At 38.7% G+C, this 72,089-nt stretch overlaps 1 protein-coding gene across 2 annotated transcripts; it reads right to left on the bottom strand.

Annotated features, from left to right (window-relative positions):
* Positions 1–22,530: 22,530 nt before the first annotated feature.
* On the bottom strand, positions 22,531–66,622 carry LANCL1 (LanC like glutathione S-transferase 1). 2 transcript variants are annotated; one of them, XM_082658111.1, is made up of 10 exons: positions 66,556–66,622; positions 66,147–66,243; positions 62,620–62,737; positions 41,483–41,690; positions 32,629–32,764; positions 31,935–32,081; positions 29,468–29,650; positions 27,400–27,576; positions 26,236–26,308; positions 22,531–25,624 (listed from the first exon to the last, which is right to left on the bottom strand). In XM_082658111.1, exons 2-10 carry the CDS (start codon positions 66,225–66,227, stop codon positions 25,548–25,550), a joined length of 1,200 nt encoding a protein of 399 aa, XP_082514237.1. In that variant the 5' UTR covers positions 66,228–66,243; positions 66,556–66,622; the 3' UTR covers positions 22,531–25,547. The 2 variants fall into 2 exon arrangements, with proteins under 2 accessions (XP_082514237.1, XP_082514238.1); XM_082658112.1 differs by lacking the exon at positions 66,556–66,622 and adding an exon at positions 66,478–66,541.
* Between the last annotated feature and the right edge of the window lie 5,467 nt (positions 66,623–72,089).

The following is a 72,089-nucleotide window of genomic DNA, read 5'->3' as shown; positions in this document are numbered from 1 at the left end:
GGTAGAGTTGCACTTCTGTCACCTGGCAAGTGCTCAGAGACTTGCAGATTAAATTTCTGCAAGTGCTTTGGAAATTCCCTCATACAGTCTCTGAGCATTCTACCCTTAGATGGAGAAATATGGGTTTTGACACGTGGCATTGGCTATCCTGGAATGGCTGTACTATTCTAAGTTCTAATAATCATATTTAAATCTCTATGATCTTAAAAAAAACAGCACCTCAGTATCACGAACTGAAATTTCCAGCATCCTAGCTGTCAGCAATATGGCAAACAAACAATCAAAACAAAACCCAAAACCCCACAAATGAAAAACCTAGGGAATAAGGAAAAATAAATCCCAGAATGCAAAGACATAGTTGTCCCAAGTTTTATTAAACGATTGGTTCTCAACCTTGACTGCACATTGGAATTACTTGGGGAGTTGTAAAAAAAAAAACACTGACGCTTGGTCTCTTTCCCAGAGATTATGATTTATGTAGTATGGATGCAGCCTGGGCAACAGGATTTTAAAGAACCTTCCAAGTGGTTCTAATGTAAAGTTTATGAACTACTGCATTAAATTAATTTTTTTTCTCCATGAGAGGGCCTGAAAGTGCGATTCAAAACTTATTGACTCTCAATTCACATATATTACTAACCACCACTTAATCAGTTTATGCAGATTAAAGGTAACTTATTAAATGAATGCTGTTAAGAGCCAGGCCCAATGCACACAGAAATGAGAGCTGGCAGCCAGGATGCACGTAAGGAGAAGTAATGTCCATTTTTCCCTCTTATGTGAGTAGAAGCAGAAACTTATTATTAGAGTCCCTGGGTGTTAAGCACCTGTGAAATGGTATCATGAGTACGTAGCAATGCTTTAGACATAGTGAGCATTGAATACATATTCATTGAATTAACGGGTGAATACATGAATAAAAGAAGGGAACTTTAAATACAAGGAATACTCAGTGAAGGCATCTCGCTGGTGAGAACTAAAATTACCTAGCGATTCTATAACATTTCTAAAACAAAGTTGAAAGTCCCACATCTCTATTCTGTTTATTCCCTTGGCATTTGTTGAAAGGAACTGTATCCTTGTAATGTTGATTCTCCCTAATCCTAAACAGGATGGAGATTGCTGCTCATCTCAGTTCTGGTTTGGGTTCACCTACCATTCAGTTCCCTCCCAGGACGCTAGAAAAGGGAAGCTCTTCACAGCCAAGATCAAGAGGCTCCCCAAATAAAATTAAACACTGAACATTCAAGGACATTTCCCGATGAGATATGCTTCTTTTTTTACTTTCTCAGCAGTACCTTAAGTATTGAAAAGAACATTTGATGAATGATAGTTCTGGGGCTTTTTAATTTCCTTACCAGCTCAAGAAGCCTGTTAGGCTTCCCACTCCCCCAGGCTTGTGCCTCTGCCCTCTGCACCAAACTGCTGTAAACTGGTTCATAGAAGATGGACTTTCGCTTTGAGACAGAGGCTACCTCCTTCCATCAATTCTGTTAAAGGGGCTTCATCTCAGGATATTTACACCACTTCAGGTTGAATTAAGTTCTCCTTAACCTTCCCAAAGGAGGCAGGAAAATACTGAAGTGCTTCCCTTAACCGTCTGCTAAATCAGTGCTGCACTTGACTGGTTTCCACTTGACTCATTATGTTAGTATGGGAGAAAATTTTTTTTCAACTAACATCGAAGATGATTAGACCAAAAAGAAGTACCTAAGTTTGTCAGACTAATAAGGACAGAAAAAAAAAACAGGAAATAATTTTGGTTGACTATTTTTGCCTTTTATATGAGTCCTAATGTCCTGATTCCAGGTTGCTGTTTTCTTGGGGACTCCAATACAAAAGAGAAGAAGGGCATGGGAAGGGTTTGGGTTTATTTACTTTAACAATAGATTTACTGCCAGTCATTTACCTTTGGGAAAGTCTTATTTTTTATGCTAGGCAAAAGTAAAAATTTTAACATGAAAACAATAGTGGGCAAAAGACTCCATGACTCAAGACTCTTTGGGTTAGTTAATGTAGGTTAATAATTTTATTGCTTTTCTGTTTGTAAAACTAACACCTGCTCATTGTAAAACATTTAAATACTGCAGAAGTCCATAATTTAGAAAAGATAAATTTTCCATAATTCCACTCTAAGCAATAATAGTTCAGCATATATTTTTTGCATTTTTTCTATACATAGCCTAACATTAATAATAATAACATGGTATTTTTTATAAAAACAAGATTATATTTTACATATTGTTGTGCAACTTTTTTTGTTTTGTTTCACAATATATCCTAGTTGTCTTCTGGGCTATGCTGTATTGCCAATTTGGGGTCACTTAATTCAAAAAATATGTGTTAAGTTTTCATGTCTCAACTGGATTCAAAACCTTATCCTCAGGCACATGCCTGAGAAGGGATTTTGTCATCATAATTGTTTATTTGCATTATAGAAATAATAGCCTAGCTCCATTTGGAAAGGCAGCACAAGCATTTACTGAACATGTACCATATGTTATGTGTAGGGGTGATGCAAAAATGAATAAACTGTGTTCCCGTCTACTGCAGGTGACAGACGAGTCTGTCTGTTTTCTTAAAAAAATATTTATTTATTTGTTTGGCTGCACTGGGTCTTAGTTGTAGCACCTGGGCTCTTAGTTGTGTCATGTGGGATCTGGTTCCCATGCTCAGAGTGAATTTCTGAGTTATGAGAGTGCCTTTATGTTAGAATATACTTACACTAGAAAATTATTTGTTGTTTATCTGAAATTCTATCTTAACTAAGCACCCAGTAGTTTTATTTGCTGAATCTCGCAGCCCTACTCACATATAGTTATAGCCTTCTCCAGTTAGTCCGGCTGATTCTCTTCTTTTCCTTTCTTTTTCTTTAACACTTCTAGATGCAGCCTCTAACAGTTTAGATGTGCCAGGAGATACTGAGATTCACTGTGCAAATTTAAAGGGATGTTACTGAGGCTTCTGCATTACGTGCTTGCCTTTAATGTTGTCAGACTCCAACCTTTTTTTTTTTTTTAATGGATAACCACGTGTAAATATAAATGCCCTCTCAAGAAATTTTGGTTAACGTAAGACCCATTGTGGACTTTGAGTTAACCCTATGCCTAATATAGCTGCCATGGGGCACACTGAAAAGGGATACCAATTGTCTGTTTACCGGTACTCATAATGAAAGTCTTTATTCTGTTTCCTTGCCTATAAAATTATAAAGTATTTAATCCATATAAAAATATAGGGACTTAAATTATGCATATACTTCTGTATCTCACTTCATACATTCAAAACTGTTTTTTGAGATTTATCCATACTGATACATGTTGCTCTAATCAGTCGTTTTTCATGACTGTATAATATTTCACTGTACAAATACAACATAATTTATTTATCCATTCTCCTGTTGATGCCGTTTGAGCATTCTTGTATGTATGTCTTTGTATACCTGCAAGAGTTTCTTTAAGGTATATAGAATGGACTTGCTAGTCCATAGGATACAGGTATTAACTTTGCTACATATTATTGGATTGATCTCCAAAGACAGAACTTAATTGTACATTCCTATCATATTTGAGAGTTCCTGATGCTACATGTTCTCACTAAAACTTGAAAAAAAAGATTAGGCTTTAAAAATATATGTTAATCTGAATGGAATAAATTAATATCCTTACTTTAATTAGCATTTTAATTATTAATGAGGTTGAATATTGCTACTGATAATGCTTATTGGCCATTTAGAGTTACCTGTTGTGAACTGCCTGTATATAACCTTTGCCCGTTTTATGACTAGGTTTTTTGTCTTTTTCTTATTCATTTGAATGAGCTCTTTATTCTGAATACAGATAATTTTTAGATGGTTTGTAAATATGCTCTCTCTGTAATATATCTTTTTATTTATATGTTGTTATATACAGGTTTTAAATTTTAAAGTTGTCAATTTTATTGATCTTCTCTTTTAGGGCTTGTGCCTTTTGTTTAAGAAATCATTCTAAAGAAATTTTTTCCTAATCCAAGTTCTTTAGGGTATTTTCCCATATTGTCTTCCATATTTCTGTGTTTTTGAGTATGACGTAAAGTAGTGACTTTTTTTTAACATAGGAATAATAAAATGTCTCAAGGCTATGTATTGAACAGTTCTTCTTTTCCCCTACTGGTTTGTAACACTTCCTATAAACAGCGTGTCCATATACCTGATAATCTGTTTCTGGAGTTTCTGCTGTGCCCTTTTGGTCTATTTCTCTATGCCTGTGCTAAAATCTCAAGGGACAGTCACTATAGTTGCACAATAACCATGCAACACAGAAGGATGATTTTCCCACTGAGTCCATTTTGGAGAAATATCACATTCAAGTATGTTGATGGTTATGTTTAAATTAAAATACATTTAGTGCTAATTGTATGATCAATAGAAGAAACCAAGCACCTCCTTATTCCCTCCAGTTCTCTCATTTTTATATTGTGAAGAAGAAATTAGACTCTCAGCTATAAGATCTCTTTCTCTACATTCAAGCTTTTCAAAGAGTTCTTAGCATGCTTGAAGTTCACTGCTGATGAACAGCTTGGAATCAGGCTATTAATATTCACAGAACAGGCCTATGCTAAGTGACATGATTGTAAAATATTCGGGAAGCCAACCTTGTAGCGCTTTCTGGTGGCATTAAGTGTTTCCAATAAAATCCCATTAAAGAAGGGAAATTAGTGTCACTAGTAGCAACTTTGTATATTTCATCTTCTCACTATAATTTTATTTAAAAATGAATCTAGTGTACATAAACCTTTCTGTCTTTAAAAGTTGATCACATTTTCTTTATTTAATTTTTTGCCTTTTCTTTTTTTTTTTTACTACTTAGGAGTTTTACACCCACTGTTGGATAACTTTACATTAAAGATACTTACACATATACTTCACTATGAATTTTAACAATTAAGCAGTTTCTACTAGCTTCCCCCTAAGAAAGATGAACATTTAAGTACACATTTACCTTCTCCTCATTTCCTAGAATTTGTTGATGTAATCTGGAATTGTAGACCCAGAGCATTACTTTTTTGATTATGAATCTTCTTCAAAAAACATCTTGATATTAACAATAATTATTTGCCTAATTCTAAAACTCCTTTAAAATTTTGTCTTCCTCTTACTCAAATTATTTTTCGTTATTGATCTATTTTAGTTTACTTTTTAAAACAGCTTTAACAGGCTTAACTGGTATACAAGAGACTGAATGTGTTTAAAGTGTACAATTTGTTTATATGCATATATCTACCTATATCTGTATCTGTGACACCATCACCTCAATCAATTTAATAAACACATCCATCACACCTAAGTTTCTTCATGCCCCCTCAAATCTTTATTAGGATTTGAACGGCTCATGTCCTTGAATGAAAATTTCAAAACAAGATTTCTAGCAATTTTACATAACCATACAGCCTTAACATGTGGGTTATAGAAAGTTCATGGATCCCCATTCAAGGTAGACTCCAGTAACAACCTGGAGATTCAGGCAAGATCAGGATTCTTCCCACAGTTACTGCTCGCTCTGTGTCTTCTCATTCCATTTCATCTTCTGATTGAGGGAATTTTAATGAAAACATCAGGGACAGGAGAAAATTCAATTTTTTCTTCTGGTTGGCTTCCTCCATGACTGTGATAAATAGTGACCAGTGTTGCTTCCCCACAGTTGCTATATTTCCCATGGAATTTACTCAGAATGTCATGTTTTTGGTGGGACTTCCCTCAAGAGGTCATACATGTCATTCATATAGTAAAGAAATGCCTCAGATGTTTCCAGGTTTGGGTAAAGCTGTTGTCAAACTGGATTATGGGTGTCAGAACTTGGATAGACCTGGCAGAAATGTTTAATGAATACTTTTTGAATAAATAATACATGAGTTCCAAGTAGAGGAGGGGAAGAGGGCTAAACCACATCCTAGGGTTTCCTACTCTGAGAAAACGCCAGCTCATGAGAAATCCTCAATTCACCTTTGCTGCTTTCCGTGTTGATGGGTTTCTGATTTTAGTGTTTTCTTAATTAATTTCATAATGGTTTTATAGTCAACAGTTGCAGGGTTTTTCTTTAATTAAAATATAAATATCAGTTTATTTAGTAATGTTGCAAATCAAATAAGTAACTCATAATAGGAATTAATATGTACCCAGAATGGTTTAAATGTTTTTAAAATTTAGTGCTCTTAGTAACTAAATTTAATGACAAATGTTTCTAAAAGTCTGAGGGTCTCTTTGAAATCATTAATACTTAACATTTTGCATGGAATTCTCTGGACGTGCATGTTTTCTTTTCAACTGGAGCTTTTGAGGCAGTGCAAAGTTCTCTTTGAAATTCAGTATGGTTGCATTTGATTGAAGGCTATTGTAGAATATAATGGGGCTTAAGCTGGTATTTGTGTAATTAGTCCTGAAACACATCTTGTTGATTGTGTGAAGGATTCAAAGGGAAAGGGACAAAGCTTCAGCTATGGTATTAAAATGAACACCAGCAGAATATTTCTGAACTCTCTTCTCTGAGTGTTTTTATTCTCCATTCCCAGAGATTATGTGAACAATATTCTTTTCTCCTAAGCAGCTCAGAATAAAATGAATGAGGGAAAAAGTCCAAGAAAATGATGCTGGGAAATGTTCATAGCAATAAGACATCTGGAACCAGGAAGACTTTCCAACTAGAAATCTAGATGGCTCAAAAATATAGTGTTTTATCTTAAGCACTCTTCAGTGTGGAGGCCATTAAGTGCCAGATCTCACTGGAATATCTTTTGAGAGCTGTCACCTATTTTTTCATTGTTTTAACAAATGTAATGGTAATGTAATTGCAGAATTTGTAACATTTTGTACTTGCCCTGGCAAGTTTGAGTATGAGTTTTATCAGCAGATATACCAGTTTATTTTTGTTTTTCTCTCTTCTTTCTTGTAACTCTCGCTCAGACAGATTTTAAACGGCAGAAACTATAAATAATTGACAGGAATGAGTGTCTAGGGTGTGTGTGGCACAGCTGTAGGCTGCAGATGCAAACTTGGGTCTTGATGATACTGCATGGCCACTCTTGCTAGAGTACTGAGAAATGCTCCGAGCATACATACAACTTATTAGTCTCTAGGGATTTGTTTCTGGATCCCTCTGAATCCCCCTGGTCTCTTACTTTGTCAGATCTATGTGAGTTTTGATGGCTCCTTTTACTCTTTTAAGATTTGATGCAGGTGAAAAGGACCTGCTTCTATTTTCCTTTTGCCTAGGTCTTTATGAGGCTTTGTAGCTTACCTTTAATTGCTAGAGAAGGAGGTAAGGAAACATACAGAAAAACCAGAGCAATATCCTTAACTCCCCAAACAGAACTGGCCTGAACCTTAAGTTTTCCTTCATCTGGTTCTACCAGGCCTTGTTTGACCTCCAAAGTGGGATGGGGGGACACTTCCAGGCCCCATTTACCGTACCAGCCAGCTGCAAGGGAGAGAGAGGAGAGATAGAAAGAACACTGTATAAAGGAGAATTCCAGGAGGAACACAGGTCTACTACAAAGTGTTTGCTCTAGTGCCTTTCCACTAAATCTTCATGATTTACGGGTTCATGTACATGTGTCTTATGACTCCATTTTGCCCAAGGCTTATATCTAAGCTTCTGCTCCTGGGGAGAAGGGTGGAGGAGGGGAGAATGGGATGTCAGTGTTGATCCTTGGAGGGTCACTTTTATTGCTGTTTCAAGAGTCCAGGCTGTGTACTTGAATATGTGATGCAGAACGCATATCAAGCATATTGTCTGTAATTTAATTTTAAATACTTTAAAACAGAGAATATGATATGTACGTATATAGTTTATTTTAATATGTTCCCTAGGAGCAGGAATGCTCCTTACATCGGTGATTCTTTAGCATTCAAAACTCCAAAGAGTGTGGACTCCAAAGACAGTAAGTCCTTCAAATGTTGCTCTCTGAATCCACGTTAGAGAGTTCATTAACTTGCATGAGGGGAGTTAGAGATGCGTTTTCTTTTTTTTTTTTGCGGTATGCGGGCCTCTCACTGCTGTGGCCTCTCCCGTTGCGGAGCACAGGTTCCGGACGCACAGGCTCAGCAGCCATGGCTCACGGGCCCAGCCGCTCCGCGGCATGTGGGATCCTCCCGGACCGGGGCACAAACCCGTGTCCCCTGCATCGGCAGGCGGACTCTCAACCACTGCGCCACCAGGGAAGCCCTAGAGATGCGTTTTCAATGGTGAATTGAGTGGTGTTAAAGATATGTGGTTTGGCTGGAAATATAGAACAGGCATCTCTAGAAAGGGATTTATAAATATGGAAAAATCAACAATTCCACACCCTTTGGAAGGTGCTCTATTCCAAGGACTGAGTTTTTGCTGGTTCCTACAACTTAACCAGGAATTCAGTTGTTGGCCCTGATCACAAAGTTGATGATCCTTCTTCTAGAGCATCACTGTATCTGCCTTGGGACACCGTTTTGTGCAAGGTGCTCATTCGTGTGCCTAAAGTCCAGTGAGCTGGACTCCACAAAGCTTCCCAGAGCAGGCTGTATGCCTGTATGGATGCCTTTGTGACTGCTCATCAATTGGTGCATGTATGAATGACAGAATTCTGTCTGAGATTTGCTTCTTAGATAATATTCCAACCTAGTAGCCAGGTTACCAGGAGATTTGGCTCTCACCTCTCTCTTTCACTGTTAGACTGACATCTACCGAAAGGACCAACCGATTGTGAATCTTAAATTGGCTTTTGTTTTCCTAATTTTCTTTTTTTATTGAGGAGTGATTTACTTAAAGTGCACAATGAATTTTTACTACCACCTAGATCGAGTTATAGAATACTCTCGACATCTCAGAAGGCCTCCTTATGCCTCCTTGGAAAGCCATTTTGAATGATTTTCAGGTAAAGCTGATTTTCAAGATTTGTTGTCAAGTTTTCTATCTGGTCTCAAATCCTTTGAATTCAAAGGCTCATGAAACTGCTATAGCAGCAGGGATTGGTAATTTCTTGCCATGACTCCAAGGAAGGTAGAAAAGAAGCAGAATGTGAAAGACACAAACAGAAAGATAGTGGGATAAACATAGAATAAGCACTGCTCAGCTTTTCTTTCTCCTCACTCCTTCCAGAAAGGATAAAGAGCTAGCTGTCTGTGCCTTTAACATCGTGCTCTAAAAGGAAGGAAGGAAGGAAGGAGGGAGGGAAGGAAGGAAGGAAGGAGGGAGGGAAGGAAGGAAGGAAGGAAGGAAGGAAGGAAGGAAGGAAGGAAGGAAGAGAAAAAGAAAGAAAGAAAATTCACGGAGCGCTCACCAGGAGCCTGGGGGCCAGGCATCGTACATTATCTTGTCGAACCCTTACAACGGCCCTATAAAGTGGAAGTCCGTGTCATTGTCCCCATTTTGCATTTGGGGAATCTGAAGTCCCAGAAATGTTAAGCAGTTTGTCCCAAATCACACAACTTGTAAGTATTGGAACCAGGATTGAAATCTTTTCTGCCATTATACCAATCTTCTGCTAGAAATGTAAATGTTATTCCAATGCCAATAGTTCATCTCTAAAATAAAAGATAGACTTATCATTGGTGAAATGACTTGATTGGCATAAGTCTTTCTATAGTCAATAGCATGGGTTCACAGTTTATAGCTAACTAGGCAGATAGGAAGAGGGAGAAAACAAAAGTAATGGCAATTAGTATTGTTTTCTTTTATTCCATATTCACCTGCCTGTATTTTATTTATTTATTTATTTATTTAGGCTGCATTGGGTCTTCATTGCTGCACGTGGTCTTTCTCTAGTTGTGGCGAGCAGGGGCCACTCTTCGTTGTGGTGCGTGGGCTTCTCATTGCGGTGGCTTCTCTTGTTGCAGAGCATGGGTTCTAGGCACGTGGGCTTCAGTAGTTGTAACACATGGGCTCAGTAGTTGTGGCACATGGGCTCAATAGTTGTGGCTCCCAGGCTCTAGAGCGCAGGCTCAGTAGTTGTAGCGCAGGGGCCCACTTGCTCCACGGCATGTGGGATCTTCTTGGACCAGAGCTTGAACCATGTCCCCTGCATTGGCGGGTGGATTCTTAACCACTGTGCCAACCAGGGAAGTCCCTGTTTTCTTTATATATATTTGAGGGCAATATATGAACTTACAAAGAGAAGCTGTTTCATGTCAGCACTGAATCAACTATTAACTATAGAAGAAGTTTCCTAGTAACCCCAGAACAATGTCATTTGCAGTTTTTTGTGATTTTGGGATTTTTCCTGCTATTAGGAATTCCAAGAGGTATCTACACAGGGAAGTAAAAGGAGAGAGCTGAACCAATTATCTGAAGATACAAATACATATTTATGTGAACTATATAAAATTGTAGTTTTTTGTAGGTCCAAACCAGTAGTTATCGTCAAAGTAATGTGATTCATCTGAATAATACTGCAATGGAGGAAAAACTGTGATTTGTGTAGTAACTGTCTTCAAAGATGAAATTAGGTATTATTCTTAAACTCTAACCTTATACTGTCTCTATAAACAGAGCCAGAGCCAATTTGCCCAAACTTTACATCCCAATCTGGAGAAACACCCTTTAACTCTAAAAATGCACCCAGTGTTCTCTCTCAGGAAGACTTCATAGTTTATTTTTGAAGGGTGATGATCTTAAGCATGTCAAAACAAAGAGATGGCCTCTGTCATGTTGCAGAACAGCTGCACAATTGGTTTGCTGGACCCTGGATGTCCCTCAGGATGAGTATGGCATGTGGTGCTTCTACTTAAGGAAGCTTCTCTCAGTGATAAGGCAGTATGGGCTTCGCCAGTGAGAAAGTGCCAGGCCTTAAAATGGGAGCAAGGGGACTTAGGGACTAAAATAAAACTAAACCAAATGGTGGAAACACGCTCAACTCCTTAATTTATCTGATTAGAGCCAACAGGCGCCACCGTGTAGAACATTTGCTCCCATCCCAAATGACATTAAAGCAGCAGTGGAACTATTTCTAGGCTTGGCTCCAGATTGATGGGGGATGAACTAACAGTGGATTTGGTTTCAGCCTGGAGTCATTGTGAAATGGCGACAGACTGCAGTCACTGCAAAAGTCTGTGGGCATCAAGTGTTCCCTGGAGCACATACCTGCCTGGAGGAGATTCCGCAGCCCCTAAGGAACATTCCTCTAACTCTAAACTCAACTCCAACTCCTACCCTATATTACTCTGCTTTATTCTCTTCATACAGCTGCATGGTGGCTTAGACTTTAGAGTTTTGCAAAGAGTTTGGTTACTAGGCTAGTTTGGTATATACTAGGCTAGCTTAATATTTAATTGTCCTTTAAAATTGCACTATGTTGTGTAAAGGGTACAAAAAGGGGCAAAGCTGTCTTTTACTATTCTGGGATAGTAGTTACCAGTAAGAGGAAAAAGTAGAAGATTTTGTTCTAGGGAATGTATAGAAATCCTGACAACCCTCCTCTGACCTTCAAAGTACTAAAATCAGTACTTTGTACACCTCCACCCCCAATCAATCTGCCACTAGCTGTGTGTCCTTGAGTTGCTTAACCTCTTTGGGACTGACTGTTCACACATTTGCAAAAGGAAATGTTCAAAAATCTCTAAGGTTTTGAAAGTGCTAACATGCTATGAGTGTAAATGTAAAAGTATCTTTAAAGATTAAAGGTTTTGTATAGTGAATTGTTACTGTATAAAAATCTTTCCCAAATTAGTCCTTTCCAAGTCTGCTGTTAGGTGACTAATCAATATCATCAACTCCATTTTACAGAAGTGGGGGTTATTTTTCTAATAATTTAATTGAAATGTTTATTGAGCACCTGTGCTAGGTACAGAAGCTTATCCAGGTTTGTTGGAACTGGATCTTCTATGATTTGGGGGACCCACTTTACAAAAAGGCAATTATAAATACAAACTTAGGTGCAAAAGTGAATATTTATTTAGAGTGAGAAAAGAAATCATAACAAGTTACTGAAGCTTAGAGATTTAAGCCCCTTTCTTCTGAGCTCTCTATAGGCAATTTACCAGAATTGCTTACATAGAAATGCTTCTGAATGAAACCTGGCTTTCCCCCTGACCTAGGGGACATTCAACAGCTCCCAGCAACTCTTAGTGCTCAATGGGGCCTGTGCCAGTGAGCAACTCTGAAGTTTAATCTTCATGAAGCTTCAAAGTAGATCTGCCTCTAGTTCTTTAGGGAATCAAGAAACAAAGGGTAGAGTTCCCAGCCTCAAGATAATTGCAGTGGGTTGTAGCCATCAGACTTTCCAAGAAAAGAGCTATCTAGTGTTATTGATGTAACTGGATCAGTTCCACAGGCCAGCGAGAGGATGCAAATCATGGCAGTCATTTATTTTGTTTAAAAATTTGATTTTGAAATAAATTTAGACTCATAGGAAAATTGTAAAAATAGTATGCAGAGCCCCCCATATAGTCTTCATCCGCCTCACCTTAATATTGAACCTTACAATATACAATTATTGACCCCGGAAATTAACGCTCTTACAATACTATTAACTAAAGTACAGACTTTCCTTAAAATTTACCTGTTTTTCACCAGATTTTCACCGCTAGTCTATTTCTGTTTTAGGATGCAGTTCAGGATCCCACACATTTACTTGTCCTGTCCCTTTAGTCTCTTCCTATTTGTGACAGTCCTTCAGTCTCTCCTTTACTTTCATGACCTTGACACTTTTGAAGAGTACTGCTCAGGTATTTTGTAGAATGTTCTCAATGTGTGTTGTCTGACGTTTTCTCATAATAAGATTGAGGTTTTATATATATATATTTTTGGCAAGAATACTACAAAAGTGATGTGCTCCTGGGTCATCCTCCAATACAGGCATACCTCATTTTATTGTGCTTTCGCTTTATTGTGATTTGCAGAGAGCGAATTTTTGACAAATTGAAGGTCTGTGGCAACCCTGCATCAAGCAAGTCTATTGGTGCCATTTTTCCAACAGCATTTGCTCACTTCTATTGGTAATCCTCACAATATTTCACACTTTTAAGTTTTACTATTATCATTGCTATGGTGATCTGTGGTCAGTGAACTTGGATGTTACTACTATGACTTGCTGAAGGCTCAGATGGCGGTTAGCATTTTTCAGCAATACAGTGTTTTTTAATTAAGGTACGTACATTGTTTTTTTAGACCCAATGCTACTGCACTTAATAGACTCGAGTATGGTGTAAACATAACTTTTATATGTACCGGAAAACCAAAAAAGTCGTGCGATTTGCTTTTTTGTGATATTCAACTTATTGCAGTGGCCTGGAACCAAACCCAAAACATCTCCGAATATCTCCGAATATTGTTTCAGCATGTGGCCCTTAGGAGCTGCGGCTCCTGTGTCATGTCAACATTCCTCAACCTTTTTTCAAGCATTTCTTTGCTTCGTGGCACCAAAAGACGTTCCAGGCTCCTCTTGTATTTCCCCTCCCCCGACCCTGGAATCAATCACTTCCACAAGAAGCCCAATATCAGGTGTTTTTGATTAGTATGTTCTTCTTTTTGTTCTTAAAGTCCTGGGTCTTGGATAGGCTGTTTCCTAAAGCAGCGCACATATATGCATTATCAATCACTAAGAGTGGGCCTATGTATTCCTTTTCTAAGCTGTGATTGTAAAAGAACCTGGAATGTGACTTCTGACCACACTATCTAAAGCCAGGTGTGCTAGCCTCCACAGGGACTTCCTCACAAGACTCTTAAGGCAGTTACTAAAAATAATAGGTCACCCTTTACATTTTCCTTCCCTCATCTCCCATGTCCAGCTGGCTGCCACCCATCATTCTCACAAGTCCATCCCTTCTGCTCAACCTCACTGCTGCTTCTTGGGTCCTAGTCCTTCCCTGGGGCTTCCCTGGGAGCCTCCTAATGATCCTACTGCCTCCAGCCTTTCCTTCCTACCACTCATCTTCCATGTGGAGCATAAAGCATCTTTCCATTGGCAAATCCAGCCTTTTCTTTCACTGTACTGAAGATAAAAGAGGATGGTTTTTCTGAAACTTTCACTGGTGATATGGCCCCCTAATACTGATGGCAGTGGTTTTCAAACTTTAGTATAAATCAGAATCAGCTGGAGGGCTTGTTAAACTACAGATTGATAGGTTCCACCCCCTAGATTTCGGAGTTAGTCGGCCTGTGATGGGGTCCGACAATGTGCACTTCCAGCAGATTCCCAGGTGATGCTGGTGATGCCGGTTCAGATAACCACTGGCCGACAAGGTAATATCCAAGCTGCGTAACAAGAAACCCAAGGCCCTTTCACAGTTACATCCTTGGACTTACCTCCCACCTTACCCTTTCCTTAAACATGCCATTCCTTTTCACATCTTTGCATGGCCCCTGAAGATCCGAATCCCCCTGCCTGGTCTGCCCATGCTTCCTTGTCTTCCATAATTCTCCACATTTTGCCACAACTATCCTGGCTTCCCTTTCTGCAGTTGTCCTTATTCCTCCAGCCTCAGAAGGACTGTCTCTCTTCTGCAGTCTGATGATACTTGATAATATTTACTGTGAGAATTACAACTTAGTGTTGGATTTGGTTGTTTACTCTTTTTTTTTTTTTTTTTTTTTTTTTTGCGGTACGCGGGCCTCCCACTGCTGTGGCCTCTCCCGTTGCGGAGCACAGGCTCCAGACGGGCAGGCTCAGCGGCCATGGCTCATGGGCCCAGCCACTGCATGGCATGTGGGGTCTTCCTGGACCGGGGCACGAACCCGCGTCCCCTGCATCGGCAAGCGGACTCTCACACTGCGCCACCAGGGAAGCCCTGTTTACTCATTTGATTCTCCCAGTAGTTTATGAGTTCTCTAAAGGCAGGACAGTGCCAAAGTCAGCTCTTACTCTCTAGCACTCAGCTCTCACAGCATTAGCATAGACTAGGCACTGAATAAATGTTGTTGAATGAAACACAACCTTTTCAAGGATGGTATTATGCTGTTTACAATAAAGAAGGTGATAAAGAGTTTATAAGAACACTTCAAGATTTATTACTGCTACATTACAGGTGAAAAGGGTATTGTAAATAAGAGAGTACCCTAAGATACAGAATTAGCTAAATGACTTAGGCTCTGATCAGTTCTTTACAACAGGTAATGAGAATCAGTCTAGGCTGGGCTACATGGCACGGAGTGAAACAGAGATTTGGCAGTTCTTCTGTGATCAGGACGGGTAATTTAGCCTTCATATCTGACCAGGCTGTTAATTAGCTAAGAAATTGCCAATCCCGCTTTGCGTCCTGTTTTTGCTTAGTCCTCTTAACTGCATCATAACCCATCTACTTAACTATAGAAACAGAGTTCTTAACCAACCCTTGGTGGTCGTTAAATAGATTTGGTGGTCTAAAAACATGGATGGAAAACAATCACGTATTAATTTTCACTAAGTTCTAGCTGAAATTAAGCATTTCCCTCAGTTGTTAATGTAGGCAACAAACACAGTTGTGTTTGCACCACCTGAGGCTTTATCATTGATAGAAATCACCCATATTTTTATATTACATGATAGCAGTTATTTCTATTCATCAGTGCTTTAATATTACATTAGTTTTTAGATGAATCACCAGATTTTGCTATTAGATGTCCTAATAAAGAAGCACATGTACTACATCCTATTTAAAATGACTTTGTTATCTGTATTTCAGTGTAGTTGATTTCCTTTGTAATCCTACATATCCAAATAGTATTTACATATTTAAAACAAAAACCTTATGTATTTTATTTTATATATTTAAAATGTTATTCTGAGAAGGAATCCATAGCTTTCAAGAGACTGTGAAAGGTGTCCATGACACCAGAAAGGTTAATGCCCCCGTTGTAGAAGGTAAGGTTAGGATTGAATTCTGTTGACATTTACTTTGCAGCATCAATTTGGTAGGAGAATTTTTAAAAAGCAGCAAAAAAATATTCAAGTACACTCTGGATGCTCACGTTTCCATTCAAGGACTTCATAAAAGAATAGAACGGTTAATGAGTTGTAGCGGAACGTTTTCTTCTATTAGTGTGTACAAACTGCAAGTGAAACATTCTTTGATTTCTTGGGCCACATGCTCACAGTGCAGTAACAGATTAATTTCTAATATGTCTCATCTCATTATAGACCTGTGTAATCGTCTCTTTCAATTTAAATTGAGCTTCAGGGAAGATTAAATGCTTAGGTATTTATTCCAGTTTGTATAAATTTTCTGGACCCATACAAATTAAACTTCCTCTGTCTAAATGACCCTAATCATTCTAATTTAACTAGATAGAGCTTATTTCCTTTTGACAGAGCTTGTCATGTTGAATCTTATCCATGGAGATGAACGGCATGTCAAATAGGTAATAAGTATTCCAGATGTTGCCTTGTCACTTTCCAGCATTATTAACAAGAGTCAGTTGCTTCCTGCCTTTCTTTATCCTCTAATATTGCTGAGAATATAAACTTCCTTTCTCCCCATTAAGATATGGTAATTTAAAAGTATAGTAACTGGGCTGCTGCAGAGGAAGTTGATTTTTATAAAATTACCTATCTGTTGTGCATGGTACATCAGGGACTCTTAGGGCAATTTGAGGCTTGGTGGAACTGTGGGTGGGAGAGAGTAAAGGGGGTTATGAAGAAAATCGTGACAGAGCTCTGAGTTTGACTGTGTGTGTGTGTGTGTGTGTGTGTATGCGTATTGGAGGGGACTGAGCATCAAGAAATCCATTTCATTTACTTTTGGCTGAGAATAAGCCAATAAAATAGGAATAGCTACCATAACATCCAGTGGATTAGAATGGACCTGTCCTAGTTAAAGTGAGGCAGGATGCCTGAAGGACTCTTACTCCACCTTGTACCTAATACCTCTGCCCTGTCCCTGTGGCAGCCCTGACAGACATCTAAGTAATGACCACCAAAGAAGTCCTTCCGTAGGATTTCATGTATCTGCCCTCAAGGCACTGAAAGGAAGGTGTGGTTAGAGTGTGGAGAGAAGAACACTGGAGGCTGGAAGGGGATAGGAGCCTGGAAAGAGAGTCAGAGGCCAAAAGATAGAAGGCCTGATTCCCAGCCACAATGCTAGATAGAGATAGGCCTTCTAAGGCTCACTAGAAAGGTCTGACTTTCTTAGGTATAAGCAAATTAGACATTCAGAGCTAAGAAAAGCCTAGTAATACAAATGATAATTATAATAATTTTTTCGTGTCATGGCTTCATCAGTCTCTTTTGGGTTTGATGAATTTTAAGTGAATTTTCCTTCAATTAAAAAAAATACAATACTTCTGGCTCCCTTTTCCCTTGCGCTCTCTCCTTTTAAGTAAAATCACGGAAGGACCTTTGTATTTCTTAAAGTATAAGAGTATGGCTTAATATTACTCTCAAGAAAGAAGAGTGATCCAGGTAACTAGTGAAGTGAAATAAAGTCTGATCTTCAGAGTCTCAACCGGCATCATAACCCACATTTATATAATCTTAAATATACAGGCTTGCACTCTCTTCATGTCTCATGATTTTGGCTCTGGTTAACAATAACTTAATATCCAATTTAAACTGCTTTGAACTTTGAAGTGCAAGAAATTTACCATTAAGGCCATGTTTGTTTTAAAGTTAATACTTGCAGCATTTCCAAGATGCCTGAAATACTGTGTAGATTTTTTGACGTAGACACCATTTCCTCAAATGTCAAGGAAAAATTCTGGCTGCAAGTATTTTCTCCCACCCATCATCTCCATTAATTTTTTAAGTTCATTAACAGTTGAAATTATTGAACTGAGCTCTACTGACATCTGCTGGACAAAATCTTGTTTCTCATTATATTATCAACTCATTAATACTCAGGTTTTACTAACTAGACTGTTACTATTAAATCAGTCTAGCAAAGCTGTACTAAACAAAACAGAAAATGGAACTAAGTTAAACATAAGATCATTAATCAGAATGTAATAAATCTAAGAAAAGGCTTCTAAGTCCATTTCTTTCGCTGGTCGAGCCATATTTAGTTTGGTAAACGCGTACTTTCTGAGTGCCCTCTATGTGTCACCTTCTTTATATGCACAGTGGGTTCAGTACTTGGACAGGGCCCTTTGCAAGGAGTGGAGGGTCTGGTGGGGGAAGACATGTATCTAAACAGGTTATTTCAGAAAGTGTTCTATCCAGAGTGCTTCCTCTTTCAGCAGCAAGACAATCATGGGGTTTGTTTGTTCCAAGAACATGTTTGTGGAGGGAATCAACCAGAGCAGTATCATTTTGCCCATTAGGTAATAACACAGTACCTTGGGCCTAGGTATTTTTCATGGGCCTACAGATAGGTGTGTGTGTTCTAAAATACAAGAAAACAGAAAACTGAAACCACTAAATTTTAAATTAAATGTCTACAGTATAATGTTAACCTCATTATTTTTAAATTTAATTTTTCTCAAACTTGACTGTGATCAGAATCACCTGGGGTTGTTAAAGCAGATTGCTTTCTATATCAGCATATCTGACTTAAGTTGGTCTTTGTTGGGTCCTAGAATTTGCATTTCTAACAAGTTCCAGGTTATGCTAATTAACATTGCTGGGCCAGAGACTGCACTTTGGAAACCAACAGTCTGAGAATGTTAATTCACACTTTTTGACTTGAGCACCCTGGTAGTTAGTAACATCATTAACTGAATTAGGAAACTCAGCAGAAGGTCAACTTGAAGAAATGACAGGTAGAAAGATGATAAATTTGGCTTTTTCAAGGAAACGGAAGAAAAGACCATCAAAGCCAGAACTACAGAGGTTCTTTTAACATATTTCAATAATGTGTGAATGAAACTAATTTTTAACTGGGCAGGTGAGAACTGGTGAAAGATAAAACATGCTGTCCATTCACTGAAACAAGTGGTAGAAAATGCATTGGTTATGTGAGTCATCTAATCTTGGATCAATTCCTGGTATAGAACATGCAGGGAATACGATTATGTGAACAAGAGTATCTGACCAGACTCACCTGTATAAGCCTTTCAGTTTAGGAGTTGAGAACTAATGGGTTTTTCCTGTTTCTAATGATGTTTCTAAGCTTCCTGGTTGAGCCCTGTTCTTATGCACGGAAGTATCCCTGTATAGATGACCTCTGTGGCACTACAGACCCACATCACTTCATGAAATTCTCATTTAGGAAACATGGCAAATGACAGATGATGGCAAGTAAGGGTAGATGACGCCTCTGGTGTACACTTACTACTCAGAACACGCTAAGAAAAAAAAATGGAGAAAGGAGTGTGATTGATCTGCTTTTCTATTCAAACACCTTTAACAGTTGGCTGGCTAATCATGGCTCCTTCTAAATTCTAAACAAGGGCAGAAGGGTCTAATTTTCCTCATACAAGCATTGATTCCAGATGACTCAAATTAATTATTTAGTCTAGATTATCTTCCACATGATTCTCATATTACCAGAAGGTTATGACTCTTTGGATTGAAAGATTCCAAATCCTTGGCAATTTTTCCATTAAAATTATAAACACATATTTGTTCCAAGTCCATTTCCTTCACTTGCTACAGTCACTATCACAGAAAACTGATCACCTCAAGACTGTACTCCTTGCCTTGACATTATTTGGAATCGTGTCACATCAGAAATCAGACTCCAATCATTCCAGCTCTTTCATGCTCTTGCTATTAGTGCATGTGCTCTTTGATCACAAACGTCAATTCTCTCAACTCGCCAGCCAACTCCTGAATTTCCTTCCTTCTTCTGTACTGAGTCGGGATTCCATGGTGCATTGTCTAGTCCCGTGGTACTCAGAGGCTCTGTGGCCAGCAGCATGGGCATCGTCTGGGAGCTTGTTAGAAATGCAGACTCCTAGGTCCCATCACACTGGCATTTTAGAATCATTTTAACAAGATTCCCAATGATCTGTATGCATAGATGGTGGTGAAGCCCTGACCGCAATGTTTCTTTATACAAGTTTACGTGACTCTCACACACTATCTTCCCCCTTTGATTACTCACTAAAAGCCAGTCCTGATGAGGTTCCGAATCGCATTGCAATCACTTGTTTATATCTGTCGCCTGATTTCAACAGTCTTTTGTTTGAGTCTTTGGCTGAAAGCATGCATCACCTTATCTTCCTAATCCTAGCTAAATGAGGTACCTATCATATTCTAGCAGTACAATTAACATTGTTTGGATTAAAGTTCTTCAAGTTAATTGCTACGTCATGAACCATTTACGAAGATGCGATATATCACAGATGGATGAACTATCTCTTCAAAAATATTTGCATTTTTACAGGATTCCTAAAGGAAATGGATTTAACCTAAATCATTAACTAACCTAATGCTGGGAGTTTTTGAGAAGTCGTTCAACTAAGCGCAAGCAATTTTGGGGGCAAGTGACTTTTCGTTCTCAGATTTCCCTCCGCCTTGCTCGTCACCAAGGTGGTCCACATGAAAGAACTCTTGAGTGCTTCTGCACTGCCTGAGTGGCTTTTAAGTGCCTTCTCTCTGAAGGAGTACTGAACTCCAGTATCTACAAATACAGCCAGAAAACATGGGTCACAGGAGAGACTTGGATGTACCTGAAATTTGTGGAACAAGGGAAAGACTAGCTGGAGAGTTAACTGGGGAGTTAACAGGAATATTAGAAAACATTTCCTTGTAATTGCTTGTCTCTTTACCTGTCTTCTTCACCAGACTCTGAGCTGTCAGAGTGGGGATGTATATCTTATGCACACAGAATCCCCTGCCAGGCGTCTCGCATGCAACATACACATTCATTGAATTTGGGGGATAAAATGGTTCTAAAGCATTGCTCATGGCATTATTAAATAAAATGACATGTCTGCAGCATATAAACAGTGCCAGCACTTCGGATTATAATACCAGCAAGGGGGTGATGTTAATTCCTGAATGCCATATCCTCAGAGAACAATGAATATTAACCATCAACTTTCACCGTGAGCCATATCAGGGTTTTTCCGGTTACAAATACCTTTCTCAATATCCCAGCTCCATTAGAGAAGAGAAATTAGGTAACTGTGACACTACTTTATAAACTGATTTATCAAGAGTCCTGCCTTTCCCTGCACAATGACTAAGTGCCTTACAGAACGTTAGCTGCAGATGTAACGTCACCATGGTTGTAATTTGCATGTGGATGAAGAGTTAACATAATGTAGAAATGTGAAATTAAACTGGTTGGCTATCAGCGGCAGTCCTGCTACCATCCATTCATCTGTCCTCGTTATTTCACCTCTTGGCTGACTGTGTTTGCCGCTTGCTTTCATTACTCACAGAACTGTCAAGTCAGTCCCAGAGGATGCGCTAGCACACGGCTTCTAGAAAATAGTGTTTGGAAAGCTTACATAATGGGACCAATGAAGCCAACATGCTCTCCACTGTAAAAAAAAAAGCCCAGTGTTCTCTTGCCTTGTTAATTGACCCTCAGCTTCAGAAGTAAGAGGGCGAATTTGAATGGGAAACACAATGCGAAAGCAAATTATCAGGGGACTGACTTGTAGATTTTTCTCACTTTAAATGATGCTTATAAGAGTAGAGAATACATGAGGCTTTATAATGACACTGAATCCACAGTGGGAACTGTCTTGGGAAAGAAGAAATGACACAACAATTATTATTCTATTCAGAGAGTATGAGAAGCAGGGAGGCAAAGGCCTTTTCTAATGCAAAGTTTAGGAAAAAATAAACTACTATAGGTAAGTCGCAGGAGATGAACTACTTCTTCAAGTTTTGTTTGCTCATGAGGTTACAACTGTGGTGCAACTTAAAGTGCTTGTCATTATTTTTCTTCTGGTAGAAGATGAGCCGGGGAATGGTAAACCTGAGAACAGAGCTAGCTGTCCTTACCAATTGAAATGTCATCTTGTGGAGAGTTAGGGAGAATGCTCCAAGCATCACTTTGGAGTTTCTGGGTGGCCTCTACAAAGCACTGTCCTCTCCACACCCCCTTGCCCACATCTAAAGATGTGATGCCATCATCTATACCTTTACTCAAAGGAGCAAAATAAAATTAACTGTGCATTTATCCTTAGTGTTGTGAGTCATTCAAACCATTGACAAGGGGAATGAAAAGCATTTTAATCATATGTACCAGGGGACAAAATGTAATATGGGGATGGAAACAAGTATTTTATAATTTGGCAAATTTTGGTGTGCTAAGTGACACTGAATAGCTGTGTCATGAAAAGAAGTAGTACAGTCATGCCAGGGGATTCAGCAGAACTCCTTTCCAACATCTGCACATACACTTTATAATTATGCCCCATTTAATCTCCCCCTCTAGTCAAAGTTCCTTTCAGAACTGGTCAGCAGGGAAATCGATTTCTAGAATGAGACCTTTAGTTACTAACCTCAGAGTGGATTCTCATATGTATGAGCTGGTTGATATACTGCTTTGCTTGAAGCCTAGTAGATTTTTCCTAATTCTATAATGATCAGATTTTTAAATATTTTCCTCTAATAAATTTTTACCTTCATGAAGTACTTCAAATCTTGTTTGACCCAACAAAGAAGAAAAAGTCAGGGACAAACCCTGGGGAATGAGCGCATAAAGAAAAAGCCATTGAAGAAATATATTTCTTAAGTTTAAACCAAAGCAAACAAGAAGCACATGACAATATATGGTCCTAATAAAATTTTATTGAGAAGCAGTTAAGTCAAATCCTTTACGGAACACAGAAATACATACAATTCCAGCCCTTTCCAATAAATGGCAATATAACATTGGCGTGGGATCCCTGAATATCCTACTCTGTTTTGTACCTGTGGGAGAGAAACAGTTCTTCTACAGCTTAACAATACAGAAGTGGGGTGCTCTGGCCTATTTAGGGGGAGCAGCGGTGAAGTCAGAATTGAGTATGGATAACAAAGGATTATAGATGAGTTCAAGTAGCCAAAGGAGTAGAGGAATTAATGTTTACTCTTCACGTTTTGCATTTCAAACTCAGTCAAGAGAAGGCAGGGCATTATAAGATTAGACACCAATTAACCTGAGGACTTATGAGCAAAGTATACCTCTCAAGTTATGCGGGGAAGTTGTAATAAGAGAGAAAACGGCCGCTTTTACCTAAAACTCTACCTACCGTGAAGGCTTTTGATGCCAAATAATTGGAAGTGACATCAAAGATGAAAGAGGGTCAAACGACTCTAAGGATTAAAGACTGACTTCTTGATGGGACCAATAGGATTGATGTAAATAACTGATCGTGACGTTCATAGAAACACACGACAGGATAAATGAATACTGCTTGACAAGGTTTTAAGGTTTCACTACCTAGTCTTTACATGGAGATAAAAGATATTTCTGAGTTTTCTGGGAAGCAATTTTGCACAGTTTTTCATCTTGTTCTGTTTTCTAACAAAAAGAAAAATATCTGAGGGAAAAATGATGTAACAGAAATAGAACTGAAATGATGCCTCTTCCTTTCAAAACTAAGAAACTAGTGTAAAAATTTCAGTTTCTACCATGGTGTTAGGGTATTAGTCTGAGTTTTATAGCCTTTGCCTGAGTTTAAAATCCTATCAAACGTTCTGAGCTCTTAAACATAAATAAAACAAACAACGGCACAAATATAAAATCCTGCCAGTTTAATAACTTACAAAGCTAAAGTAAACAATGAAAACTGAATTGTGTTTGCATTGATAAATTTGTTAAGGGATGGCAGTAGCTAAACAGCGATCCAAATAGGAATAAGAATCTTATTCAAAATGTTCTTCTCCCTGCCTTGATGTCTTCCTGGGGTTAAATTAAGATGTTTGCTGAAGCACTGTGATCAGTCTCCTCTGGTTAAGAGAAAGTGTTTTGTTCTTTTTCCCTTGGTTAGTAACTATAGTAGCTAAAAGTGCAGGTACAGTACAGTAAGACATTTAAACCAAACGGGGTCTATTCTTTCAAGCTGGACACCCATCCAAAGGCAGGTTAGCTTTCCTGTGGATGCTGACACTGTTCATGTGAAATGTTCACGAGAAAGGCACAGCTTGCACACAGCTTGCCAGCAACACTTCAAAATCTGAGAGGCACAAGGTTGTCCCTGACTAGCATGAGTCACAGAGGAATAAGCTAATCCTGGGAACTGAGCAGTGGGCTGTGTTTTAGATCCTACTGTCAGTAGCCTTTAAAGGGTCAGGCAATTGCCAATAATATTAGCTATTTTGGTGCTAAATGGAAAAGAATAGGGGATTGCTATCCACAGGAACCAACATATACTCAGTGGGGATTTGGTTCAAAGTTCCAATAAAAAGAGCATGTTTTTGTGACCGAGAAAGCTGTGAAATAGGCACATTAAAAATTCTTAGAGCCTGTTTTCTTAAAAGCAGCAAAATGTTTCAAAATCAGTCAAAATACATAGAAAAGACAAAACAAGCCTGGGAAAGTCAGCAATGGAAGGAGGAGGAATGGGAGCTGATGAGTCAAAACACTTGTACAGAATTTGAAGCACCAGGGATTCCTCACCTACCTTATCAGTACCCGATCCTGAGGGCTCAGAAATGGATGAGTGTTAAAGCCTAGGCTATGCAAAGGGACAAAAGCCATTTGTTCTAAGAATAATCACTGGATAATACCTTCTCAGGAACCAGCATTTCTATGGAAAGCTTAGCGATTTTGCAATATAGCAGCCCTCCCCCCCTTTTTAAACAAGTAGAATGCTCTACTATTTAGTGAAAAGATCAACATCTAGATAGATAGGAAGGAAAACATCTTATGGCTTGTACCAAGCAGCCAACGCTTTATAAAGCATAGTCATTGCAAAGTAAGTAAAACACAAATCAGAATTTAGAAGGTCAGTCAGAAAGGGTGGACTCAAATCCTAGGTCATAATATATTTACACACAGAAATCTCATTTCCCGATCTTACACTAATCCCAAAGAAGAAACAAATATACATAAGTAGTTCCAAAACATACTAGCTTATTTGGAGAAAACAAACTTTTTGTTAGCTTATCTTGAAATAACTTTCAAATCAGAATTTTCATACAATGACCATCACATTTCAGAAGTTTTCGATAAAGATGTTGGATTATAGAGCCTGGATGCTCTACTAACAAAAAGAGGCAAATTTGAAAGTATGTTTATCTCTAGTTTAAATAAGCATTGTGAATTTGAAAAAGGGTGTTTAGGTCCCTAGCCCAGTTGGCAACTCTTGCAATTTTTGCCCTGGAAGCATATAGTTATATTTTTGTCCCCTTTCATTATCAACCACTTAGAGAAAAGCAAAGTCATAAAACTGTCATAAAAAAAAATACTAAAGGGAAGAGGTGGAGGTCAATATCCAGCGATAAGCATGTATTTATCTACATTTAGTTGTTTTAAACAGTTTTAGAACTGTAACAGACGGTTATATTCATAAGCTTTAGTAAGAATACGACTGCCTCCAAGTTCTGAAATATATGCGTATATGCCCTCGAAATACTGTACATATATCACCTGTCCTCCCTTTAGGATAAACTGAAGTTAATTTAGATTTCCCTGGATATTTTAAAATAAAAGTAAATAATAAAAAAGGAACTGAATTAAAGACATATTCTGAAAAAAAAAAATCAACTAAATCAAGTACACAGTTTGACTCTATTGTTGCTTTAGCCCAGGTATGATATACAGAAAGGCTCATGCAGTGAGTTGCACTGGGGGGACTTTCCTCTTACAGTTCAAATGCAGGAAACCTGGCTTTCTTGGGCACTAGGAGGTCAGCCAAGAAATAAATTGTTCCAGCCATTCCTGAAGGAAAAGAAAGAGGCACAAGTTATTACACCAAATGATGAATGTATTATAGACTGGCTTCATTTTGCAGCATAAATGACATTATGATATTAACTTAAATGATTTAAATGAAGTGGGCACCTGTTTATATATGTTGCAGCTTGTTAGACAAGATCACGAGTGAGAGGCTCAGCCTCTTTACCCAGGTGGAAGACAGGAGGGAAAGCGGAGCCAGACAAGTTCAAGGCATGGCCCTGCCAGTTACCATATGTGAGCTCCTTCACCGTGGCCCCATTTACCTGTCTGAGCCTCAGGAACCTCATCTGTGACATGAGGAATAATGTATATTTTTGCTGCGATGATTTATGATAAAACATCTGCAAAATGCCCAGCATGTGCCTGGCTCCATAAACAGTAGTCACCATAATAACTACTACTATTGGGTCCATGGTGGTCCATAAAAAAACTGATTTTTAATACTGAGTTATTGTATTAGGAAATAAAGAAGCAGTTTAAGAAATAACTATGAAATTAATTTGTTGACAAAACTCAAATTAAGATACATTAATTACTAAGCAGAGAAGCAGATGCTGATATTATAAGGCAAGTAAGTAACGTGTGAAAAATACCTTCAAAGAGGGAGAAGGGGGTGTCTGGTGTTCTGCATCCGTGTTCTCCATAATCTAAGCACCATTCAGCGAACTGAAAATGAGACCAAGTTAAATTACTGAAGTGATTTCTTCTAGAGACCCCTAAAAGTTGACAGAGATTGTCTCTAACATTTACTCTGAAAAGTCAAAAACTATCTTCAAGGCAGAGAAAGGGGCTGATGCAGAGAAATGGACGGTCTAGAAGAGTACGAATGAAGCATGGGAGGAATTTAATGAGCTGTCTGAGCCATCTCCAAGGTTATCAGAGAAGAAAGAGAGGAACAAAACCACCTTACATCTCCCAGCACTCTTCCAACCCCACCACAAATGCTGCTGAGTAGATTTATGTCCTTTAAAAAAAAAAAAAAAAAGCTAATTCAACTGAATAGCTTTTTAAATTTTTATTTTTTGATTAAAAATTTTTTTCTTCCACAGCAAAACATTTAATGACACATGGGTAGTCCAAAGTTCTAAATAACTAACTAAGGCAGTCCTGTTTATAGAACTGCCCCACCAATGCCCTCTTCTCTCATTTTCTTTTCTTTTCCTTTTTAAAAAATTTTTATTGGAGTATGGTTGCTTTACAATGTCGTGTTAGCCTCCACTGCACAACAAAATGAATCAGCCACACACATACAGATATCTCCTCCCTTTTGGACTTCCCTCCCATTTAGGTTACCACAGTGCATTAGGTAGAGTTCCCTGTGCTACACAGCATGTTCCCATCAGTTGTCTATTTTATACATAGTATCAATAATGTATATGTGTCAATTCCAGTCTCCCAATTCCTCCCACCCCCCCTTCCCCCCTTGGTACCCATACATTTGTTCTCTACGTCTGTGTCTCTATTTCTGCCTTGCAAATACGATCGTCTGTACCATTTTTCTAGATTCCACATATATGCGTTATTATATGATACTTGCTTTTCTCTTTCTGACTTACTTCACTCTGTATGACACTCTCTAGGTCCATCCACATCTCTACAAATGACCAACTGAATAGCTTTTGAAGGTTTTTCTTAAACTGTGTTTGTTCTGTAGACTTATGGTGTAAAAAAATAAATGAATTAAATCAGATTAACTAGAGACACTTCTACAGCCTCCTGTGCAAAGGTGCGTTCTGTTCAGCGGTTCTGACTCCTACCTTACAGGCCCTGTACAGGTACTTCGCGTCCTGCGTGAGGTTGTACAGCGACAGGAAGGCGTAGGCATTCCCTGCAGCGCCGTGGCACAGCCCGTACCCCTTCTTCAGCAAGCCATACTGCCAGATCACATCAGCACACTGATAGGCATCATTGAGATACCGTTCCTCTTTGAACACCTGCAGAGTCAAGGGACATAGTTTTATTACAAGGGATAGAAAAGAAACCTCCACTGACCTTCCTTCCTGATAGGAGAGAAAGGGAGACAGGGTAAGGGAGGAGACAGGGAGGTGCCTCGGCAAGGAAGGGTAGGAATACAGAGACAGAGAGATGTGTTTTATCAGTGGGGACAAATTACAAGAATTCACTAGGTTTTTTTTTTGTTTTTAAATACATAACTGGGCATGACCTTGTCTGCATGGTGTAAGTTTTATATGTATGTATGTTTGCGTATGCGGGTGTTATTGGTGAAGTAGCCTTATTTACTTGCAACTTGCTGTTATCGTTAGTCAATTTCCAAAGAATAAACACTGTCTTTTCTCTAACAATGATACCCTTCACTACTAGAAAGTTTCTTTATACACTGGAGAAGAAACTGTTTATCAAATTGATTACAAAAACTGATTTGATTATAAAACACTATACTTTTCAGAAAAATAGATACGTCTTAACAATCTATTGTGGCCTCCTATATCTTGATCAAAGGTTTAAAAATATTATTATTTTTGGCCACACTGCATGGCTTGTGGCATCTTAGTTCCCTGACCAGGGATGGAACCTGTGCCCCCTAGAGTGGAAGGATGGAGTCCCAACCACTGGACCGCTTGGGAATTCCTGACATTTTTAATATCTCATTGCAGTAGAGAAGTAGAATAAGACAGTTTAAAAGTTTGTGCATTATATTTAACTTCCTGAAGGCAAAATCTGATATACTAAACGCTTACTTAGGCCATGAGATGCCAGTCCCTATTTAGAGTCTATAGGTTTGTAATTTGTAGAACGGGCACCAATGAACATAGATATCTTGGTTTACTTCCATTTTTCCCCCTCAAAGAAAAACCTTTTCTTCTTCGATTATGGCTCTGTCATAGCATGCTTTTTAGAAGTGATATTTGAATTTTTAAAATTATGGTAAAATACAGATATAAAAGTTACCATCTTAATCATTTAACGTGGACCATTCAGTGGTATTAATTACATTCCCAATGTTGTATAACCATCACCATTATCTATTGCCAACATTTTTTCAACATTCCAAACAGAAACTTCGTACCCATTAAGCAATAATTCTCACCCTCCCAGCCCCTAGTAACTTTTATTCTACTCTCTATGAATTTGCCTGTTCTAGATACCTCATGTTAACCATCACATCATATAAGTGGAATCCTACAGTATTTGTCCTTTTGGATATGGCTTACTTCGCTTGGCATAATGTTTACAAGGTTCATGCATGTTGTAGTATGGATCAGAAGTTAATTCTTTTTTATCGCTAAATAATAGTCCATTGTATGTATCCACCATATTTTGTCCATCCATTCATCTGTTGATGGACACTTGGATTGTTTCTACTTTCTGGCTACTGTGAATAATGCTGCTGTGGAACACTGCTGTACAAGTATCTGTTTGAAACCTTGTTTCTACTTCTTTTGGGTATATATACCTAGGAGTGGAATTGCTGGATCATATGTTAATTGTGTTTCATTTTTTGAGGAACCGCCAAACTGCTTTCTACAGTAGCTTTACCATTTTACATCCCACCAGCAATGCCCAAGGAGATTCTTTCTATTTTTAATTGAGCTCCTGGGATATTTATCTTGGCTCTGCCACTGAGGCTAATCTTGGCTCCTCTACCTGTCCGTGAAGCAGCCCCCTGTTCTATGAAATAATGTGTGCTGTGGTACAGATGGATACTGTGAAAATGAATTCTAATGCATACAGCAAAGTGATTTTAGGTCCAACAAATGGTTTGTCTATATATTGTTCAAGAATTATACAGAAAACTAATTTAAATTATAGAATTTTATATTATGTTTTCCAATTTATTTCTAAAAATGAGAAAATTCACGGTACCTTATAGGCCTGAATGAGCATGTAGATTACCCCAGGAGAACCGTGGCACCAGTGGACTAGCAGATCCCGAGTATCGTCCACACAAGGAGGGTAATTGCCGGAAGGGAATTTCAGCTGGCAGACATAGTCTACACTGGGCTTGACCAAACTATGTAACTTCCCATGGCTGACTTGAAGGCTGGGCTAAAAACAAGAAAGGGAATTATCAGTTCTGCGGAAACAAACAGACCTTCCTAAGGCTCAGGGATGAGTTTTAAATAAGAAGGAAAATATGACCAAAATGAACTGAAAGTCATTAAGAGGTTCTGGATTCCATCCAATTTTTTTACCTATTGGTCCAAACTAAAATTAGGCTATCAGTTAATACTTGGAGCCTTATGTACGTATTATTTTTCGATATTTATTGTTATCTATATACATATGGATAATTTTCCAAAGCCAATGCTTAAGAATGTGAGTGTATGAGAAGTTTCCTAAGGTTCTGATACCTTAAATACACTTTAAAGACCACAAAGAGATGCATTAGACAAACCAGGCACAACTTGCATTTAGAGAAGTGATAGGTGATATTTCCAATAGGAGAGGATGCTAACAAGTTGGGAGACCTGGGATCTAGATCCCGGCATTGGTGTGACTCTAGATTAAGCCTTTCTGCAAAAGATCTGGGACTGATACTTATGAAGGATTATTTTGATACAACAATGTATGGATTTATAGGACTCGTTGCCATATGGCATATGAGCCTTCATTTTTGATACAATTTTTAGTTTCTCCTTTTGGTCCTGGTCTTAATTCAATGCACCTCACACTTCTTTAAACAACAAACTCAGTCTTGTCTTTGCCAGGCAGGGGGCGAGCACCTGGGATGAGAGGGAGGCAGTGCTGTGAAGCACAGGCAGAGGCGGCAGGGAACGAGGAGATACCGACCATAAGGCGCTCACAGATACCGAACACGCAACGAAGTTCTTTAGGGCACATTTAGATTTCACTTTACCCAAAGAATATTGTTCAAGCTCAGTTTAAAACTCTAGAGGTGAATGACTGGATTCTCCTCAAACTTGCAGAAGTTATCCAAAATGGCCTAAAAATAATGTTTTATGTTGATACATAGGCACCTACCAGAATGTACTTTTAGGATTAAAAATTAAATCATTTCAAATGGATAATTATGTGCAAATGGAAAATTCAATACTTGGGTTTCCAGGTTTCTTACTACAACCGACACATGGAGGCAGAGGGTAAGACACCTGATGATCTGCTTCAAAGAAAGGTCATGAGGCCATCCAGTCATTAACATGTATGATTCTAATTCACCTTGAAACTTCAAGGTTTTTCTTCTTTCCTGAAAACTTTCAAGAATCTATATTTACTTCTGGAAATAGAGAGCCAACAAGGGAGTGTGCCAGCAAGGTAAAGGAATTTAAGTCTGAATTGTCAAAACCCCTAATTATAAAACTCTGAATTGAGAAGTGCAGAATAAATACAAGAGCTGGTCTCCTACTGCCACTAACATTCAGTGACTCTGCATTGAAAAGCAATAATAACCCTGTTTTTCAGCTTTGTTGTCCTTGTTTAGTTATAGGGAGAGGATAGGTCTGATGTTGATTTTGCATTATTATAGCCAGCTACTCAACCAGCTATTGGTATTTATATCCAACCACTCTTGTAGAACATATCAATGAAACACTTTTCTTTATGCCACATTGTACTCTGGGAAGTTGAGGGGGGCACCTTTACCATCATTAAAAATTCAATATTCTTTTACCATGAATTCTTATTCTTACACAAAGTGCCGATTTCTCCTTAAGGAGAGTTAAACAAGCCCCTGGAAATGATGCTCTCATGAGAAGCCCTCTTCTGACCTCCCCTCCCGGGTTATGCCTGATGCAGTAAACTCTATTTGCCCTTAGTCTATTTGGCTTTGGCTGATGTCCCTCAATAGTTTTAGATCCGAAGAACCATTGAGCATGGCATATTCAGCTATTTTTCAGGTAAGTTACACAAAATCCACCAAAAAGGCTCCTTAGTTTTGCTCTCTAACTGAGCTTTAGGCAGCATATTCTCCTTTGTTTTCTACTGATTTTGTTCTTACTCCTGAAATTTGTCTCAATGGGTTGTGCCTTATCGTGTGGAATAATACTAATTCAAGGCACCTGCTGAGAGAGAGCAGAGCAGAAGGCACTTCATCTAAAAGAATAGGTCAAAACACTTTAGTCTGCACAAGCGGCGTGAGGTGGGCAAGTGTGCTCACCTACAAATCAATCATCTCAAAGCACACTGGCTTTTATTTTTACACACTTTAAATGCACTTTCACAAGCACTGTCCCTGTTTACCTAGGCCAGGTGATTACCAGGAGAGTGATGCAGTGGTTGGCAAAATGAAAAAATAGGGCTGGAGCACCTGTCTTCTCACCCTAGAGAGTACAGTCAGGAATCACATTCTAGCTGCATCATCATCCCCTCTTACCTGCATCAGGTAGTAATAAATTCCTGCCAGGCCATGAGCGGCCCCCACGTAATATTCTTGGTACCATTCATACAACAGTGGAGTCCTTCCTGTGAAGTTTCTCTTTCTAGCTAGGTCTTCTCCAGAGGTTAAGACTGTTTCACAAATCTGCAGGGAGAAATTGACCGAAATAAGGAAAGAATGAGAATGGCGCCAAGGAACTTTTTGCTAAGAGGTACTGGAGAACATGGCAAATTCGACACCACCTGATGGCCATGGACGGGCACAGTTTGCTTCTGTACTCAGAGAAGCACATGGGATTATTCTGCCTAAAAGAGGGAGAGTCTGGAAGATTTTGAACTCTTTCTACTACAGCTCACAAGAATTCACCTGTCAAAGGAAAGCAAAGCTCCTTCAGATACAAGAGAACACCTGCACCTCGGAGGTGAAATCTGGCCCGTATTTTCCTCTGAATGGCCTCTAAACTCTCAAATGGAGCAGCTGGACTTCTTAGTCCAAGTCACTCTCTATACAGTTTCCAACAGCACTCCAAGTGAAGCTGCTGGTTCTCTGATCATGCCTGACCTTCAGAGGTTAAGATACACCTTACCTTCCAGCTACCTGGGATGTGCCAACCAGGGAAACAAAACCAATAGTTTAGGCAGATAGTAGGTGGGATCCTAAAAAGACTCCAAAAAGCACAAAAACGCAGTACCTGCTGAATATGGCTTTGAGGAATCTTTTCCACTCCGAAGTTCTTATTCACAAAGAGAAGAGCACAGATGTAGCCCATTCGTCCATAGAGCATTTCATTTGGAGCATGGGGATCAATCTTATTTAGGTGAATTAGCCTGGGAATAAAAATACATGCTTAAGATAATGTAAAAGGGACCAGGCAGAGATATATACTTAAAAAATGATATGTTTAAAACAACATACACAAATATATATATAGTTATATATATACACATATATGGAATTATTATATTATTTTAAATATATAATAATAAAATATATAAAATATAAATATTTAAATATACTTACATATTATAACCTATATATTGTTATACTTTAAATACTAAGAGGGCTGGGCCAGACCACAAAGGGTAATAATCAGGGTTCAAAGATGAACCATCAACTACATTTCTTTTCTTCAGCCCACAATGGAACTGACAAATAAGAAGTCCAAAGAATGAAGGAATACATGAGTGTGGCTGGGACCACCTGCAGCCTCCCTAGCCCCTCATGGAGGCATGCTCTGAGACCAGCAGTTGGGGTCAGAGAAGCCAAGACCTACTGGCTATTATAACATTCAGTCTGAGGAAAGGACTAAGGCAACACTCAAAGGGCCTATTTCCATAAAATGAAATGCCTGCTGCACCCCAGTTATCTCCTTGCTTGATTTATTTCTTAAATATGTCAACTGGCCTAGCTGAAGTGTTTGTATAGCAGCCTGAGTTACCACAAACGGTAGCACATACCGACAGCACAAAGGGATCAGTCGGTCTCCCAGCTATTACTCCTTCTCTTTGGAAAGAACCATGATTACCAGTATCTTGTATATTCCTAGAACTATTGTATGCACATATACGAATACATATACTTATTTATAAACATATTTCCCCAAGTGTTTTGTGGCTTTGTTATTTAACAATACATCTCGACAACCCTTCCTTAGCATTACATACAGAGTGATCTCATTCTTTATCACAGTTGTACAGTATTCCACTGAATGAATGTATTATAATTTATTAGCTCCCTATTGATAGACTCAGTTAAACTTCTCAAAAAAAAAAAGTTGTTTTCGGTTCTGGTTCCAGGTCAGGTGGAGTAACTAAGCACATGCCAACCTGCCTCTCCCAGTCAGTATGTGTAGCTCCAAAACCTAGAGAGAATGTGTGAAGCTGCTACTGAGAACCCTGAAAACTAACCAGTAGCTGGCAGAATGGGGATGACCAGAATCCGAAGTACTGCCAAATCAGTGGTGAGTTTACCACATTTTCCCCTCTGGTATTTCCCTGGCCTGAACTCAGTGCCGCCTGAAACCTGGAAGTGGGCATCAAAGTGCTGACAGAGACAGTCCCGGCAAGAGCCCTTTAGGTTTTTTTTTTTGCGGTACACGGGCCTCTCACTGCTGTGGCCTCTCCTGTTGCGGAGCACAGGCTCCGGGCGCGCAGGCTCAGTGGCCATGGCTCACGGGCCCAGCCGCTCCGTGGCATGTGGGATCTTCCCGGACCGGGGCACGAACCCGTGTCCCCTGCATCGGCAGGCGGACTCTCAACCACTGCGCCACCAGGGAAGCCCCAGCCCTTTAGTTTTATCTCAAGAAAGACCAGGAAGGGGAACTCTTAGTATCAGAGAGAGTGGGTAAAACACCTCATTTTTCTTTATTTGCATTTTTCTGTTCTTTCACTCCCTAGGCCACAAGCAATCTCATGGTGGCAGCAGAAGCCAAGGCAACAGGAGCCAAAACTCTGAGGGAGGGACCTGTCCTCATTGACTGGAGGGGCTGTGGTCCCAGGGGTGAGGGGGTGAGGGAAGGCCCATTGCCTCACTTCTCCTTCTAGCCTCCCCATCACTTGACTCCCAAGATGCAGGCACATTCGTGGGGAACCAGAAAGTAGGTGGAGCTCACAGAGGGATAAGAGCTCAGGGACGCAACTGTACTTGCAGTCTGAACTCTGAGAATGAACCTTTTTTTTTTTTTTGGTCGGGGGGGGGCAGGAAATATGATAGGTAGGGAAAATGTCCTTGCTATTCTACATTTTTCATCACATTTTTCATCACATACATTTTTCATGAAATTTTGAAAGCACATCCCAATTATCCTTCAATTATTCTATAAATTCAATGTGAGACCATTTAAATTATTAAAACAATTTAATTTTTTGTGAAACTGGACAAAATGATATTGGTATACTATAAAAGTATGGGGGGTAGAGTCAGGGAATTTCTGGAAAAGAGTAGTAATGAGAAGACATTAGCCTTACCAAAAAAATGACCTTGTCACCAGGTAGTTTATGACACTAAACATGCTATTTAATCTCTATACTTTAAATTTCTCATCTATAAAATGAATGGTCCCTTCTGATTTAAAAATGTATTTTTAAAGTAGTTACGTATAAACGATGCCTGTGTATGTATATTATTTAACTTTATATACTAAGAATGGTTAATAAGCATTTGAAGTATCAAAAATCATATCCCTGGAGTGATTGGTTATATCTGAAGTATTCTAGTAAGGAATCAACGTTCAGAGAGACTTGGCACTTCAAATAACTTTATCAAAATTTACACCAGAGGATTTGATAATAAGTGTAGTAAGGAATGTTAGAAAATGGATTTCATTGGTGGAATGAGTGGTGAAGATGGGTGGGACATCTGGGAGATGGTACGGGCTCTAGCACCGTTTGATGAGTAAGATCTAAGAAGGGTCAAAGGATGATGTGGCTTTCTCTGAGCCACAAGAACAGGGCAGAGGACCAATCGTGTGTGTGTGTGTGTGTGTGTGTGTGTGTGTGTGTGTGTGTGTGTGTGTCTTCTTCCTAATGTTTGTACATTTGGTAGAGTTTGGTTAACTGCTTGTGCCTTCATTTACTCAGTGGTAAGGTGATAGCTGAGAGGGTATATAGCCCCTACTTCTAATCTCTGGAGGCAACCAATATCTACAAACAAGAAAACAAAAACCTAACAATTGCTACCACCAGGCTATACATCAGTAGGTAGAGAGTCCTAACTCTGAAAGGAAGGTACTTGTGAAAGAGAAAACAATCCTCCTCTCCCAACCCCTCCCTCCCCACTTCCACAAGCCTGTGGTGGGAGGGGAACACTTAGGCTTAAAAATGAAGACGACATGTTTAAATAAGCAGAATGAGATGATTTTAGTGAGTAAAAAGGGCTTACAGTTATGAAACAATGACTGAGAAAAAGTTATGAAAGCATCCTTAAGGGAACTTACTCCCCAACAGGAAAGAGGGGTTTGAAAAAGCTTGGCTGGTTGCAGTTACTGACAAAGTTAAATTTGTCCATATTATATCTCAACAAATGGAGGCATCTCAATCAAATTGGTTAAATATGCAAATGTTGGCTCATGCATTTTTCTCTATTACAAACGCAGGCATTTAACTCACAGTGGAACAGTGGTTATGTTAGGAATAGGGCCACAGTGGTCAGAGGTTGCTTTCAATTTGCTTGTAATACCTTGATTGACTTTTTTCCCCCCAGTGCCAACAGAGTTATCTGGGTGGTTATGGACCATTTTTTTCTACTTCAATACTACACACACACATACACACACACACACACAAACAATACCCCTAATATTTTTAAATAACTTAATAACATTTATTAAGAAAAATTCTATTTTTTTCTCACACCAGAACTGGCAGCTCAGTAATGTTGAGAACTTAATAAAATCTGTTACTAGATACAAACTTAACTGTTGTAGTAAACAGAATGAACATCTCAGAGTTTTCATAGGAATTTATTATCGAGTTTTAATATAAATGTATCAAACCGTATAGAATTTAGAGATAGAAAAGCACTCTTGATTTTTGTAAAGGGTATTGAAAGAACTATTCAAAGAGGGAAATGACTATCAATTTTTTAAACAAACACTGCTCTGTGGGAGTTACTAAAAACAATTATTGCATATTGCATTAACTCCAATGATGTTCTCACCTAAATAAAATGTGTTTGAACCACTGAATTAGAAAACACCATTCCTTTATTTGCCAATGCTATGACCTGCATTACCACTAGGTGGCGATATATAACTAGCATACCAATTATTTTGCAACCAAACACATTTGCATCCGGGAAGTTGATAGCAGGTACCTTTCAGATACTCGAAAATAAAGTATTGTTCAGTGCATCTCATTATAATAATACTTAAGAAGGAAGTATTCCATTTTTTCTGTATTTAAATTCATTAAAACTCATTAGTTGCATGTATCTAACCCAGTGTTCATAGTGCACTATTTACAATAGCCAAGACATGGAAGCAACCAAGCAACCTAAGAGCCCAGTGACAGATGAATGGATAAAGAAGATGTGGCATATATACACAATGGAATACTACTCAGCCATAAAAAAGAATGAAATAATGCCATTTGCAGCAACATGGCTGGACCTAGAGATTATTATTATAAATGAAGTAAGTCAGACAGAAGGACAAATATATGATATCACTTATATATGGAATTTAAAAAAATGATAAAATGAACTTATTTACAAAACAGAAACAGTCTCACAGACAGAGAAAACAAACTTATGGTTACCAAAGGGGAAAGGGTGGGGGGAGGGATTAATTAGGAGTTTGGGATTAAAATATACACCCTACTACATATAAAATAGATAATCAACAAGGACCTACTAGGTAGCACAGGGAACTGTACTCAATATCTTATAATAACCTATAATAGAAAAGATTCTAAAAAAGAATATATATATATTATATATATATAACTGAATCACTTTATTGTATACCTGAAACACAATATTGTAAATCAACCGTATTTCAATAAACGTTAAAAACAAAGTCAGAAAGAGAAAGACAAAGGAAAAAAACTGTTGGTACGTTCCCTAAAAAAATGAAAAATAAAACTTATTAGTTGGATCTGACAATTACTAAAAGCAGGACTTTAAATCCATGTTTTACATGCTATATTCTTAAGATAAAATGAAGAAATGACAGCATTTATCAATCAAATGGTTATTTTATATGTTTTCAGAAACTCTCAAACCCGTATCATTGCAGCTCCATTTATTTGTTTTGCTATGTTGATATTAATAGCAACTGATCTTTAGAAGAGGCAAGTCACTGAAGGAAGAAAAAAGACATATAAAAACAGGATAATTCTGTTCCACTCCTAGCAATATTTCCCCAGGGTGTTACTGGGAGAGTTTTTGCCTTTTGTCATCAAAAGTTTGTAACTTTTTAAAAAGAAGTCCTTTTCCTACTCATCACACTACAAAAGAAACAGGGTATAACATTTTCTGACCAGAAAGCCAAAGTGCTTCATCACTCTAAGTGCTGGCCCCAAAGCACGCTATATGCTATAGTCACTTAACTGGGCACAAAACAGGCAATGCTCTTTATTTGTGTAGTGACACCAGCTATCTCTATATAGAAGGAAGGGAGAAAACAGACAGTATAAATCAAGCAGTAGGAAGAACTAGTGCTGTTTATTATCTTCCCCAACACTTGCTTCAGACAACTGCAGGATAATTTGAACATGATCGCACACACATGCACACACACTGCTTTTGGGGAGTCACAGACCCCTCCAAGAAAAGTGTAATAAATGTTCTCTCCATGTTGAATGCAGTTTGGGGGTTTTCTATATACCTCTGGAAGCCCTAAGATTCTCAAAATTCCAAAGCGAAGAACCCCTACCTTAGGGAAACTGGTTTCTTTGGATTTCAGTTTGTCTAAGGATTAGACTTTCATTAATCCCAAAGGTCCTTTTGGTTTCTAAAACTCAAGATTATGATTCTGAAAGACCACTATATTAAGCAAATACAGGAATGGTAAGATGAAATACTATGCTGGCAGTAGAGCACAACACAGACACCACACGGAGAATATGAGTGTCTGTGATATAAAAGGGCTGTGTGATGTGAGGAAAAAGGTGAGGTAGAAAGTAAAACAAGTAAGTAGGTTTATTAAATAATTGATGACATCAAGTAATGTTGGATTTCCTGAAGTTGAACTGAAAAGACTTAGAAATTTTTCCCTTAAAAGGGAGGAGATGTGGAAGTAATTTACAAATAATTCTTTTTTTCCTTCTGGTCTGCCATGAACTCTCGAAATCTAAAAAATTAAATCTGCATCCACAAACAGGCTATTTCCTATCATATATCCACATTTTATATTTTTAACCTTAGCAAGTCTATAAATAAAATACTGTTGAAATGTAATAAAAAAAGATATAAATAAGAAAAACACCTTCAATACCAAGGTATCAAAAAAAAAAAGAAATTTTAGTTTACTCTCTTAAGAGTGTTTTATAATAAACCAGTATTAATATATGGTATTATTCCCCAAAAAGTGTTAGAACCACAGGCCTGAAGATGTCCTGAGGAAAAAGGGCTGCCTACATGACAAGCGTGGCAAATTCTGTTCCCTAGAGTCCCCTGGGTTTCCCCCAAGTATAAAAGCTACTGAACACTCTGAGCAGTCAGTAAAGGCACATACGTAACTTTGTTTAATTAGCGTTTCCCCACTGTGTCTGAATACACAACTCTTGTTTTCATTTAATACCTATTAACATTCTTCACATACCAAACTATTACTATTTGGCTGTACATATTTTGAGAGAGGCTGGCATTATAATAATAGACTATAAAGGCCACTACAATTTATTTTTATGAAAGTTAAGAGTGATTCATTGAATGAGACTAGCTTGTGAACCTCTAAAGCAGAGGGATCCTCAACAAATAAAATCAGAAATGATAATGCTATTCTAACAGTGATTTATAAGAATGAACAGTGGGAATCAAAAACCATGGTCAACTCAGAGATGATCACTAATTAAAATGTTGCCAGACCCACTTAAAAAATGGGCTAAACTTTAACAGACACTTCACCAAAGAAGATATACAAATGGCAAAAAAGTATATGAAAAGATGCCCCGAGACATATGTCATCAGAGAAATGCAAATTAAGCTAACAATGAGATACGAGTACACATCTATTAAAATGGCCAAAATCTGGAACACTGACAACACCAAATGCTGCCAAAGATGTGGAGCAACAGGAACTCTCATTCACTGCTGCTGGGAATGCAAAATAGCACAGCCACTTTTGAAGACAGTTTGTAAGTTTCTCCTAAAACTAAACATAGTCTTACCATACAATCCAGCAATCATGCTCCTTGGTATTTACCAGAAACAGCTGGATTATGTCCACACAAAAACCTGCAAATGGATGTTTTTAACAGCTTTGTTTATAATTGCCGAAACTTGGAAGAAACTAAGGTGTCCTTCAGTAGGTGAATGAACACATAAACTGTGGTACATCCAGACAATGGAATATTGTTCAGCTCTAAAAAAAAAAATGAGCTATCAAGCCATGAAAAGACATGGAGAAATCTAAATGCATATTACTAAGTGAAAGAAGCCAATCTGAAAAGGCTACATACTATACGATTCCAACACTGTGACATTCTGCAAAAGGCAAAACTGTGGAGACAGTAAAAAGACCAATAGTTGCTAGGGGTTAGGAAGAAGAGAGAAGGGATTAATAGGCAGAGCGCAGAAGATTTTTAGGGCAGTGAAACTACTCTGTATGATACTATAATGCTGGATACATGTCATTACACATTTATCCAAACCCATGAAATGTACAATGCCAAGAGTGAACTACAGACTTTGGGTGATTATGAGGTGTCAATGCAGGTTTATCAATTGCAGCAAGTGTACTCTGGTGGAGGATGTTGATAACAGGGGAGGCTATGCACGTGTGGGTCAGGGGGTGTATGGGAAATCTCTGTACCTTCCTCTCAATTTTGCTGTGAATTGAAAACTGCTCTAAAAAGTCAAGTCTATTAAAACAAAGTCAACAAAACAAGTCAACAAAACAAAGAAATCTCTGCTGTAATTGCAACTATCTACATGTTAGCCTACTTATGGGGAGCCTAACAGCACGGCAGGAAGAGTTGCATGGCAGCCAGATTTCTTAGTAGAATTCTGAAAGAGTGTTCAATAAACTCTACTACAGCAAAAACTGTAGTTTATTTGTACAAAAGTTTCATAATTCTTCATGATTCACAAAATTCTAGTGGGCTGCCCTGATTTACATTAAAAATGAAAATCTGGATTTGCATGTCATTTGCCTGTAAGCAAAGCAGTTTTGACTCTGTGTTCCCTTCGGAGGCCTCTCTCAGCCCACTGCAGCACGTGCACCATGTTTCTTCAAATTATTGATCCTGGATAGCACCTTGGATTAGTAATCACATGATTAGGCTTTTGATCTCATTTATGCTAAGGAACTGATGTTTGATCTGGAACATTTCAGTGTCATTATATCTTCTTTTTTTAAATTTTTTTAATTAATTTATTTTTTGGCTGCGTTGGGTATTCCTTGCTGCATGTGGGTTTTCTCTAGTTGTGGCGAGTGGGGACTACTCTTGGTTGCAGTGTGCGGGCTTCTCATTGCGGTGGCTTCTTCTGTTGCGGAGCACGGGCTCTAGGGCGTGCGGGCTTCAGTAGTTGTGGCTTGTGGGCTCTAGAGCGCAGGCTCAGTAGTTGTGGCACATGGGCTTAGTTGCTCCTCAGCATGTGGGATCTTCCCGGACCAGGGCTCAAACCCGTGTCCCTGGCCTTGGCAGGTGAATTCTTAACCACTGCGCCACCAGGGAAGCCCAGTGTCATTATACCTTGCAATAAAACAAGGATTATAATGGTTGTTCCTTAACTACAACTCAGGAATAATGTGATTGATCAAATGACAGCAGTAAGATTTACTGCTCAGAGAAAAGTAAATTCAATGAAGTGTTCTTTTGCTAACACACACAGAATTAAGGCATAATGTTTAGATAACAATTCTCAGAAAGAAACATGATTACCGGGTGATGCAGTCTTCTGCCCGCTTCTCATTGTTCATCTTGTGATGCACCACAGCAGCCACTGCCAGGGGACCCCCATCCCCACAAAGGAAGGTGATGGAATGCTTGGTCAAACAGTTCAGACTTTGCTTTACATAGTCATGTGCCTTCTGTAGGTAGGTAGGGTCCCCAAACACATCATAGAGGTGTAAGTAAAGCACAGCAATACCTGAAAAGCAAAAAGAAAATCATGTACAGATGAGGAAAGAGCAGTTGACTATATTATTTTGGTGTACTGTCTACTCAGCAGTGTTGATTTTTGATAAGCTATAACAAATACGTAAATTATCTGGAAGTTCAGATGACCTCAGTCTAGACTCAGCTTTATTACTAAGCAGCTCTAAGAACAGTAGGCAGACACTTCCTTGTTCTCAGTTTCCTCATCATTACAACTCTAAATTAAAATAGGAACCCTAAGAACTCTAAACCCAAGTTTAATATTAATCCTTGTTGCACTCTTGGCTATTGTGCTGATGTATTCTTTTTGATGGTTAAAATGATAGGTAATCAACCTTTGGTAAATAATCACCTATTTATTTTACAAATAATAATTTATGTAATTAATAATAAACAAGAAATGTTTGTTCTTATGAGCTAAAGAAATTCAAAGACTAGGGAATGAAAAACTAGATTTTTCTTTATATAGAAGATCATTTTTTGCATGAGAAGACAGGTTGAGTAACCAAATCCTCTATCCCAGTATTGTTCCAGGCAGGGGATTATAAGAAAACTATTAAGTTATTTGAGATCTAAGAAAATATATTCAGTTTCCCAGTTTTTTTCACTGTCAAGGACCCAGCCACTTGAGGAACTGTAACCAGAAAAGCTGCCAATGCCTTTTGCTTTGGGCTTTACTTGATTTGCTTATCCTACTCTTGAAGCCTGCTATATGTAATTGAGGCCTTGTCTGCATGTCCTCATTCCAAATGCCTGCCACAGTAGATAGAGCCTTTGCTCTGAAGCTGACTAGTCTCAGGGCAGACTCAAGGATGTGGGGTAGGGAGCCTGCCTTCCTGCAGCATTTCCAGAAACTCATTTCTCCCCTTAAAGTACATTTTCCATCTCATTTACCAGTTTTAGAAGACACTGAACCTCTGTCTAAATCTAAATTCACAGAGCCAATCTCTTTATGGATTTCAATGCAGTAAAAATGCAGTTTGCAAAATTACTTTTCACTGTACTGAGGACAATTTTAAATTTAGATAGTTTTCTTATCTTGCATGGGTAATTTCCAAAGCTTTGTGCTGCAGACAATTCAATTTCACATGTATATTAAGGCCAAATTTTCATTTTCTGCCAAAGTTAATAACCTTGTCTATTCTTTCAGAGTGACTTGGTGTTAGTAATTCTACAAGCTGCTGATCAGATGTACCAATACTTAAGCTTTGTAGACATAAGTGTACAAAACCTGTACGTGGGTAAGAAAAAAATTCTGCTTTTCACAAATGATCAATGTCAAGAGCTTCTTCTAGAATTAGGTCCTTAATAGGCTTCATCTCCACCCATACCAGGCATCTGCAGGCAGTCCGTTCAAATTGTTACCCTTTCATTTTGCCCTCCTGTTCCCATCACTGCCTGTACTCCCCTAATTAAGTTATGTAGGCACCGAGGCCAGATAATGACATGACTGAGATCTGAGAAAATAAAAAGTGATTAAATACAAGCCCAATGAAGGTTTTCCTTTTCAGACCTTTGTCTCTTATTATCAACAATTCCTCTTGGCCTAAACATTTAACAAACAAAACCCATTAAGGTGTGCAATTTTAAGGTTTGATGCATTTCTCATGAAAAGCAGGTAATCATTTCCCAAGTCTCACAATATTTCATTTAGATGAAATTTTTTTTTTCTTTTTGATCAGCAGAGAATTAGCTTTCCATCACCTCAGGTTCTATTTCTCTCTGTCTCTTCATTCTGGGCCTCTGTGTCTGCATATTTTGATGAAGCAGTCTTCTGTAGGTTGTAGTTTACAGTGCCTACCTTCTTCCCTGCTACAAGACACTAAAGGATGAAAAGGGTTTCAAGTGAGGAGTGCTGCTGCCAATCAGAAAAATCCTCCTGGACAACCTATTACAAATCAGCCTAGGTCAGGAAAATAAGACAAAACGCCTAAGTCAAAGACATTTAATGCCTCATCAATATTTTATATCCCAGGTGGCCTAATTTAGTAATAGAAAAAATGGGGGAATCGCCTGTGACCAAATATCTTGAACTTGATTCTTATGATCTTCTAACCTTTGACAATATTCACGCATATAACAACACCTTTGCATAAATACTGAAGGCTGAGCGATAATTGGCAAGGTGGGAAATAAAAACACAACTTCAAGGGCTCTGCAGGGTAAACTCATCCAGTCCTTATGTGTACTCACAACCGTGGCCTCAGTCCATGCTTTTAAAAACTCTTTTCAAAATGTAATTTTTCTCAAAATAAATTTGTTCTTCATGGAAGAAGTCAAACAGTACTATAAGGCTTAATATGCATTTGCAGTCTCCTGCCCCAGTCTATTCCTGTCTCCCAGAAGCAACCACTTTCAATCATTTTATCTATTTCCTCTAATATCTGCCTCCATATTTCTAATAATATGCTATGTACTTTCTCTTGATTTTTCTTTATCAGTTATTTTTGATTCACATCTCACTCTGGAAGATAAGGATTTAGCGCTTATAATAGACACTGCTAAGTGGTCCCCCCAAATCTATCTTCCTCTTCTCTAAACAATACTGCCCTGGCTTTTAGCTAGGCACATGGCGGCCCAGAACAGTCTCCTTTGCAGATGGGTATGGCCATGTGCATGGGTAGGTTCTGACCAATAAGACACAGTGGGAATAATGGGGGTAAATTCAGAAAATGTTCTTGAAGGGAGGGGACCTGCCATTTCTTCCTTCCTGGCTGGAATGCAGATGTGATGGTGTAGCTGGGGCAGCCATTTTAGACCATGACGTGGCAGCTCTGTGATGAGGATGGTAAAGCATCAAGATCAAAGAAGCTTAGAACCCGAAGGACTGTGAAGCTGCCACACACCGATTGCCTTACGCAAGACAGAAATTCTGTTGTGTTAAAGCCACTGTTATTTTAGGTGCATTCCCCTTATGCTAGTAAGCCTACTCCTAAAGGATACAGCTCTCTTCAAAGCTGGGGAGGTAGGCTGAAGGGAGACCACATAGGGTCTTGTAAACCAGCTCAGGATTATGGGTTTTATTTGAAAAGCACCATTCAAGAGCATAACTAAATTTGTGTTTTTAAAAGTTCACCGTAATTGAACTGTAGGGTTTGGAAAAGAGTATATGGCACAGTGGATGCAGGAGGAGCAATTTCAGGAGGATAGTTCAGGAGCACAAGCGAGAGACAAGAGTAGCTGCAGGAGATGATGTGAGACTGAACTGGAAAGATACTTGTCTTGGAAGGTAAAAGTCAACAGAACCTGGTGGGGAACGACTGAGAGGGAAATATCAAGATGACTCCCAGATGCCTAACTTCAACAGCTAGATGGGCAATGGTGCCGTCCTCTGAGATGGCAAACACCTCTAGGGGAGGGCCAGGTTTGGGAGGGAAGATTACAGTTGTATCCATTCATAAACTCATCTCCAAATACGATTCCAGTCCCTAAAGGACATTTAATATAATGAGAAAGAATGTTTCTTACTGGCTTCTAGGATAACAACCATCAAAACTGGTCACGAGGCTCAATACAGGATGATGAACGGAGTTTAAACTTTTTAATGTTTTTTTCTTTAATCACAGAATATGTTACTTAATCAAGAATATTCTTGGGCTTAAATCTGAGCAGCAGATAAAATGTCCTTCTATACTGTTTGCTAAGCAAAAGGTAGACTAATCAAGATTTGCTTCCTTCTTCTACCCCTTTCACCTCTTCTTCTAGACCAGAAAAGACTGAAATGAGATTTAAAATTGATTGAATTTAATTGTAAAAATATGCTCCAAATTGTTTTAGACTTCAGAATTATTTTGTTAAAAAAATGGAAGACCACCCTACCTTTTATGAATCTGGATGAAGTTTGACATTTTCATTGATATAAAATTTAAGTTAAATATTCTTCTATTTTTCAGCTGGTCCACTCCATGATAATGACTGTCACAAAGCCATGAAAACTCATGCTTTTGGTCTTAATTTTACTATCTTGTTAGATTTGCTCATATAAATGACTTAAACATTCTGATATATTTAAAAAATAATCCACCTGAAGAGATATGCTGAGAAATCAATAAAGCAAAATCGAATCCATTATTTTCCCATTAATTCTCAAGTCATTAAAGGTGACTTTACAATAAATATTTGGATAATATCCTAATTCTGTTAAGTAATGAGTACCTTCCTTCAGGAACAAGAGATTATTCCTACTCTGGATGATGTCTTACTTTATTTCCCAGAGGGTATAGGAAAGTTGTTAGAGGGATATCATCTCTATTTTACATGCAAAACCAGACAAATTTAAGTAATATCAGTAAAGTACCATTTAGAATTAAGCATGTGAAGTCAGTAATTGTTTTTGAAATGTTATGTTAATTCCGTAGTTATTCACAGCCTTGGAAGCTGACTTGGTGGAGAAGGAACAGACAGGTGGGCAGAGTATCCGCTCTATCCCAGGGGAAAAAAAACACCATCAGGAAGTAGTTACGGGTGGGGTGTGGACTGAAAGCGGAGCTTCATTTGTGGGAAGCCCGAAATGGAGCAAATGCAGAGAGTACTCCCAGCACGTGGAATTATCTGAGCAAATCCTCGTGGACAAGAAGACTAGAGGATGACCTGGTTAGGCTGGACTCCTTGGGGGTTCAAATTATTAAAAACTAGACATAGAAATTTAGATCTGATGTTAATTGACTGTCAGTTTATGTAGAGGAGGAGTATTCAAAAACAGCAACTTTCAAAGATAAATTTGGCTACATGTGTTAGTCCAGGTCCTCTAGGATGGGACTGAATATATAGGACTTTATTAGGGACATATATAACATGAAGAGTACTGCAGGGCACCATACCAGCAATTGCATGCTTTGGCTTGGAAGTGACCTCTTCTGGTCCAGGGGTTCCACCCGAGCCCCTGGACCAGAAGAGGTGGCCTCATCTAACTACAATGAAGTTGAGAGGTCTTGTCCTCCCGGGACCCCAGAAGGAGAGGGACAACCCGATATGGACGAGCACTAGAAGTGTCTAACACGGGGCCTGGCAGGGAGGTGGCAGAAAGAGGGAGCCAGACCTTGGACAGGTCAGGTTTGAGATGTTCATTAGACATCCAAGTGAAGATGTCAAGTAGGCAGCTGGATATATGAGTCTGAGTTCGGGGAAGAGAGGCTGGACAAATGTCCTCCAAAAAATGAGAAAAGAACCTACTTATCTCCTGTGATCTCAGAGGCCGGTAGAAACCCAGATATCTATTACTTTGACCTTATAACTCCTGGAGCCTGTTTGGTTGCTCAGAACTGCAGTGTCCAATGTGACAGACTCTAACCATAAGTATCTATAGAAACTTAAGTTGGTAAAGGTAAACAGATTTAAAATTCAGTTTCTCAGTCATACTAGCCACATTTCAAATGCTTGATAGCCACATGTGGCTAGTGGCTGCTGTATGGACAGCAAAGAAACTATCCATCACAGCAGAATGGCCTAAGGACAGCCCTGTTTTGAACACCAGGGACAGATGTCATTCTTTATAAGAAGTTCAGGATGTCTGGCACTGCCTCACAGCTCATCCCACGAATCTCTTGGTTTTGAAATGTTGAAAACTAATTTACTTGAAAGACAAAAACAAATAAAACTCCGCTGTAACAGGAATATGTCCTGGCTTTCAGCATGGAAGCTCTGAACCACATTTTTTCTATTCTGTTTCCTTCTGTAGCTACAACTCTGGGAAGGGAGGGTAAATTGTTTAGGGACACTTCTAAATCTGCGGTTTCCTTACTCAGCTGCTTATCCCCAGTAGTACTATAAATATAGCCAGCTGTTGAGAAGTAATTAATACGAAGCCTTTGGATTTCTGAGGGATCATTAGTCCTATTCATCTTGACCAATCAAGACCTCGATGCATCTCAAACGTCTATGGAGATGATACAAATCTCCGCAGATGTAAGAAGCTCTCAAAGCACTTCTCTGTAATTCTGCATTTTAGAGATTATTCCTTAACATTATTCACTTATTTTACCACCAGCCTACACTGATGTAAAAACCGTTGGTACTTCAGATCTGCAAGTTATTTCCTTGTAGGTTAGGTGCTTTTGAAGACTCTCTTCATGTACTCTGGTGGGAAAAATCATGTTCAGATTACGGGTACTGCTGGAGCCACTTGAGATGTTCAGCTAATGCCCAAGAATGGGTCTTAATAGTTTTGAGTGATACGGAGACAAGAACTTCCTAAAGGCGGGGGCATGGGTTGTTCCAACCTAAGTTTCAAATAAACTGTTCCCTAGTTGAAACTTTAAAGGCTCATTAATTAATTTTTTTTCCTTTCAGATTAATGGAAATATAAAAAATGAAAGTTTTCTCTGATTAACCCCATACAGCATGATCACCTGCTTTTTAAGCAGGTTGGTACTTTCTAACGTGCTGTTCTGTAACTGTCTAAATTTTGTTTGTGTTTTGAGTGTGTGTGTTGAGTGTGTGTTTCCATTTCTTTAACTAAATGACAGGGTCTTCAGGGCAGGATTCCCATTCCTAGTCACTGTAGTTACTCTCCACAAAGCCTGGATGTAAACACTACACCGACTAGTGCATCCAGTCAGTCTTCAGATTAAAGCCAGGCACAGTGCTGGCTTTCCAAATACTCCAGTACTTTTAATACAGGTAACGTGGGGAGGAAACTAGTTGTGACTCCACACCCTTAATTTAATAATATTGGCCCAAAGAAGCGGAAATGTAAATTAAGAAAGGCAATGAGCACTCTGAAGATGTGTCTTCTTTTCTCTGTTATCTATTTCCAGAGCTAAATAGGAAAAGAGATGAAAATTTAAAAAAAGGAGATATATACTTTCCTCCTTTCTTCCCTCAGTGCCCTACAGTGTACTGCTTTGTAACTGTCAAATTAGGAAGAGCTTCTAGTCTTTTATTCAGACTACCATAATAGGTGATAACTCCTTCGGCATAGTAGTCATTAAGAAGCACGGGTTCAGGAATCACTGCCTGGGATTGAAGCCTAGCTCTGCCACTTCCCAGCTGTGAGATCTTACCCCACTTACTAAACCTTTCTGTGCCTGAGCATCTTTATCTATAAAATGAAAATAGCAGTAGCTACTCCACAGTTACTGTAAATCATTCTGATCAGTACAATAGTCCCTAGCACATAGTAACTACTCAATAAATGTCCAAACCCCGTTAGACTGTGAATCTCCATGAGTGTTGAATGAGTCACTTTGTCTCATCACTGATGCCTGATCTAAAGGGACAGAAAGTACAGAGGGAACCATATTCTTCCTCTTCCCATTTCCTGCCTCTCTCCTCCCTCACTGGCTCCTCAGACTGGGGAGAATTAGCACAGTGTTCCCTATATATGTACCATGTTGAGCTTTCTGGGAGTCTTCCCACATCACGCGCTCTCTCTTCTCAATCATGTTTCTCATGTCATAATCCATTCTTTGGCTGTCCAGACGTTCTTTGAGTCTAGGGAGGTAAATTCAAATCGGGTGCAAGAAGAAGGAAGCCCACTTTATGTCCAGGTCTAAACAGTATGCTCTTTATTCAGCTTTACCAGGTGTAAAGTGACTATTACGAGCCCTGTCTCATTTCTGAGTTCATGCTCGATTGCATCAGAGGTTGAAGGGAAAGAGATGTGACTGACTCTTTTACATCCTAAAAGACATGAAATGAGTTGGATTCCCACCCTTTCCCCATTCCACCTAGTTATGTCTGTTATTGTTTTTAGTTTGCTTAGATGGTAGCTAGAGTAGTAACAGGAGGCTACTCTCCATTCATTCATTCATTTGTTCATTCAACAAATATTTATTAAGCACCAACTATGGACCTGGCATTGTATTAACTGCTGAAGTTAATGGAATGAAAATGACAAGACAGGCCTCAGCCTCCTGGTGCTGTCCGTAAAAATCAAATGCTTAGATGTCTTCTTTCTTTACCTCTTCCTACTTCTTCTGATCTGTCTACAAACATTCTCATCCTGCTCTGTGCTTCACCCAAGCACACTGGTGATATCGAAACCCTCCAGCTGTTTCAAGCTTGTGTCTCAGCCATTTAAGATTACTGACAGCACAGTGATATCAGCACCATAGAAAGTGCAGGCACGAAGAAAGCAGGCGACATTCTTGGTGCACTCATCTGTCTAGCAGTCACTGTGAAGAGCTCTAATAGACCCGGTGTAGGTCCACGCCACTGATGCCTTCTGTTGGTCCTAACAGTTTAGTGCTTCTCATAAAGGTGAAGGACACTTGGTCAGGGCTCAAATTAGACAATGAAATGCTGGCTCTGATGAAGAGCTACTGATAAGAATATCAAATTGCAAAGAAAAGACACCTGGCCAGTGCAATTCCTTTCAAACAAGTCTGGTATCTGCAGAAACTAAGACCCACATGCTAAAGCTGTAGCTCAGAGTATACCTTTGGCAGATCAGAGGAACAGCATCTTGAAACACTTTAATAACTTGCATTTAGAGCGTGAGTTAATATTACTCTAGGGATTATGCTGCATATCCTCTTATTTAAAATGTTACCTAATACTTGAAAAGAGGAAATGTATGCCAGTCTTAGCCTCATTAACTTTGTGAGTTGGTTATAGAAGATTGGGTCATGTCTTCTGGAACTAAAGCCCCTAGAGTCCTGTGTATATTTTCTAAGTGTGAGCTGATCATCATTTCTCTTGGGAATTATCATAGTTAAGAGTGGGAAAAAGTGCAATTAAATGAGGGCTAGCACTTTCCCTCATTCTCTCTTAAAGATACTAGTGAGATCAGCCATCCCTTGGGTTTACTTAACTTTCCTACTTTGTTATCTGTGAGGGAAGCGATCTTTCCTACTAAATGCTTACTTCAAACACGAGAATACTTCATCTGCTCGTTTAATCCTTTATAACAGCAATTCCTCAACAGTGTTTCATGTTTTCCATTTTATAAAGCACTTTAAAATCTTCTCCACCCTAGAACAGATATACTTCAAACAAAACCCAGGTGGCAGGGGGCGTCATGCTCTCTGGTGAGTCCCCGGAGATCCCTGGACACCACCTACCATCACTTAATAGCTGGCCTTTAGATTTGATCTTAAGGGGCTTCCATGCCTGCTATTTTTCTACACTGTCTGCTATATGCACAGGCATAAAGAACCAAATGGCTTCCCTTAGCCCCCAAACTGGGATCACGCAGCAAAGAATTCTTGAAAATCTACCAGGATAGGATTAAGGCTAAAAAAGAACAACTCAATGCTTACTGCTGGTGTATGTCATACATCAATATCATGATGCGCTGCACTTCAGTGTATTAAGTTTTATAAAGGAGGACTTCGGTGAAAAGAACTGAGGCTGTTTATTTCAAATATCGCTTATAAACAGTTGCAAGAGCTACTGATTGCTTTCAGACTAGGGGTAATATTTTACTCAAGAGGATCCTCAACATGCCTTTTCAAATACAAGCAATTATGAGGAAAAGCTTCTGTTTTGGCCGAGTTAATTTTCTATCCTGAAACCACACTGAATATATTAAATCAGGATTAGGAAGGGGAAAAACACATTCTATGCAACAATGCTGGAGATTACACTTTTCTAGCTGCCAATGCCCATAAATCTTTCTAGGGTTTCCTCTGTGTCCAGTTCCAAACAACTTTTTCCTGTAGACATTTTAATAGTAATTACTGTTGCCTGTCTAACAAGCTATGTTTCCCTCTAGCTTTCCAAATCCCTGTCATGTTTGAGCAGGGCTTATTCTAATTTTTTTTCCTAAAACACTTAAAATTGACTAGTCATTAGCCATTTCTAAAAAGTTTGTATATCATGAGCATCATCATGTAGGTATCACTCAAATTATTCCATCTTACAGCTTCTGTGTAGATCTTCTTCACTTACAAAATGCATGGAGTAAACCAGAATGTAGGAGTGGAAAGTAACACACATACACACACACACTCACACTCTCATGGGGTAAAGAGCAGGGTTCTAAAGCCAGGCTTGCTGCCTTGAATCTTATCTTTGGCACTTACTAGCTGTGTAACCTTGAGCAAGGTACTCAGCTTCACTTTGCTTCAGACATCTCATCTGTGAAATGAGGATGTGAACAGTATCCACACCACAGAGTTGTTCTGAGATTTAGATGTGTTATTTAATGCAAAGCACTTACATCAGTGCCTGGCATTAACATTAATTACTGGCATACATGCACACACCCCCTGGCTTCCGTCATTCAAATGTCAATCCTATTAACATTTTATTAACAAGAATCATGTTTTAATCTTTACTCCTGTCTTTCCACAGTCAAATGATGACAACACTGCCTAATGATGATCCCCATTCCTTTAGGAACCAAAATTCATTCAATCAATGTATTTTATTATTAAAGTATTGAATTCTTGTTTTTTGAACATTAATGTATAGTAATAATTTGTTAACTCTCAGTTACTAACTGAAAAATTGATTATTCATGACACTTCATTCCTGAAAAAGTAACAGAGAGGATTTACGGTAATAACTGCTTCATTTGCCAATACGAGACAGCTGTGGGGTTTTAAAAATTCTTCCCTCCTTTCCTTCCTAAGGGTCTCAAGGCATTTTACCTCTCTGCTGTGAATAAAAATAAAGGTAAAAGCCAAGAATACAGCTTATAAAACTGCACTATGACAACCCACATGTATAAATAAATATGCAGGCTTTGGAGAAGATGATGTCTGAATCCTATTAAAAGCTTATGTGAACCACTCTCATCACTCTATTATATCCTCTGGTTCATTTAAAAATAAAAGCCAACATTATTTCAGCTGTAAAATAGTTTGTGAAATGAATGTTTATTTTCTAAAGCAATGATTTGCTTCTTTTAAATTTCAACTTAAACTTGTATGTATCACCCTTACCTATAAAGCATTATATTGTTTTCTAAAGCACATACAACACACAAAGGTGCTCTAGCACACATTCCAATAAGGACCCTGTCACTAATTATCTCAATTTTTTATGGAAAACAAACAAACAAACAAACAGAAAATGGGAAAAAATGACATGAGTCCAGTTATTCAGTTTGAAGTACATATGTAACATTAAAAACATCTGGGTGCTTCCTCTCTTCAATAAAACTCTTTCAAGATCAAGTGAGTAACTGAGACAAATCTAGGCATAGCATGAATGAGGTATGATGAAGTTGGGCAGCCTAGCTGTGTAGTTTCCTTTAGAGTCATAAACTGGAAACACAGATGCATTATTATGGGGTGCACTATGGATTGATAAATGTTTCAAACACATTAAGGACTTTGAACTACAATCCTGCAGCCTGTGGAACAAAAAACACATTCACAGAAACATAGACAAGATGACAAGGCAGAGGGCTATGTACCAGATGAAGGAACAAGATAAAACCCCAGAAAAACAACTAAATGAAGTGGAGATAGGCAACCTTCCAGAAAAAGAATTCAGAATAATGATAGTGAAGATGATCTAGGACCTCAGAAAAAGAGTGGAGGCAAAGATTGAGAAGATGCAAGAAATGTGTAACAACGACGGAGAAGAATTAAAGAACAAACAAACAGAGATGAACAATACAATAACTGAAATGAAAAATACACTAGAAGGGGGCTTCCCTGGTGGCTCAGTGGTTGAGAGTCCGCCTGCCGATGCAGGGGACACGGGTTCGTGCCCTGGCCCGGGAAGATCCCACATGCCGCGGAGCAGCTGGGCGCGTGAGCCATGGCTGTTGAGCCTGCGCGTCCGGAGCCTGTGCTCCGCAACGGGAGAGGCCACAACAGTGAGAGGCCCGCGTACTGAAAAAAAAAAAAATACACAAGAAGGAATCAATAGCAGAATAACTGAGGCAGAAGAACGGAAAACTGACCTGGAAGACAAAATAGTGGAATTCACTGCTGCAGAAGAGAATAAAGAAAAAAGAATGAAAAGAAATGAAGAGAGCCTAAGAGACCTCTGGGACAACATTAAACACAACATTCACATTATAGGGGTCCCAAAAGGAGAAGAGAGAGAGAAAGGACCAGAGAAAATATGTGAAGAGATTATAGTCGAAAACTTCCCCAACATGGGAAAGGAAATAGCCACCCAAGTCCAGGAAGCACAGCGAGTACCATACAGGATAAACCCAAGGAGAAAAATGTCGAGACACATAGTAATCAAATTGGCAAAAATTAAAGACAAAGAAAGATTATTGAAAGCAGCAAGGGAAAAATGAAAAATAACATACAAGGGAACTCCCATGAGGTTAACAGCTGCTTTCTCAGCAGAAACTCTACAAGCCAGAAGGGAGTGACATGATATACTTAAAGTGATGAAAGGGAAGACCTTACAACCAAGATTACTCTACCTGGCAAGGATCTCATTCAGATTATATGGAGAAATCAAAAGTTTTACAGACAAGCAAAAGCTAAGAGAATTCAGCACCACCAAACCAGCTCTACAACAAATGCTAAAGGAACTTCTCTAAGTGGGAAACACAAGAGAAGAAAAGGATCTACAAAAACAAACCCAAAACAATTAAGAAAATGGCCACAGGAACATACATATCATTACCTTAAACGGGAATGGATTAAATGCTCCAACCAAAAGACACAGGCTTCCTGAATGGATACAAAAACAAGACCCATATATATGCTGTCTCCAAGAGACCCACTTCAGACCTAGTGACACATACAGACTGAAATTGAGGGGATGGAAAAACATATTCCATGCAAATGGAAATCAAGAGAAAGCTGGAGTAGCTATACTCATATCAGAAAAAAATAGACTTTAAAATAAAGAATGTTACAAGAGACAAGGAAGGACACTACATAATGATCAAGGGATCAATCCAAGAAGATGATATAACAATTATAAATATATATGCACAGAACACAGGAGCACCTCAACACATAAGGCAACTGCTAACAGCTCTAAAAGAGGAAATCAACAGTAACACAATAATAGTGGGGGACTTTAACACCTCACTTACACCAATGGACAGATCATCCAAAATGACAGTAAATAAGGAAACAGAAGCTTTAAATGACACAATAGACCAGATAGATTTAATTGATATTTATAGGATATTCCATCCACAAACAGCAGATTACACTCCTTCTCAAGTGCGCAAGGGAACGTTCTCCAGGATAGATCACATCTTGGGTCACAAATCAAGCCTCAGTAAATTTAAGAAAATTGAAATCATATTAAGCATCTTTTCTGACCACAATGCTTTGAGACTAGAAATGAATTACAAGGAAAAACATGTAAAAAATACAAACACATGGAGGCTAAACAATACGTTACTAAACAACCAAGAGATCACTGAAGAAATCAAAGAGGAAGTCAAAAAATACCTAGAGACGAATGACAATGAAAACACAATGATCCAATACCTATGGGATGCAGCAAAAGCAGTTCTAAGAGGGTAGTTTATAGCTATAAGAGCCTACGTCAAGAAACAAGAAAAATTTCAAGTAAACAATCTAACCTTACAGCTAAAGGAACTAGAGAAAGAAGAACAAACAAAACACAAAGTTAGCAGAAGGAAAGAAATCATAAAGATCAGAGCAGAAATAAATGAAATAGAAACAAAGAAAACAATAGCAAAGATCAATAAAACTAAAAGCTGGTTGAGAAGATAAACAAAGTTGATAAACCATCAGCCAGACTCATCAAGAAAAAGAGGGAGAGGACTCAAATCAATAAAATTAGAAATGAAAAAGGAGAAGTAACAACTGACCCTGCAGAAATACAAAGGATCATGAGACTACTATAAGCAACTCTCTATGCCAATAAAATGGACAACTTGTAAGAAATGGACAAATTTTTAGAAAGGTATAACCTTCCAAGACTGAACCAGGAAGAAACAGAAAATATGAACAGACCAATCACAAGTAATGAAATTGAAACTGTGATTAAAAATCTTACAACAAACAAAAGCCCAGGACCAGATGGCTTCAGAGGTGAATTCTATCAAACATTTAGAGAAGAGCTAACACCCATCCTTCTCAAACTCTTCCAAAAAATTGCACAGGAAGGAACACTCCCAAACTCATTCTATGAGGCCAACATCACCCTGATACCAAAACCAGACAAAGATACTACACAAAAAGAAAATGACAGACCAATATCACTGATGAATATAGATGCAAAAATCCTCAACAAAATACTAGCAAACAGAATCCAACAACACATTAAAAGGATCATACAGGGCTTCCCTGGTGGCGCAGCGGTTGAGAGTCTGCCTGCCGATGCAGGGGATACGGGTTCGTGCCCCGGTCCAGGAAGATCCCACATGCCGCGGAGCCGCTAGGCACGTGAGCCATGGCCACTGAGCCTACGCGTCCGCGGCCCGTGCTCCGCAACAGGAAGGGCCACAACAGTGAGAGACCCGCATACCCACCCAACCCCCTCCAAAAAAAGGATCATACACCATGATCAAGTGGGATTTGTTCCAGGGATGCAAGGATTCTTCAAAATACACAAATCAATCAATGTGAAACACCATATTAAGAAACTGAAGAATAAAAACCATATGATCATCTCAAAAGATGCAGAAAAAGCTTCTGACAAAATTCAACACCCATTTATGATAAAAACTCTCCAGAAAGTGGGCATACAGGGAACCTACCTCAACACAATAAAGGCCATATACAACAAACCCACAGCAAACATCATTCTCAATGGTGAAAAACTGAAAGCATTTCCTGTAAGATCAGGAACGAGACAAGGATGTCCACTCTCACCACTATTATTCAACATAGTTTTGGAAGTCCTAGCCACAGCAATCAGAGAAGAAAAAGAAATAAAAGGAATGCAAATCAGAAAAGAAGAAGTAAAACTGTCACTGTTTGCAGATGACATGATACTGTACATACAGAATCCTAAAAGTGCCACCAGAAAACTACTAGAGCTAATCAATGAATTTGGTAAAGTTGCAGGATACAAAAGTAATGCACAGAAATCTCTTGCATTCCTATACACTAATGATGAAAATTCTGAAAGAGAAATTAAGGAAACACTCCCATTTACCACTGCAACAAAAAGAATAAAATACCTAGGAAAAACCTACCTGGGGAGACAAAAGACCTGTATGCAGAAAACTATAAGACACTGATGAAAGAAATTAAAGATGATACAAACAGATGGAGAGATATACCATGTTCTTGGATTGGAAAGATCAATATTGTGAAAATGACTATACTACCCAAAGCAATCTACAGATTCAATGCAATCCCTGTCAAATTACCAATGGCATTTTTTACAGAACTAGAACAAATCATCTTAAAATTTGTATGGAGACACAAAAGACCCTGAATAGCCAAAGTGGCCTTGAGGGAAAAAAACGGAGCTATAGGAATCAGACTCCCTGACTTCAGACGATACTACAAAGCTACAGTAATCAAGACAATATGGTAGTGGCACAAAAACAGAAACATAGATCAATGGAACAAGATAGAAAGCCCAGAGATAAACCCATGCACCTATGGTCAACTAATCTATGACAAAGGAGGCAAAGATATACAATGGAGAAAAGACAGTCTCTTTCATAAGTGGTGCTGGGAAAACTGGACAGCTACATGTAAAAGAATGAAATTAGAACACTCCCTAACACCATACACAAAAATAAACTCAAAATGGATTCAAGACCTAAATGTAAGGCCAGACACTGTAAAACTCTTAGAGGAAAACATAGGAAGAACACTCTTTGACATAAATCACTGCAAGATCTTTTTTGATCCACCTCCTAGAGTAATGGAAATAAAACCAAAAATAAACAAATGGGACCTAATGAAACTTCAAAGCTTTTGCACAGCAAAGGAAACCATAAATAAGATGAAAAGACAACACTCAGAATGGGAGCAAGTATTTGCAAATGAATCAACAGACAAAGGATTAATCTCCAAAATATATAAACAGCTCATGCAGCTCAATATTAAAGTAACAAATAACCCAATCCAAAAATGGGCAGAAGATCTAAATAGACATTTCTCCAAAGAAGACATACAGATGGCCAAGAAGCACATGAAAAGCTGCTCAACATCACTAATTATTAGAGAAATGCAAATCAAAACTACAGTGAGGTATCACCTCACTCCAATTAGAATGGGCATCATCAGAAAATCTAAAAACAACAAATGCTGGAGTGGGTGTGGAGAAAAGGGAACCTTCTTGCCCTGTTGGTGGGAATGTAAATTGATACAGCCACTATGGAGAACAGTATGGAGGTTTCTTAAAAAACTAAAAATAGAATTACCATATGATCCAGCAATCCCACTACTGGGCATATACCCAGAGAAAACCAAAATTCAAAAAGACACATGCACCCCAATGTTCATTGCAGCACTATTTACAATAGCCATGGAAGCAACCTAAATGCCCATCGACAGACGAATGGATAAAGAAGTTGTTGTACATATATACAATGGAATATTATTCAGCCATAAAAAGGAACAAAACTGAGTCATTTTTTGAGTCGTGGATGGACCTAGAGACTGTCATACAGAGTGAAGTAAGTCAGAAGGGGAAAGACAAATATCGTATATTAACGCATGTATGTGGAACCTAGAAAAGTGGTACAGATGAGCCCCTTTGCAGGGCAGAAGTTGAGACACAGATGTAGAGAACAAACGTATGGACACCAAGGGGGGGAAACCACGGTGGGGTGGGGATGGGTGTGCTGAATTGGGCGATTGGGATTGACATGTATACACTGATGTGTATAAAATTGATGACTAATAAGAACCTGCAGTATAAAAAAGCAAACAAAAAAAAACAACTAATACTGAACTTTCTTTGGGTTATTTGTATGGAAATATGTTAATATAAATGTTTCAGATCTTATATGAAATTTCTAAAAGTCTTATATGTTCTGGTATAATGTTATAAGTCATAATTCTAGTTATTACTTAAAATGTATATCTCAGAAAAAACTAAAAACAAAAAACAAATTAAGGACTTTATACCCTGAAAGAAGCAAACAAGACTTGAGAGGAAGCAGAAAGGGGAGGCAGAGAGCTGTTAATCAAGCTGAGAAAACAATAATATTTCCCAGTATCAAATTTAGAACCTGTTGTAGCCCCTTTCTAAATTGAAATTACACTTGGCTCTTCAAGAATTATTTATGATTTGGCATTTCTATAACACTTCCTTTCTATGGCAGGCTTTATGAAAAGACTATTACTTACTGCAATAAGCAAATGAACTTAAAAATGAATAAGAAATTTTCAGTCAAAATCAAATATCAATTTCCCTAGAAATATAGAGCAGGCATAATATTGCTTAGCAAATTTCAAATATTTATAGACATTGGTAAATTTATCCTTATAAAAATTTCCCCGAAGTGGGCAGAAGCTAGAGATCCTTTGGCAGACGAAAAAATTGTGTGTTGCTGACTAAATACTCTGTGCAAACAGAGGAACAAAAAAGGGTCATTTTTCTTGTTATACAGGACTTATAGCAGAGATTGCTAGGTCTTACCCCCAATCCATGTTCCTCTTTCCTTTAGTAACAGAACCTCAGGTAACAGACTACATTCACCAACCTTTCTTGCTAAAGGGTATGAATATGTGACTATGCTCCAGCCAATGCAAAGAAAGTAGAATTGAAATGCTGGGTGGGACTTCCAGGAAGTCTTTTTAAAGGGAAGAAATGCATTCATCTTTGCCTCTTTTTACTCCCTGCAGCCTTGAAAGGCCGATGTAATGGCTGTATATAGTCGCTATTTGGCCGAGGGTTAGAAGCTAGTGGCTGAGGGATGATGTAGCAGAAAGAAAGGAGCCTGGGTTCCTTTTGACATCCTGAGGCCATCATAGCAGCCCTGGAGCCCCTCCCTCTGGCTTTCTTTTACATTAGAGGAAAAAAAAAAAAAAAAACTTCTATCTTATTTAAGTCACTGCAATTTTGATTATTTTGGATATATGCAGCTGAACCCAATCCTATTCCAAAACCAAGCCTATCTGAATCAGCACAAATATCAGACCGTACTTCCACTGGGGAATGAAACTTAACAAAATAAGATGGTAATTTAAGGTTCTAGTTTTAACAGTCATGTAGTTTCTCAAATAAACTATGTGTTGTATGCAAAAGCTTTCATTGCACACTGACAACAAATGCTTAATAAACATGAATGCTGAAGAAGAAAATAAAGTTTTAAAGGATTTCTACAATTAGTATTTCCCAAAGTAATATTATTTTGGACAAGTTAATAACAAGAGCAAATAATAAGTTAATATTTATAGAAATATGACCCTAAATTTGGTGAACAAAGTTAAAAATATATAATCCCCTTTTCCTCAAAACTATTACTTTTTGAAAGATAATGAAGGGACTTCCCTGGTGGTGCAGAGGTTAAGGATTCGCCTGCCAATGCAGGGGACACGGGTTTGAGCCCTAGTCCGGGAAGATCCCACATGCCACAGAGAAACTAAGCCCGTGTGCCACAACTACTGAGACTGTGTGCCACAACTGCTGAAGCCTGTGGGCCTGAAGCCCGTGCTCCGCAACAAGAGAAGCCACTGCAATGAGAAGCCTACACACTACAACAAAGAGTAGCCCCTGCTCGCCGCAAACAGAGAAAGCCCAGGCGCAGCAATGAAGACCCAACGCAGCCAAAAATAAATAATTAATTAATTTAAAAAAAAAAAGATAATGAGGCACAAAAAGTAACATACAAAGTCACATATAATTATGTAAACACTGCTTTGAGACATAACACCAAGTATTTTTATTGTGTTAAGATGTTTGTGAATGTATTTTTGGTAATAGCAGTTATGAATAGATGATTCTTGATAAGATATAATATAATGGGAGGAAAAGGTATTATGATTTTCTGCGGTTGAATCAGCTTTAGTTTCTCATGCAACTCAGAGTTTTGTGCTATTCAGATGGAACACTGCACAGGAAAGCATTTTACTTATAAAAACACTGGAGGAGACTCCATTTTACATAGGAACAATGGCTTTTTAACAGTGCTTGATGGGGAGACATTAGGAACCTTGCCTTGAAAGCCATTAGCAAATTTATCTAGAAAATTTTATGCTACGTCATGAACTAACCAGCAACTGAAGACATCCTAAACTGCTTAGTGTGCCAATTGCCCCTGTGAGCTGCTTTCAGGAGACAGCAATGAGTATCATAGATACTGAAGCATAAAAAGTAGAAGGACATGGGCAATTCAAAGAAAATGATGCCAAAAACTCCATAGTGCCAAAAAAATTTAAACAAACTTGCATTTTACTTTGGAGTAACATTTTTTCTTTCTATTTCCAAGTAAATTTTAACTTTGTTTCTCAACTAGCCCTGCCAATAGAGGAGCTTTTCCTTACACTGCCAAACTATCAATTCAAACTTGAAATCGATCACCACTTCTTTTTCTCCTAAAGCAAGGTACCTTATAATATATAATAAATAATATAAGCTCACCTGAAGCAGGTGAGTTAGAGATTTAAGTCATTCTTTTTTTTTTTTTTTTTTGCGGTACGCGGGCCTCTCACTGTTGTGGCCTCTCCCGTTGCGGAGCACAGGCTCCGGACGCGCAGGCTCAGCGGCCATGGCTCACGGGCCCAGTCACTCCGCGGCATGTGGGATCCTCCCGGACCGGGGCACGAACCCGTGTCCCCTGCATCGGCAGGCGGACTCTCAACCACTGCGCCACCAGGGAAGCTCAAGTCATTCTTTTAACAATCAGTTATGGAATTAAATCTAACCATCTGTCTCAGTTGTCGTGTTCTGTTCAAATCCTCATAATTTAAAATAAAGAACAGTAATGCTCATTAATGAGATTCATCTACCAATTACTGAGCAATTGCAAACAGCAGCTACTCAATAAATGACAGCTGTTGCTATAATGTCTCTTGAAGCAAAATACTTTCATTTTATTCTCACCTTAACATTTCTTGTGTTAAGCTTCTAAAATCTACAAAAATCATAAAACTAAACTATAAAAGGGAGGGTCCAACACTATTGCTTTTATTTTATAAAATACTGACCGTAAACGTCCCTGAGAGATTATCATTTTACTGATTTTATCTGCCTTCCCCATCCTCGTAAGAAATCACTTGCCATAACTGAGAGGATTGCTAAGAGACTGCTATTAGTAAATTCCTCTCAGAAAAGCTCTCAAAGTATGCTCTAAAGATGACCATCTACATCAAGACCACCGAGGCTTGCAAACTGCAGATTCCTGGCCTGTTCAAGACTACCGAAGCAGAATCTTGCTGTGAAGCCCAGGAACCTGCATGTTTATGATAAGCATCATTGCCTCAAAATCAAATCCAAACTCCTTAAGCTGAAAACCTATTCCTCCTTGTCTGCTTTTCAGAGTAACTGGGAAACACTAAGTCTCTAAATTGTGCTTTCTTCAAGATTAGAAAGCTGTCTATCTCTCTGTATTAGTAAGCTAGCTGCAGTTATTCAACTTTCCTTCTTTGGTTTCTCTCGCTCTCACTTTTTTGGCATTTATGTACTGTTTCCTCCCAAACTTTCTCAACCTCTCAATGACCAGTAAAACAGTGAATGTACACCAGCCAGCAACAACTATACTGGAGGATTAGTTCACGGAATCTATCCTCTACCCTGAGTTCCTGTATGGATCCCTGCTATGTGGTAACGTTAAAAAAAAAAAAAAGACAATTCTGGACATGTTTTATTTTCCATGGGCAAATTCCTCTGTTTCATGCACTGCATTTTGGGAATCTTCCCAACTCTTCCCACTGAAATTCCATCTCTGAATTAACTATGTAATGCTGAACATCAATTTTTCTCCCAAGTATGGCAGCCATCCAAATTTGTGTCAGGCGTGAACTACAGGAATATGCTTACCCTGCCCTAAATTCTGAGCACTGTTAAAGATCCAGAAGATGCCCAGGTTAGGCTGAGAGCACAGCATTCTCCCCAGAAGCAATTACTCCTGTGCAGATGCAGGAAGCATTTAAGGGTGCAGCATTCAGCCAGACAGCTCTCCTCTACCACGCTTATGCCAGTTCACAGTCAGCACTTCATACCTGCCCAGCCAGTGTAAACAGTGCTATCCCGAGGGTCTGCTGACTTTAGGCCTCTCTCCATTTGCTGAAGAAGCTCTCGAATCTTATTGTTCAGGCGTTGTGAGAACTCAGTAGTCAGCTGTAGGTATTAAAGGGAAAACAAATATCAAAAAATATGGGGCACTGGGTGTCCTGGACTATAGGCTATTAAAAATAGGAGGGTACTTCATTTCCACTTAAGCTACATTTTTTTTGCCTAAGAGAACTGGACAATTACTTTATTCTTAAACAAGAACAAATTAACAAAACTTAAAAGTACTACTGTGTTTTCTTACTCAAGTTGGGAAATATTTTTGATGTAACTTAAATGTTTTACATAAAATTTTTAGTTAAATACTAAAAAAGGCTGCCAATGATAAACTGGATCATAGTAATTTCCACCTACTAAGAATCATCTATTATTTAAACCAATATTTTTTATTATAATAAAAGTCATTTTATTAAACTAAGCACAAATCAGAAAATGTTTGCTGTTTTCAAGCCACTGGAGTTTTAGTATTCAAGCAGCAGCAATGTTAATCCCCTAAAGAAACATTCTAATTGCTTCTGTTATTTGAAAAATGAAGATAAACATTTATAAAAAATCCATTTATTAAAAATGTATAAACATTTTTAAAAAATTGTAGAAGTAACATAAGAAAAGCAAAAAAACCTCACAGATATCAGGAGCCTTCAGCAGAGTGGAAAGAACATCAGACTAAGTATCAAAAACCCATGCCCAGCACAGTGCCCAGAAGGCTTGGGGCCTCATAAATACTGCTCAATGAATGAGCCCGGCTACATCCTTATCCACTATTAGCTGAGTGACCATGCTCAACCCATAACTCCTTTATGCTTCAGTTGCCTCTGTAAAGTCAGGATAATAATACCTGTCCCACCAATTTCAAAAGGTGCATTGAGGATCAAATGAGATTGTGTCTCTCATGTCGTTTGCATTCAGGGATGTAAATGTTGATATTTTTACTATTTTAAGCAGTCCAATGGTCTATAAAGTGTAATAATTTGGATATAGGTTGAAAGCACACTGAGGCTGGGGTGTGGGGTTAGTGACATCCATATAAAGGCCCACATATGTGGCACAAACGGTGAGGCATACCGAATAATTATGTTATTTGTTCTAAAAGTAACTGAAAAGTATTTTGAAAGTTCTGTAGACACTGAATCATGAAGTGTCTTAAAAGAACATTTTAATGTATCCTTCAATATTTTTAGGAATCTGCTGTGATTCCCAGACTTGGATTTCACAAAGCAGTAAAACTGTGAAACAATGTTGGGGAACATTACAAGGATACAAGACATTTCATCACACACAAGGACTGTAAAAACAAACCTAACTTACTCCCTGTTAGCATCATAACCTCATTTTTTTAAAAAGGGCATTTAAAAACTGAAAAAAGTAGAAAAAGTGGTATCAGAATTATTAATAATAATAAAAGATATTAAGGTTTACTGATACTCTGAAGAGTATCTCTGATAAGGCAAATCAGACGATTAACCATATCTGGGTTATTTATTCTAAGCACCACTATGATCCATTATTTCACTATCTGAAGAAGAAACCAGTGTTTGATGGACACACTCCCTTTATTTAACAATGCCTGCCAAGGGGTTAAGATTTCAACAAGCCTTAAAAATACATTTTGTAAGGTAAAATATACTTCAGTATTGATATAAAAGGTCTATAAATCTCAACTAGATAGAAGAGTGCATCTACATAAGAACATGTCATATTCTGTTCATAGATCATGGATAATTCATCATCTTGCCTGGCCTTACCGTAAGCAACCAAGAATGATGAGAGTGCCTCAGCCTCAAGAAGGGAAGTCACTTTCTATTTGGCACATAATTGCATTTAAGAGAAGTGAGCTGCCTAAGAATACTGATTGCTTGTAGCAGACCACAAAATTATTCAAACCTAGGAATAATTTGAAGAGTGTATAAAAACGCTTTTTTCTGATAGATGCCAGGAAATAGAGCAGTTCCTTATTGAAATCTTTGCATTAACAAATTAAGGAGGACAGATCTTCAGGGTCCAATCCTTGATGTTCAACATTAAACAATTTTAAAACTGGTAGGTTAATTTCTTTCTGTGATGGGTCCAAAAACCATGTGTTGGGCAATAAATTACACTATTATTTGGGGGCCAGAATTCAAATTTATGAACATATTTTTTCTCCCTTAGAAACAGAGTTAAATTTATAAAAAGCATTTACTTTATAAACAGCCTAAATAGTGAGATACATTTTATTGAAGGCTGCTTTCATTAGGATCCATCCTCAAGTGTTCTCTTTGCCAAGTAAGCATGAAGCAGCAGGTCTTCCTCCAACAAGACAAGACAAATGCTTCAGCTTCAGGATCTGCAGAGCTGGGCAGAATGCAAGTCCAAATAGCCAAAAGGAAGCCATCTGACTTCAAGGTAATGATTACAGGCTTTGTTTAGGGAGTTCAATTCTGGTCTTAAAAGAATCAGATTGATTCTAGCTCCATATACACTTCGGCAGCCTTCTATCTTACAGCTCTTCGCCATCTCTTTCATTCCTCCTACCTGCATTACTCACCCAAGTTAATTTATAAATGACAAGTGTTTTAAGGAAAGAACCAACAGAATCACTGAAAGTTCACTTGGCAGATATGAAATCTCTAAGGCCCTTACATCACATGCAAAATGCTTTTCATATGGCTGATAAGCTTAGAAGAAATAAACTGGTAAAATTTTAAAAAAATGTGTGCACATTTAAAGATATCACTCTTCCAACCTAACTCACTCTTAGGATTTCTCAACTAGGTATTCTTAAAAAGAACTGTATTCCCTCTTAACAACTATATGCAGAGGCATGAGAAAACACAGGCTTCTGGTATCTCACATCCAGGTTCTCTTTCTTACACTGACTTGTGAGGTGCTCACCAGTTAAACTGACCAGTTTTATGTATTTATTTATTTTCCAGTTGTGGGGATGTCCTGGGAAGAGTGGAAATGATACAAAGATTTCAGGGACTATGTCCCAAATCTCTCTTAGCACTTTCAGTTTAAAGATGTCTTCACCCCATTCTGGTTTACTCTCGTCCTTACCCTGTCCATACGCCTGTTCAATCATAAAACAGTAACACGGCACCCGTGAAATGCCATCAGGATTTCTCACCTCTCTTTAAAAAACAAACCAAAAGTGATCAAAAAATTCAAGATTACACAGAAAATTGCAGAGCCGCGAATTTTTATAATTTAGATATCAATGTTTGAGACTGTTTCAATTATTAATTATTGTTGATAATATTAACAGTGCCTCCTTACAGAAGTTCAACATTTTAGAGCGCAAATTGTATATTTTCACATATACTTTATATATTTAAAATATATTTTGTATGTTTATAGTGAAACTCTATTATATTTTTTAAAAAAGGATCCTCATCCCTTTCTTTCAGGCAAAACTGAACTTTCCAAACACTCGGGGCTGGAGGTAGGGGTGCAGGCAGATATTTCCCAAACTCACCCTCCCAGCAGAATCAAAGTAGCCTTCAGCCAGGGATTTGTTATAATCGGCATAAGGATTCGGGAAGGCCCTTTGCGCCATGATGCCAGAAACGAGCCTGCAGAACAGGGGAAAAAGAAAATCTACGTTGAGATACGGGCCTCGGCCGAGTTGCAAAGGCGGCGGCCAGAGCCCCGGGAACACCTTCCTTCCAGTTCCCGGACCACTGCTTGGTCCTGGCGGTCCGAGCGGACCCCGGGCCCACCGCGGCCCAGCCGCTAGGGCGTGGCACCTCCGCAAGAAGGCTGCCAGGGCCCCGAACCCACAGCAAAGAATGCGACCCGTTTCGCACCCCACGTTTGCACTCTCGCGATTCAAAGTAACTACCAGCCCAGGGTCCCTAAGCCCTGCGCGGTCTCGGGCCACTCACCCCGCAGCCTCCGGACAAAAACAGAAGGGACGCTTTCACGGCCCACTTCCTGCCAGCTGGACCAATCAGAGCCTTCGCCACTCCGGAGGCCCGCCCCCTTCTCATTTTCACTTGTTAAAGAGACAGAAGTGTGGTTTCCAAAGGATGATACAGGGTGATGTAATTCTTGGAGGGCTGGAGTGGGGACATATCTTAGAATAATGTGCAGCTGTACCCAATATTTCCTACCTTTCTTCTCTTTAAAATTTTTTTAAAACAGTTAAGTAAACTAATATTAGTCCAGATGATTCATAAGAATTCAATTCAATTTTTTTTTTTAATCTGGAGGAGAAAAAATGACTGCTTTGAGATCTGAATATATTCATAGTCCTACCGCTAGAACTGAATAAAATTGGGGAGGATTATGTTTCTCCAGAGACTTGTCAAACTTTTTCTTTCATTTCTTAAAAAACAAACAAACGAAACAAAACACCACCACTACCATCAGCAACAACAGTGACAAAAATCTTTGAAAATAATTCATTAAATTAACCTCAAAGGCTCTCGGTGGATGTGAGTGGCCAAGGGCAAGGTATCAAATAGCAATTGCCAAAACTTTAAGGAAAATAACATGAAAACACAAATCACAGCTCTTAAGAACTTTAAGCTCCTCCTTAGTCTAAATTAGGCGGTAATACTGTATACCCAAGCCCTTTAAAAAGATAAGAATGTCCAATAGAGCAGGATAACCAGAGCAATCAATTTCAATGTTTAACAGTCTCTAGTATTTGAAAAATTTTGCTTTCATTTAAATTTAAATCCCACCTGGTACACATTAGGCCCATTCTGTTGCTCAGAGAATTTTGAAGTTCTGTTAAATGGTCAGAAAGACTCACGTTCTCATTTCTTTCCTTCTCTCTTGTTTCAAGGAAGGACTCTAGCCCCAAACCTCTTGTTGAAGCTCAATCCCTACCCCACCCCCACCTTGGCCCAAGCTTGTCCCTCTGTGGCTGCCATCCCAAAGTCTACTTCTGACCCTGCTCTGGCTCAGTTTGTTCTTTTGAACTGCTGCCCTCTTAGGATACTTTTTAGCTCCTTCACCAAATTCATGAAGGTTTAGTAGAAGCCCTCAGTGCATCTTAAGTTGGACACCCTTCCTATTTTAATAGATGGGTATGTGAAGGAGAAACTCATAAGAGAGAAAAGGATAAGGAGTGAGAGGCATTTTTAATTATTTTTCTTTAATTATTAAAGGCTTACTATCAGTTTATCCTATTCACAATCTTTGAGCAATTAAAATCAGAGTGATACTGGAAGGGATGCTTTTTTGTTGTGGAAGCTGTCCTGTGTGTGTTTAGCAGCATCCCTGGCTCCTGCCCACTAGATGCCAGTAGCACCTTGCCCCCGTAAGTGGTGACAACTAAAAATGTTTCCATACATTGCCAAATACCAAATATCCCTGGGAGGACAGAGGGACAAAATTGACTCTGGTTGTGAACCACTGAGATACGTGGAAGACCATATTCTATCTCAATTTTTCCCTTAATTCCCATTTCCCACCCATTCCTCTCCTCCAGGAGGCAAACACCACAGTATGTATGATTTACATAATCTTTGGAAAATATGTCATGGGTTGTGTAGGTATGCTTTTTTTTTTTTGCGGTACGCGGGCCTCTCACTGCTGTGGTCTCTCCGGCCGCAGAGCACAGGCTCCGGACGCGCAGGCCCAGCGGCCACGGCTCACGGGCCCAGCCGCTCGGCGGCATGTGGGATCCTCCCGGACCGGGGCACGAACCCATGTCCCCTGCATCGGCAGGCAGACTCTCAACCACTGTGCCACCAGGGAAGCCCGGGTATGCATTTTTAATAAGTGGAGTAGTGCTATAAATAACTTGTGTTTTATATCTATTTGTGTTGCTCTATGTACACTTGGTTGTTTTAGATAATTGCATACTTAATATTTTCGTAGTATGTCTCCACCTCATTTTACTTATCCTTTCCCCCAAGGATGAGCATTGTTTCTAACTTCCACATCACAGATAATACAGTCAGGAATATCCAAGTACATGTTCTAAGAGGATCTGGATGTGACTGTATCTGAGATATATACCAGAAGTAGATTGCTGGATCACAGAACATCCTCATACTTAATTTCCCCAGTACTGTTAGATTGCTTTCCAGAACTACTAGACAAGTTTATATTCTCTCCAATAGTACCTAATAGTTTCTGTCATTCCCATGTCCTCTCCAATACTTGATATTATCTAGTGTTCTATTTTTTGCAATTCTAATGGACAACATAGAATCTCATTGATTGTTAAACTTTAAGTATTTTTTGTAGCTAATAGTGTTGAGTTTTTCCTCATATACTCATTAGACATCTGACCTTTCCCTAAGATTTACCTACTATTATCTTTTACCCATTTTTCTTTTGGGATTGTATTATTTTCTTGTTGATATGTAGCAGTTTTTTGTTTTGTTTTTGTTTTTTTGGAGGGAGAGGATATTCTAGCTATCAATCTCCTTTGGCTTTAGATGTTGTACATATCTTCTCATCTGTTAACTTTTTCTAAGGTAACCCTCGTTGAACCACAATTCTTCATTTTGATGAAGGAAAACCCATCCAATTTTAACATTGTAATTTATGGATTTAGCTTCATGTTCAAAAAGTCTTTATCCATTCCTAGGCTGGAAAGATGACTTACATTTTGTTTTATTAGCTTTTTACTTTTTATGTTTAGGTCTTTGTCTGGAGTTTGCTTATGAATATAGTGTAAGGCGTGGATCCACACTTATTTTGGAAGGGTATAGAGTTGTTTTGAAAGTTCAGGTACAGTCAAAGCATGACAAGTCCTCTGTTTGTTAATCAGAAAATCCCAAAGATTTGAAAGACTGGAAATCATATAAAATTCATTTCTGTCGTTCATTTTGTTTTGTTTTGTTTTAGAAGCAACCCAAAGAATTTCTCCTTGGTTCTGACTCAGAAGAAAAGTGATTGACACTGACATACTTGTATTAGCCTTCTAGGGCAGCCATAACAAAGTACCACCAGATTGGGTGGCTTAAACAACAGAAATTATTGTCTCACAATTCTGAGGTTGGAAATCCAAGATAAGGTGCCGGCAGTCTTGATCTCTTCTGAAGCCTCTCTCCTTTGCTTGCACGTGGTTGTCTTCTTCTGTATCCTAACACGGTCTTCTCTTTTTATGTGTCTGCTACCTAATCTCTTCTTATGAGGACACTAGTCATATTGGATTCGGGCCTACCCTACTGACCTCATTTCACTGTAATTAGCTCCTTGAAAAACCTACATCTTCAAATTTAGCCATGTGCTGAGGTACTGGGAGTTGGGTTTCAACAAATGAATTTTCGGGGACACAGTGCAGCCCATAATAGTGCTTATGTTTTCACGTATGGCTGTGGTGTCTGCACACATTTGTGGCTAACATAGGTTTGATTGTTGATTATTTTTCAAGGACCATTCCACTTTTGATAAATTTAGAATTTTTTTGAAAAGCATTCTAATGTTCTTTCTCTTAATTTGTGAATCTGTTTTGTGTGAATTCTTAGGAAACAGTCATTGTATTATTGCCTTTAAAAAAGAATACCTCTAGAAATCTGGGAAGGTTTATATTAAACTGAGAAAACATGTACCATCTGTGAGCTCCTTAGTTCTCTTCTAAGACCTTAATTTCAAAATGCTATAATGTGTATTAGGATGAAGGCTAAGTTACAGTTATAAAGAGGCTCAAAAACACAATCACTGACATAAATAGAAATTTATTTTTCTCTTACTCAAACATAGCTTTGCTCCATGCAGCCATTTATGATCGCAGGTTACTTCCATCTTGTTGTTTTTCCCTCCAGAGTGCACTATCCTCGTCTGCAAGATCCATGCTGGTCCTAGGCATGTTTCTTCCAGCTTGTGGGAAGGTCAGGAAAATACAGAGAAGTACACATCTGATGCCTTCAACCTCAGAGCAGGAAGTGGAATCCATCGCTTCCCACATTATTCCATTGGTAAGAATCCAGCACGTGGCCACCTCCAGCTGCCTGGGAGGCTGTGGAATGAAGTACCCAGCTATAATGAAAGAAAGGGAAGACTCACTGTGGTGGACAGTTACTGGTCTCTAATGCAGAGTGGAAGCTCTAGTAACTGATACTGTGTCTCCCATCAAAGGGGCAACATGCTTAAATTTCTGTGGTGTTCCCTTTTCCTCTGACCTCCTAGCAACCACATCATCTCTGTTTCCTCCTGCATATTCCCTTGAACTTTCTGGGTCATTGACTTATGGTAGAAGATAGATTGTAAGACTCCATATTCTTTCTTTTTTCTAGAAAATTCTCCTCTCTCAAAACAAAAGAAAATGAAATGCATGTGCAAAATCAGGCATATGGCTATGACTTTTTTTCACTTTTCTCTTAAGTATTACATCTTTGTGGAGAGTACCCTATTTCCGTTTCAGCTCGAAGTATAAAGCAAGCATTATATAAGTTTGAGTTTAATATCGCCACGCTATTGTTTTAACATCCATCTGGGGCAGTGTAATATTGAAGCAATTTTCTATTTCATTTACAGTACAGAATTCATGGATTGACAGGAGCTATTGCCAGTGGAGGAAACAAGAACCTAAACAGATGTACACCGCATGCACTATGGTAAGGTTTTAATTTCCCAGAGAGAGTATTTCCTAAGGTACTGATAACATTTCCTCCCTCCCTTGTCAGGACTGTTATTAGTATGCTGACAGATTCCTTTCTCTAAATGTACCTGCTGGGTGAGAGCCTCTATTATGTGAGACAGGTGCACTGGGGTTTTCTTGGGATATTAAGGACTGTGAGTACAGAAAGTTGGTAAAAAGTGTACAAACATTTAAACTGTCTTTTCCTCTCTACACTTAACATTTGAGAAGGGATCTTGATCAACAGTGTTAGTCTATGTCTTTACCAGCAAAATAAAACAGAGGCTTCGCCCTTTATTGCTGAACATATGTACCTGTACTAGTTGTTAAAATTATGCAGCTCCCCATTTCTCTATATGCTTTAGATGCATAATGAAGGTTGCAATGGAAAGTGTCCCTAAGCAGAGCAACCTTCTCACGACAATGAATCATTAATCAGGCGGATTGCATTTGCTTCCTTCGCCACTCAACCATATAGAACCCACCCATGGAATGAGATGATTTATTATCAAAGCCTTGCAAAATGTTTTCCCATTTCAAGGTGTTCTTTTGGCGTATCTGGCAGTCCTATTTCCTGGTAGGGGGAAGTAACCAACAGAGAGACATTCTGGCCCATATAGTCCTTCTTTTAAGCTTCAGAATTGCCTCACAGCAGGTATTTTTCAATCATTTAAAAGAGAAGCTTTAAAATTTCCTGACTTGCCTGGTAGCCACGTTATTTGTACCTCGTTTTTCCTTTCTATTTGCCATAAGAGGAGAGAGTTCAAATGGATCGGGGAGTAACTACGTGAGTAGATTCGTTTATAACCTAGAGTCTGCCGTACAGAGGGAAATAAGTCAGAAAGAGAAAGATATCGTATATTAATGCATATA

This window comes from Grampus griseus (assembly GCF_964374135.1).
Source record: "Grampus griseus genome assembly, chromosome: 7".
Classification (NCBI taxonomy): Eukaryota; Metazoa; Chordata; class Mammalia; order Artiodactyla; family Delphinidae; genus Grampus; species Grampus griseus.
The sequence above is the reverse complement of the archived record's forward strand: the minus strand, read 5'-3'. Positions and strand labels throughout refer to the sequence as shown.

Bases quoted from the DNA above. Each gene is read 5' to 3' on its own strand.
- LANCL1 (XM_082658111.1), bottom strand. From the start codon at position 66,227: ATGGCGCAAAGGGCCTTCCCGAATCCTTATGCCGATTATAACAAATCC. The intron at 41,691-62,619 runs GTATGAAGTGCT...TTTGCTTTTCAG, and splicing joins TGTTTACACTGGCTGGGCAG to GTATTGCTGTGCTTTACTTA. The intron at 27,577-29,467 runs GTACCGTGAATT...TTGACTCTGCAG, and splicing joins TGCTCATTCAGGCCTATAAG to GTGTTCAAAGAGGAACGGTA.